At 43.0% G+C, this 70,129-nt stretch overlaps 3 protein-coding genes across 9 annotated transcripts in view; 1 reads left to right on the forward strand and 2 right to left on the reverse strand.

The window, feature by feature from the left end:
* Positions 1-2,168: 2,168 nt before the first annotated feature.
* On the reverse strand, positions 2,169-18,574 carry LOC116441431 (left-right determination factor 2-like). 6 transcript variants are annotated; one of them, XM_032103311.1, is made up of 6 exons: positions 18,403-18,574; positions 9,450-9,570; positions 5,848-8,424; positions 4,724-4,961; positions 3,704-3,943; positions 2,169-3,403 (listed from the first exon to the last, which is right to left on the reverse strand). In XM_032103311.1, the coding sequence occupies exons 3-6, from the start codon at positions 6,110-6,112 to the stop codon at positions 3,064-3,066; spliced, it is 1,083 nt and encodes a 360-aa protein (XP_031959202.1). In that variant the 5' UTR covers positions 6,113-8,424; positions 9,450-9,570; positions 18,403-18,574; the 3' UTR covers positions 2,169-3,063. The 6 variants fall into 6 exon arrangements, with proteins under 6 accessions (XP_031959202.1, XP_031959203.1, XP_031959205.1 ...); XM_032103312.1 differs by lacking the exon at positions 18,403-18,574 and adding an exon at positions 18,159-18,374; XM_032103314.1 differs by lacking the exon at positions 9,450-9,570 and having other exon boundaries at positions 8,137-8,424.
* A 3,066-nt stretch (positions 18,575-21,640) lies between these two features.
* On the forward strand, positions 21,641-53,843 carry TMEM63A (transmembrane protein 63A). The gene is made up of 24 exons (XM_032103315.1): positions 21,641-21,751; positions 22,542-22,882; positions 23,572-23,768; positions 25,984-26,063; positions 28,196-28,259; positions 29,408-29,445; positions 30,580-30,722; positions 33,231-33,282; positions 34,424-34,532; positions 34,925-34,995; positions 35,747-35,827; positions 36,453-36,576; positions 36,930-37,063; positions 39,279-39,416; positions 41,207-41,360; positions 42,102-42,208; positions 43,819-43,905; positions 44,541-44,603; positions 45,468-45,630; positions 46,484-46,589; positions 47,557-47,724; positions 50,998-51,113; positions 52,079-52,141; positions 52,738-53,843. The coding sequence occupies exons 3-24, from the start codon at positions 23,583-23,585 to the stop codon at positions 52,906-52,908; spliced, it is 2,418 nt and encodes an 805-aa protein (XP_031959206.1). The 5' UTR covers positions 21,641-21,751; positions 22,542-22,882; positions 23,572-23,582; the 3' UTR covers positions 52,909-53,843.
* A 10,110-nt stretch (positions 53,844-63,953) lies between these two features.
* Positions 63,954-70,129, reverse strand: part of EPHX1 (epoxide hydrolase 1) — a 24,362-nt gene continuing 18,186 nt past the window's right edge. The window contains exons 6-9 of one of the 2 annotated variants that reach the window (XM_032103349.1): positions 69,770-69,984; positions 67,619-67,727; positions 66,523-66,648; positions 63,954-65,015 (exon numbers count right to left, since the gene is read on the reverse strand). In XM_032103349.1, coding sequence (XP_031959240.1) covers positions 64,790-65,015; positions 66,523-66,648; positions 67,619-67,727; positions 69,770-69,984 — 676 coding nt within the window. In that variant the 3' untranslated portion in view covers positions 63,954-64,789. The remainder of the gene's footprint in view (positions 65,016-66,522; positions 66,649-67,618; positions 67,728-69,769; positions 69,985-70,129) is intronic. The other variant, XM_032103348.1, reaches the window with a different exon arrangement.

The raw sequence follows: 70,129 nt of genomic DNA on the forward strand, positions 1-70,129 counted from the left end.
ACCTTTTCTGGTTTTATGTGGTTCATTACGCCCCTGCGCTGCTCTTCCTTTTTATTTTATTACAGCACAGCATCAATGACAGTGCTGAACCACGCTGCTGCCAGGTATGGGAGATGTTCTGCCTTTCCTCAGAGACCGTGGTGCTGCTCAGATGTAAAGGAGAACATGACAGCTTGGCAGGCTTTGTGTGCATTACAAGTTGTACCCATGCAAGTAGCACACAGAAGGTGTCACAGCAAATGCAGACTGGATTGAAGATGACAGGCTGGGAGACAATTTTCTGTAGCACGGGCTGATGTCTGAAAAAGCCCCGGGTGTGGCAGTATTTCATCCACAGCCTTCTGCCCAGGAGTTTGCAGTGTGGAAGTCTCTGGAGCCTTCTCCACATCAGCCCAGCCTCCAAGTCTGCAACGTTTTCATCGCAAAGCCAGCTGGAGTTTAGAGGAGTAGTGTCCTGTCTCCCCAAAAGTGGGGAGCTCCAATCCAAATGTGAGCTCAAAACCAGCCCCAGCAGAGATGCTGTGACATCTGTGCAGCTCCCCTAGCAATATCCAAGTGTCCATGCCGACAGCAGGGCAGGTATAGCTCACAAATCTGCGCCCTGTCCCTGCCCTGCAATACCCACAGTTCTCCCCACAGTAACACCAGGTGTCCTTGGCCACCGCCTCTCCCTCCCCACCCTCCAGGTGTCACAGACACAGACTCACCGCTCGCTTCTGTGTACCTCGTGTCCGCAGGACACCCGAGTAAAGGCGGCCAGACGCAGGGCAAGGGGCGCCGGACACAGCACAGGATCCTGGCGGAGGGGAGGAGCCTCGTCCACTGCGCGGCCCCTGTGATGCTCTGCTCCCCATTTCCCGCAGCAGCCTGCCCCAATCGCACTGCATGGAATTTCTCCTCGGATGGAGAATGAATAGCATCTGAAGTGCAAGTGCTGGAGGCTGGTGTAAAGCCAGGGTTAATGCTCTTCGTTCTCAGGCAGCAACCAGCTCAAACACTTTCTTCTCCAGGCACAGTGTGTGGCTAAACCATCGGCTTTGTTCTTCGTGGTGATAACTGAGCTCCTGGCCTTCAGGCTATGCCCTGGCAAAGGATCTGGGGCCGGATTCCAATGCCATTAAGATAGATGCTAGGTAGTCATGAGAAGGAAATGGCCAGAGGTCATTCCGGCTCATCCAACTCTGATTCCAGCCACCCATGGTGCTGTAGCCCAGTGATGGTGAATGGTGAGTCTGTGCTTTTGCGGTTTTTTTCTCCCCTTAAAGCTCTTTTGCCACAGGTGTTTACACAAGTGAGAGGTGCCAGCCTACCCACGAGGTGATGGCAGAGATGCCTGGGTGACCTCAGACTTGGGGTCCTTTAGGGCAGCAGGAACACTCACATTTTCCTGATGGATGACACTGCAGAGTCAACAGGTCCCTCTTTTCCTCGGTCCATGGTCACCCTGTCCAGCCAGACGAACACATTCCAGAGTCCTTGCACCAGCAGCAGCTTCAACCAGAGCCTCAGGGACCACATCCCACCACCCAACAGAGATGGTCAGCAGCAAACATTTCATCCCCAGAGCCGCTGCTATCTCGGTGGCTCACGAACCAAGGCGAGGAGTCTGACATGAAGGTGACATCAGCATGGGTGACATCCCGGCCAGCAGCTCAGAACAGTTCACAAAGGGATTAAACCACATTATCATGGCGTTTCTCCAGGGGATGTTTTGGTCAGATGTCCAACAGGAAGGGTCAGGGTTAAAACGCTTCACCAGGGGACGAAGGGGGCGGGGGGGCAGCTCCTCCCTTTCTGCACTACAGCTGCAGCTGACCCCTGTTCTGTCACCGCTGCAGCTCACGAGGAGAGCATCACCTCCTGCTGGCAGATAAGATTCTAGGTTTTCTGCTTAAGAAAGTGTTGTCTTAAACTCGGCAGTGTTGTCTTAAGCTCAGGATGAGGCGCTGGCAGTTTAGGCTCTGCTCTGCCTGCTGATTCAGCCCAGTCCCTGGCCCTGGGGGAGCAGATAAGCTTCACCAGGAGCAGGTGGGATCACACAGGTAGCTGGGAAGAGCTTCTACTGTGCGTATGTTTATAGGAGCTGGGCATTGGATACTCTCAGAAGTAGGACAGATCTTTTCCCCTCCACTTTCAGATCTAAGAATAAATATAAGCAAACACACAGCTACTTTAACACTTGTATTTTATTGTTTTCTTGATTTTGACAGCACACACAACTTCAAAAATATCCCAAAACTGAAATAACTGTAATACAGAATCAGAAAAACAAATTATTATTCATACAAGCAAAACTAAGTCCTAATGTTCCCGTTGATTCCAGGACTCTAAATCCTGCCTAAAACTGTGTTAAGCCTGTGGGGCCAAAAATATAATCCTTTGAATTTCAGATAATGTTATATTTACATGCAGATATGTATATGTGCATTCGATACGTCTGTTCCTTTGAGCTCTAGGCAATATTTTATGTACATACATATGTGTATATAGTCAATATGTATGCATCCAGTATGTAGACAATACACACATATATTCATATACTCTGTACATGTATGCACGTGTGTGTGTATTATATACATGTATTATATACATATACAAGTGCTTCTGCTCTCCAGCTCACCATAAACGTGGCTTGGATAGACAAGGACCAAACCCAGCAGCCTAGGAATGAACAGCTGAGCCCATGCATTTGTTCTTCACCTGGTGATGGGCGCTCTTCTTTTGCCTGGAGCTGTTTGCAATACTCCAGGGTGGCGACTGAAATAAATTCAGTGAAATTCAGCTGTCATGGAGGGAGCCCCGAGAAGCACTAGGCTCCTTAGGTACCCCTCACGTATGTGAAATGCACGCCCCTCTGAGCCCATCTACACGGACAGTGCCTCTAAGTGCACCCTCTCTGCAGGGCAGCAGGGCGCAGGGGAGCCCCAGCCCCAGCTGCTGCTGACCCTTGCAGGCAGGAACCCCCCAGGGCCTTCACCACTGGCCCCGGGGATGGGGGCCGGGTGCCGGGGTGGCTCTTGGCAGGGCTGCGGGGAGTGGGTGACCCCCCAGGCCGCCCATTTGTCACACCAGCGCCACGCCGTCCGTGACACAGCTGCATCTCTCCACGATCATGTTGGGGAACTCGGCCGCCTCAATCTCGGTGCTGTTGCCCCTCTTGACGAGGTAGATGATGGGCAGCGCGGAGCTCCCGGCCGCGGCGCAGGAGCGCTGCCCGGAGCCGAGGCGGCGCAGGGCGCGGGGCGGCTGCAGGCAGCTCCCGGAGCAGCGGTACGCCTGGAACCCCGCCGGCTCCAGGATCCAGTGCTGCGCCCAGGACAGCTCGCGGAAGCTGATGTAATGTTTCTGCCGGCAGCAGGTGGATTTCCCCATCAGCGCCTCCTCCCTGCAGTCCCCAGGGCTCCTGGACGCCAAGGGAGAAACAGGAATGGGTGCTGTAACTGGAAACTGGGAAGCGGGAGAAATAATCCCTGCTGCTAATAGCACAGGTGGGCTCTGAGATGTGAAATCTGGGCCGTGCTCAGGGTTTGTATGAGCATTCAGACAACAGATACGGGAAGACAAGAGGTGTGACTAAGCAGCAATTTTCTAACTCCTCCATTCACAGCTGGTAAACACTTGTGAAGGTAAGAGTTTCCCCTCCCCCAATAATTCAGGGGCAAAATTACACCAGAGTCAATACAGATTTAGGCTTCATACATACCCATAGTCATCCAAGTTGAGGGTGTAAAGCACCAGCTCAGGCTTGCCTAGGGCTTTATCCTTGGGGTCCTGTGAGGTGAAGCGCACGGCTTTGGCCATTTCCGAGGCGTAGCTGCCCACCCTTTCCCCTTCGATCCACACCTCCAGGAACATCGGCTCCCGCCTCTTGTTTCGCAGCCAGTAATGCACGGCCTGGGTCACATCAAAGCTCTTCCAGCCCGACTCATATATAGGAACCAGCCTGTGTGACAAGGGCTTGGCTTCAGAAAAGCCCATCAGATAAATCCCGGGCTCGCAGCTCTGTTATTGCAGCAGAATATTTTACTTCCTGTAGATTGTCACATGCCTTGATTACATGATCATTTTTGCTCTGGGCAAGCACCCACAGCAGTTAACTGCCACCTCAGAGAGAAGCAGACACTGAAGGGCCGGAAAAAACCCTCTCTACAAGCTCATACAAAAAACTAGGCGGTGCAGGATCATGTGCAGCCTCAGTATTGATGACAACAGCCTGGTGAACAGCCTGAGCTCCCACCTGCTCCTGTCTGAGCTGCAGTAGGGCCATAAGTTTCTACCCACCCAGGAAATGGGTTTCATGCCTCATTCTGCCTTTAAGGGTTGTGAAAATTCCACAGAGCTCATGGCTACAGAATCAGATGCCTTTTGCATAATTTACTTATTTAAACCATATAATGAAATGGCCAGTGGAAAGAATACCAGCAGCCGGTAACCCACTTGAGTTAGTGACAGAGAATTGAACCAGGTGGGGGATTTTAGAGGGGAAGATGTAGCAGTACATGGCATCATTTCATACATTATTTCAAAGAATCATCATATATTGCCACTTTAGCATAATATCTGCTCTAACAAGCTCATTCTGGGTTTAGAGGCCATACAACCTGGTTGCACAGATGCAACCCCATCAGACTGAGCTGAGGCACAACCACGATACCCAAATGCACCTCAGAGGATCCAAACTCTGTAACTAGAGTCCTGCCTCCAGCAGAGGCCTCTTTCTTACCTGGAATCTATCAGGGAGGTCCTGTTGGTACCATCGTGCACCCAGTACACGCTGACTCTGGCGTTGGAGACGGGCCTGTGAGACTGCTTGGCAGGCAGGTTTGCTCTGTCCAGAGGCTTTTGGAAGAGTTTCAGTTCAGCCATTGTGACTTCGCTGTTTTTAGGTATTCTGCCCTCCATGTCAAACATCAGCTTCTGGCGCGTGATTGTGTCGGAGTAGAGGACTTCTCCTGTCATACCTGTGCAGTTGGGGACAGAAAAGATGGCCTGTCACTGCCATCCTGCTGAGCAAAGCCCCCACATTTTGTGCACAATTATCATCACAACACTCTCCTTCCATGCTCCCAGTCGAGCCCTAGTGGCAGAGACAGCCACTAAACACATCTTTTCTAATGCATACTTGAATCAGTGTCTTGCAAATGCTCTAATTCTTCTCTTATGTCTGAGTCTCTGCAACCTGGAAGAATGAGATCTCCGACACAATATGACCCCAAACTGAGCAGACCTGAAAAGGTGTGCATCTCTTTGTCAGTGCTGGGCATGAAAGCAAGCAACAGCACCACTTGGAATGGAAAAGTATTTTCATTTTCTGGCAAGGGTCCTGTGTATGTCCTTTGAAAGCAAAATAAGCTCTAAGCGCCCTTGTACAGCCACCATTGTGTCTGTGTGGCTATTTTCCTCCCTGATAATTTTTCCTGTTAAAATAAAAATCTAAACAAAGAAGAGATGAGAGAGAGTGGAACATCCTCCAACGGGTGTGATTCCTATTAGAGGACTTGCTGTAGATTTGACCCAAAACCTGTATGGCCTGCCCTTCCCCCCCCCCTCCCCCCCCCCCCACCTGCCCAGACTCCTTCCAGGCTTCTATCAAGCTCCAGCAGCATCCTGCCCTTCGGAAGGACTGCGGGACCCCCTCTCCAGGTGCGAAGAGTGCTTGTTAATCTTTGAGATGCTGTTGCATGCACCTCTTCTGCCCAGCTGAGCTTTGGAGCCAAACCCGACCCTCATTCCCCCTTCCCCCCGGGGGTTTGCCTTTGCCCATCCTGCGGCCGGCCAGCAGAGTCCTGGCAGACTTCCCTGGCGGCAGCAGGATGCTTGGGATGCTCCCAGTAGAAGAAACGTTACCTGTGTGTCCCGGGATCGCCCTGAGGATGCCAGCCAGGCTCGGCAGAGCTCGGCGCTTCACCCTCTGGCGCTTCAGCATGGACATGTACTTGTTCTTGACGTGCTCTGGGATAACCAGATCCACCAAGTCTCTCTTATGAAGTTTAGGGACCTCAGACAGCCCCAGCTGCTTCAGCACCACCTCCTTGAACCCTTCCTGGGTAAAGGCTTGGACCGTGAGGACGAGGCAGAGCATGAAGAGCATCCCGGCACACCTCAGGTTCATCCTCCTCTGTCAGCGAAGCAGTTCCCTGCCCGGCAGAGATGAAGGGGGGGATCTCCCTGGGGCTGCTCTCGGCAGAGATGTGCTGGCAGGCTGCCCGAGCTGGATGGAGGTCCCCAGTGCCGGGGTTTTATAGCCAGCCTCGTCCCACTGGCACAACAAATTTCACAAGTGGGGACGAAGCAAAGGACTTAAAAGGATCACTCCCCTGTTGGTAGACACATGCCAGTTTAACACCTTCATCCACTGCAAAGTTAATACAAGAAGGTTTAGGAGCTCTCAGATTCCTCCATGGGGAAGAAATTTCCATTGTTTTTTAATTCCCTGTAAATATTTGCCCAGAAGCCCCCTGAGCAATCAGTGTTCCCTGTTCAGCCTCGCTAGGGAGGTGGCACACCTGCAGAATACATTGCTTAATGTACTATGCCATATGATTCTTAAAGGATGCATCAATCTTTACTGCAGAGAACTTGTACCTAAAACAGCCAATATCAATCAGGAGAAGCTTTAGCTTTAGCTGGAAGTCCGTCTTTATGGCAAGCACTGAAAAATCATTTAAATCTTTGGTGGGGGTGTTAGGTTCCACTTTGATCTCTGAGTATTTGTATCAAGTGTATGAATCAGGGCAGTGAATCACAGCAGTTGAATGATTTATGGCCTTTTATGCTGCTTCTGAATCATAGAAGGTGGAAGATGTACGGGTGTGACATTTTAGAAAAATGTCCCATCCCTCTTTATGGATTCCTGTGGGTTTCAAAATAATAATGCTTAAAAGAGGAAGGCTTTATGTAAAGGCAGATCACTTCTCAGTGAACATGGGAAACCACTGCACTCTTCCCCAACATGGATGAAGAGTAGCAGTATTTTGAATGCTATTAACAGCCACGATAGGGTGCTGGCTCTGGAGAGTGAAGCTGACCTGAAGGCTGGGGTGGGGAAGGCTGGATGTTTACCTTGTAACATTTAAACTCGAAACTTACACCCTTTTCTTCCCTGGCCTTTGCTGGCACAAGATGTGGAAATCTATTTCTGGCACCAATCCCAGGAGAATTGAAGACATAAAATGTGATTGATAAAAGCATGAAGGAGCACAGCACTTGGGGCAGATTCTCATCCTCTCCAGCAGCCACATGCCTGAGCCTACATACAAATGTCTTCAGCATCAAAGGCCCTTTGGATTTTATATGTCTCTGTAAATGATTTGAAATTGGTCCAGCTTCATCCAGTGCCCAGGCTGAATGGTGTGTCCTGAGGACCGTCTGGCTGGAGGATGCCATGTAATGAACTTGTACAAAATCACTCCGTTGTGGCTCATCCCTCGTTGAAACCAGTGTCAGCCGAGGGAGGCAGCCTGGTTTGTACTCAGGGGAAGGCAATAAAGGCGTCTGAAAGAGTCCCACTCAACACTTCTGTTACTGCTCACTTTGTCTTTACAACCTCTTAAGAAACTTGTCTCCTTAAACATAATAAAGCCGCTGTCAGATGTTAAAAGGGCACTTTATTTAGCTAAACTGAGTTTTAAGATGAAAATGGAACAGACTACAAAGCAACACCTTGTGCATGGCCCAAGGCAGTACATTCTTTAATCCTGCACTTTGTGTAGCATCTTTCTCTGGAGATGAGTTTTAGACATGCATTTGTATATCAATTCAAAATACACCCATTCCCAAGACACAAACAGCAGTGAAAAATATTCACTTCACTGCTTCAACCTCTGCTCATGTCAAACACTCTTGCTCTTGTGAATAAGAGAGAAGGTTTTTTCCTGAAATCTTTTTGACCCCTCAGCCATTTATGAAAGCTTCATACACCCAGCTCTTCCCTCAGGACTGTCTCCCCAACCAAATGGCACATTACTGATTCCCAGGGGCTGGGGCAAAAGAACTGGTTATACAATGAGTGTGTCAGAGGCTTGGAAACTGCACCTGAGCAATGTTCAGGTGTCTGACAAAGTTTTCTGCAGATGGGCTCTCTAAGTGTTGGCCAGCTCAGTTCCAGCAGGGAATTTGCTGTGTTTATATGATCACCTGGATAAAACTGCAGTCCATGGATTTGTAATGCTCTCTCTCTTATATCAGAAGACATAATCCCGTAGTTATTTATCCATCCAATTAGTCTTTGCTCCAGAGAGTGGTCCTACTCTGCAGTGAGTGTTCTTCAATAGACCATGACAATGTGAAATGAAAATGCCTGATTTCTGCAGCAGCACCCAGCTTTCCTGTATCCGGATGTGATTTCTCCTGTGGCTGATGCCAAATCCACCAGGACTCTCCACTGTCCAATGTGTATTGGAAGGTGATTTATGGCCTTCACACCTGAAATAAAATTATTGACCAAACACAGTTGAAGCTCAGCTAAGAAGAAAACAGAGGATGTGTATTGCAGGCTTTTCACAGGAGACTGATTATCTGGTCCAATTGGAGGATTTGCCATTCCCCCTTTGTCGTGCAAACAAGAAAAAGTCGGGAATTTTATAATAGCTCTTTCTGTGTAATGTGTATTAGAACCTGCATGGCACTTTTGAAACATCAAACAGAGGATTCAAAGAGGCTGCAAGGAATGGAGTATGAGCAACTCCCAGTTTTAATAAAAGCCAGTACTTAGTGGAGAGAAAATCTCTCTATTTAAGCTTTTAATTTTGTTACAAGCAGTTCTGTAGGACATTTGCTGGGCACATCTGTGCAATGATTTTTGGTAGATAAATCCAGTGGGATCAAAGAGAAAGTGTGAAAGGCTTACCCTAATTATGTAGCTATTATCCTGGGAAACAAGAATGTTTGAAATGTATTTGCAATATTGAGGGTCTGAATATTTAGCTTTTCAAGATTTCAATTGCCATGGACATAACTCTTTTGTATTACAGTTGGGCCCATATTCAAACAGCCCTTGCTTGAGTGATGTGAAAGGCAACAATTTCTGTGTGTTCCAAGAAGTGCCCATGTTTGTGCAACATGTTTGTCCTATGGAGATGGGAGCACAACTCTATGTAGATTTTGGTCTGTTTTTCCCTGAAGTCAGGGCCTTCTGAATCTAGGAGTGTAGAAGTAAAAACAGGAGTGGTTAAGAAGCAGGTATAAACATGCCAGGTCAAAAAGAATACAGGTACAAGTTCTCTTTCATATTCTTTTTCAGCCTCAAGCACACCAAGTTTTACACAGCTAACAAAACACTGAGGAAGAGGCTGGTCATGTGAAGAGCTGGGTCAGAGGCTTCAAAATTGGATGTAAAATGTGGGCTATGCATGAAGGCATGTCCCTCTCACTGCCTCACCCATGCACCCACCAGCCACCCAACAGTGCTTCAAACTGAATATTCCCACCAGCAAACCCAGGCCACACACCTTTAAGTGGGATTTCTTCAGGTTATTTCTTGGAGGAATCTTTAGCTTCTTTCTTGGCTGTCATGGCCTGTGCTGGTGCTGGGGCCTCTATTCCTCCGCAGGGACTGGCCCTGAGTCACAGCTGTAGACAGAGAGCATGGAGCTCACCAAACCCTGCTCAAAGCCCTATTCAACCTGGCCTTGAACACTTCCAGGTATGGGGCATCCACAACTTCTCTGGGCAACCTGTTCCAGTGCCTCACCATCCTCGCAGTAAAGAAATTCTTCCTAATACGGAATCTAAACCTTCTCTCTGTCACTTTGAAGCCATTCCCCCTTCTCCTGTCACTACATGCCCTTGTAAAAAGTCCCTCTCCAGCTCCCTTGTAAGTCCCCTCAGGTACTGGAAGGTGACCTAAGGTCTCCCAGGAGCTCTACCCTTCTCCAGGCTGAACAGCCCCACCTCTCTCAGCTTTCATAGGAGAGCATGCATAGCTTGCTCAGTGTACAAAGACAGAATAGAAGTGCCCAGGGCTTCTGTGGGGCCAGTACAGCTCACTGGAGTTTGCCCCCATGGCCTCAGATTGCTCTGCAAGTATCTGGCATGGGAAAGTTTCCAGAAGGTGAGGCCTGATAAAACAAGACATCTGGGTGTCTCCCAGGGCTAGACTGAAAACAGGCAGAGCCACTCAAAGCAGTGTGTTGATCTTTCTGCTGGTTGTGATTTGTTCCAAAAATTTGGCCGTGTTAATTTTTGTGCCAAAAGGCTTTGTGCTCAATCAGGTATCACCTGACTTACCTGCCTCCCATGCATTCCCTCCCCTGCTTCCAGCTTCTAGATCTGTGTTGTGAGCTCTGACTAACACAACTCTGGGAAAGAGAACTTCATATCCCACGTCTGAGAGGAATCGTGGTTGCTCTGACCTGAGCGCACAGATCTCATTCCGAAGATGCTGCAACCACAGCCTCAGTCCTTAGTGTTTATTCTCCTGCTGAGGAGCCAGTTTCAGTAGCAACTTTTGTGGTCCAATCAATCACCTGCTTGAGCTGTACAGAAATTGTCCAGCTCATTTTATCTAGGCAGGGACGTGAGACTGTTTTTCCTCATCACCAGTATAGGCCAGACCAAACTGGCCATCTCCAATGGAAATACCTGAAAGATCACATCCTATTGGGTTCTTCTCACAAATGCTGGCGGTGAAGCCCCAGGCAGCAGTGGGGATAATGTTTCCTTATGCATTTATCCCACAGTGTATCCAGTATACTAAACTAAATTTTATCTGAGAGAGATACTGCAAACCTGGTTTGATCTTGAGCTGGGTTTGTGTAACTTCTGCTGCTGTGTATCTCAGATTGCACTGACATAAGCATGTCTTCCACAGGCAGCTTCTGCTTTTACTCATGAACTTGTTTTGGTCAGATGGCCAGGACAAAAGGCTGTCTGTCTGAGGAGGAATGGATAAAATGTCCAAAGTCCCCTCATGTCCTTGGTCAGCTGATGTCAGCTGGCCCGCTGGCAGGGTTTGTGTTGGCAGTGTTTGCAAAGTGCCTGTGTTCTGGCAGAAAGGAGATCTTCAAGATATTTTTTTTAACAGAAAAGCAAACACAACTGTTTAAATACAGCATTTTCTATGCCTTCAGCAGTCTCCTCCCCATCGCCCCAGTCTGTTCCTTCTTTGTAGCTGGGGAAGCAGGGCTCGTCACCACTCTGATGGCTGCAGCATAGGCTGCTGGCAGAAACATTGACATTTAGCTAATGCAGTTGAATCAGATAAATAAGCATACAGCCCTAAATTGCTTGCTTTATACCACAGTCCACTTCATTAAGGAATGTCCTAATTACTGAGAAATAGCTGAATTCTGTGGGAGCACCACTTAATTTCTAATCAGAGCCCATTTATCGGCCTAGTTAAAGTGCTGCTTTTTCCTTGCAACTGTATTTTCACTCTAGAAGTTTATCAGCTTTTTTTAAAAGTATGCTGCTCCTGCCTTAATGATGCAAGTGATGCCCAGCTCTGGGCTAGGCAGGGCTGGTGAGGCTCAGAGAGGCTGTCCAGGCTGCCCCTGCCCTTGCAAGGAGAGACTTGCCCTGCTGCCACGCTGGGCTGTAACCAAAGTGCTCCAGTGAATGTCACTGTGAGGGCTCAGTGTGTGACCAATATGTGGCACTCAGGGACATGGTTTAGTGATGGACATGGCAGGGCTGGGTTAATGGTTGGACTTGGTTATCTTAGAGGTCATTTCTCACCTAAACAATGTCCCATAGCCCTTACTGATTCTGTGACAAGTTTGTGTGGCAATTGGAATTCCAAAAACTGAGTGATGTCCCCGTTTTCCTGTCATGCAAATACAGTTGGAATAGTATTCATATTGCATCTGTGGCAGTGAGTAACCTGGCTTAATTATGGATTGTACTTCCTCCTGTTAATTTTAGCTCTAATAACTTTTGCTTCACTGAACAGACTGTCCTCTTTTGCTAAGAAAAAGAGAAAATGAATCACTTTCCCCCAGCTCAAATAGAGAAAGAATAACACTGTTTTCTAGCAGCTGTAATTTATTTCTATTACCAGAAGAAGCTGTAAAGGCAGAAAGATTATGAAGTATGTGTTAATGCAAGTTGAATAATTTTCACTACTAGCTTTGCTGGAAGATATTTTTTGTCCAAAGGCTGAAAATAAGGAAGAAAGGCCAAGATGAATGGGACCTAAAAGCAACCTCTTATGCTAAAAATGATGAGCTGTTGTGCAAAACAGTAATTTGTTAGTGGAGTGCAAAAAACCTCTAAAAAAGGGCTGTTACTTGCACAGAAAATTACAAAACCCAATGCAAGATTGTAGAAGGCAAAATTAAGTGATAACAAGCACAGAGATGACAGGACAAAATTGATAAATAGTTTAGACTTCTCTAATCTGGTATATCAGATGGAGTGAAGAGCAGCTGCCCAGAGACTTCTGCTAGTTTTCACTGAGATATTCACAATTGGGCAGTGCCTTAGCAAACCTACTGATCGGCAAAAAAGATACCTGCAACAACAGGAAAATGAGCTAAACTACTCACAGGGTTGTTTTCCATCTGTAACATCTGTTGCTGAAGTGACCTTGGGGCTATTGCATGTCAGTGGGTTTTACACCATGGAACTCAGATGTATTCAATTTCAAAAATAATTACTTGCACATGGCTTTTGTCCTTGGTGTTAACAGCACGCCAGGGCTGTGAGCAAAAGGATGCTGAGGTAGAGTTCTGAATGGGTCCAGCAACAACGCTGGGCCTGCCTGTCTGAGCTCTGAGTGAGCTGGGCTCATACTGGGACAAGATGTCTGAGAGGCTTCCAGGAGAGGCAGGAGTTTCAAGAGATACAAAATAATCTTGGAAATTATGATCTGGATCAGACTATAATCCCTCATTCTGATGTTTAATGTCCATTCTTTTTAAACAGAAAGAGGCAGGCTTGCCTGGCTGTAAACACTGCGCTGAACTTTTTGCAGGAAGCTTTTCTTTGTCTCCAGAGTGCTGACACATCTTCGGAGAATGGTCTTAAAGGCCTGCAGCTTTCTTGAAATGCATTTTAAAAGATTTTAGATCTGTTAATAAAATTTCAAATCATTAACTCATTTTTAAAATCTAGTGAGCTGGTTACTATTAGTGGTGATTTATTATTTATCCTGTTCATTCATTCCCCTTCTGTCTGGATTGGGTACTTCGTTACACCTTTGAGAATTGCACAGCAACAAATATCAAAATAGCCTCCTAATTTTCTTTTCAAATAGTGCTGCAATGTTCAGAAAGGAGGGTGTGTGGATAGACTGCTCCTACTCAAGCAGCTACAACAAAGCTGTTTTCATTTACATATTTATATTATCGTGGTATTGATTTGTAACATTCTTTAATGTTATTACTCTTTAATTAAAAAGTATTCAGCAGAAAAGAACTGAAGAAAACACCATTTTTTGAGTATTTGGCTCCAAAACAGAACAGAAAAAAGTATTTTACTTCATGAGGCAGGTTAAATTATATAATTTCCTGCCATGTACTCATATCTGTGTAAAGAAGGAGTGTAAGATCTCAGATATAACATATCCCTTAAAAGAGCAAAAAATAAAGCTCTGTGACCTGACTAGTTTTAATCCTTTTAGCATTCATACTGCAGCACCCTGGGAGATGCACCATGGTCACTTGATTTTAAAAGGGAATTTAGCCACACTTGGCCAAGTCACTTGAAGAAGCGTGAAACACAAACTTCAGTTGCTTGGGGGTTTTTTTCTCCTTTTCTTACCTTACCATTTGCTTATTCAAAACCATTAATCCAGGAATGGCCATCATTTCCACATAGCAACCAAATGCATTTCTGAACCTTAAATTTGACTTTGACATGTGACTCTGCAGGAAATGCCATGCATTTGAAGCTGGCATCTGTCAGCCTTCCAGGCCGAATAACTAAAGACATGGTGACTAAAATTTATTTTATCTATGCAGCATGGCTCTTGGCTTCAGCAGCTGCCAGTTCAGAATTCAGAGTCTTTTGACAAATCATACATGTAGAGAAGATTTTTCAAAGGTACTAGAAGGAATTTAGAGTCCATTTTCCATTGAGCAAAACTTGGGTGCTTAGTCCCTTTTCTCTGCTTTGACTCTAAAATAGAGCAAGGAGTATTTTACCCTGTGACAGCAAAACTAGAAATAATTACTACAATTTGAGCAGAGACATAGATAACCTGAGAATTAATTTGAAACACTTGATCATTTTGACCAGATCTGTTGGAACACCTTGGTGGCAGACTACATGAAAACAATGTTTGCAAGGAAGTTCAGTGTCTGCAAATCTGATGGAAGGAATCTGAAAATCATCATGTGAAGCAGACCCAGAAAATGGGCTCTTAAAACTCTTTGAAGGCTTCACTGTTTGATTTGTTTTCAGTCCCTTGTGGTAGGAAAGCTTACCTCTGCTCTTCATTGTGTTCCCAGGCTGGTAAACTGTTGAACACTTGCTGTCCTGAATGAGAAAATGCTGTGATTCATAACAGGACATGAAAATATACTATTGCTTGGGCTTGCCTTGAAACTGATCTAGAAACCACAGCAATAACAGAACACAGTTGTCTTGTTTCCTAAGTGGATGGGAACTGGCTCCTTAACAATTCCTTAACAATTTCATGTCCTCTGAGAAATGCTCTCACGATGATAATTTGATTAGTAAGTTCAAGATCTTACATTGATGTATGAAACTCTTCTAATCTTCACAGGAACTACAGTGTAAAGGAATTACAATCAACCTGGCTTGCTGTTGCCCAGAACATTTGGCCTTAAACCTTAGGTCTGCTCATGCCAGGGTTCTGCATGCAGCACCTGCTCTCTTAGCTGTGGCTGTACAGTCCCAGGAACTGACCCAGACAGGGTGTAAAAGAAAAGGTGCACCATGTTGTGAAGGCAGGAATATTTTGCCTAGGCATTCCCATGTAACACTGACCCTTTCTTCCATCCTGGAGTTCATCTCATTCCAGAAACTGGGCCACTTTACTGGACCTGCTCTTAACTTCTCCCAGGTTAATTCTGACAACTCACTCTATCATAATCTGATATATAACCTGAATATATAAATATCTACTTTAGTGAATCTAACTATAAACATCTGCTTTACTGAGACAGTACATAATATCAGTAGGAAAGGAGAGCTGAAAACATCTGGGCTCTCTTCCCAGTTCTGTCCCTGAGTGAGGATTATGACCTTGAGCAAATTGCCTTGGCCAAAATTTTCAAGTCCATATTTAGACACCAAAATAAATAAGCTGATTTTCAAAGGCACCAGCCAACCACAGCTTCTATCAACAAAACTCTAATCACCAATAGACTCTAATAATTACTGTATGTAATCAAGTTAGTAAAACAAGCCATGTTCCTCTTGCCATCTGTTACAGGGAAGGAAGTTCTCCAGTGATCCATCGATCACCTGTGTGTTCAAGCTGCTCAGCTTGCAGTGACTACATTACTTTCCCTTTTTACACAGATTAGGCCACACTCCCACTCATGAGGCAAAGTCAAACACGCCAAGTCCAGCTGGAAGAGATGTGAGGAAATACCTTTATATCCTTTGCATACATTTGAAAGGACAAAGATCAAGCAGAAAGAAAAGAAAGTAAAAGAATCAAAGAAATGGAAATATGAGAAAGGATGAATGGGGGGAGGAAATAAAAATACCGTAGATAGAGGAAGGAAAGAGTGGACAGGGAGGGACAAGAATGGGAAAATCAGAAAGTATGGTGGTAATATGTCCAACATGTAATTACATACTAAGGAATGGACAGATTTAGGCAACTCTGCTTCCCTGAAGTGGAGGTGCCAGAAAGCACACAGCAAGGATCCACGTGCCTGTGGTGTGCCTCCAGCAGCTGTCATGCACTTGGAACTGCTTGGATGCTGCTGCTCCCCACCATTTCCACTCACGCTCTGTTAAAGCCAGGCCCCCGGGTTCAGCACCTTCCTTGCTGGAAAAGGCCTCACTGCCCTTGGTCGTGGCTCTTTGCCACGGCTACAGCTCTTCACAGCTTCCTGCTTAAGCCAGTTTGCATCCTGACACCAAGTCACCCCAGCCACTTGCCCCTTGCATCCCTGGCACCTGACCCCCTGCTTGGGCTCACCAGGATCATCCTGCATTCATTAGGGGCCCCCTGTGCTCGTCTGCTCTGTCTGCAAAGGAGCCAAGTCGCTGCTGCAGTGGAAATTGTGACACAGACATTTCCAGCTCTTTGAAATCCTCACAGTTTGGACACTGAATTTTTTTCATCTGTAAATCCAGAAGTGGGAAGGGGGAATTCTTGCCCAACAGAAAAAAAAAAAAAGACTGTTCATTATAAAAGTCCTTGAAAAAACGATTTAATCTATAAATTTATAAATGATCAAGTAGCATGCTTGATGATGATATTTTAAGGGAAATCAAGCCAGGGAACCAGGAAGAGTTGTCACCAAGGCCTTGGAACAGACTTCTTATGTCTAAAAGCTGGGAATCTCACTGGGCTCTCTGCAGATAGAGAGTGGATACAGCAAACCAACCAGTTTAATGAGCAGTTTCTTCAAAGCTGTCAAACAGAGCAGTGTTTGGAAAGAAAAAAATAAAAAGGGAAAAACTAGTGTTCCCCTTCTGACCTATTTGGATCAAACCCACGATTTCAGAGCTTGCTTCACAAAAATTTACTTTCAATCCAAGACTGCAGCAAACCCAGCTGAATTGACCCACCAATGGTTTAGACTGCAAGATCTCCTGGAGTGTTCTATGGCTCCTGCACAAACAACCACTCGTCTTTGTGCTCCAGGGAAAGCAGAACCTAAGGCAAGGATGCTAAATTCTGTCCAGGGCTCACCTCAGTACTGTTGAAACAGGAGTCACTATGTACAGTGAGGACACCTGTGGAGCACAGAGGCTCTCAAGGACACTGGAGTTCTTCCCTAAAACTAATGTATGCTGTGCCTGGGAACGTGAAAACTTTACAAGCTCTGAGTGGTTTGATATTTCAGACTGGTAAAAAGTACACCTGGTCCCTGATAAATAGCTCATGTGGCCGGGTGCTCTCCTCTTCAGTGCGACAAACCAGATTGTGACAGATGGTTTCTCCATCTCCCTCTCTCTCTCAGGGAGCTGCCTTAATTATGGCTAGTGCTGTGCCACCTATGCATGAGGTCCCTTCAGCTTCTATACACCTGGGGTTAATGCACAGATGAGCATTAAGATAATGTGTACGTTCAGGAAACAATGAAGTCACCCACCTTGCCACCTTGCCCTCATTTTGTACCAAAGTGTGTCACACCAACAGCGGTTGCATTGTGACATGCTACAATAAAGCTAACAATCCCATATATCAGGAGGAGGTTTTCCACACCTGCTACTATCCCAGAAAAACAAGGTTTAAAACCTCACCCTGCCCAGAGGTGAGTGATGAGGAAGCTCATGGATTCATCATTTCATAAATCAAGTTTATGCAAAATATGTTGCAATAAGCCTGCTTTTTCCTCCTGTATTTTTCAGCATTGCTATTTTAGATTGCAGTTTCCTGTGTATTTTAATAAAATTCCAAGTATAACTTGATGGAGATGACATGAAAAATGAATCATGCTCAAGCATCAATACCAATGCTCCATTCACCATTTCCTATCTGACACAAAATGTAAAAGAAAAGCAAATTTTTATCATCCGTGGCTAGATATATTAGGTCAGATATCTTATATAATAGTTCTATCGATTAATCAAAATACATTCCAACTTTAATGCAAGGCTATTTCTACCTTGTAAATCAACATATTACCTGTGAATGAAAAGCAGCACGACAAAAACAATTAAAAAGAATAGAGAGAAAAGAAGTGTAAATTGTCAGTTTAAATCAAGACTTGCTGCTTGCTGATTTGCACTATGACATTTAAAGCTGTCTATCTGTCTGGGTTTTTCTATTTGTTTGTTTATATTATAAACATATTAATGCTCAGACCTTTCAAAGGAAAACCCCGTAATGCCCACACTGAGCCGTGTGGTCTGCTGAGGCTTGTAAACAGATTGCCAGATGAAGGCAAAGACTAGAAGATAGCAAAGGGCTGCCAGGCTGGAAGCCTGAATTAAATCCATTAAGGTATATTTGAATAGGCAGATAAGTAAGGAACAGCAAGCTGGGCTGATGAGTTTCTTCAGAGAGAAGAAACCACGGCGAGAGCTGCCACGCACGGCAAAGCATCAGGCCACCTGCTACTCACCTCCAGGGACTATTCGAGTCCTGTTGGGAGTTCACCCATCAAGGGCCTTCCTGCTGTGATAAATCAAACTAAAGTGACAAGGCAGTTCTTCAGCCATAAGGTCATTTAATAAAATAAGGGAAGAGTCACACATGGAAGTGTAAATACACTGCACACTTGTTCAACCTGGTGCTAAAGAGCTGTTGAAGTGGATATGGAGGCTGCAAAATAAAAGAAAGATGGAAGGATTTCAGATTCTACTGACCTGCTCCCTAGGTCCTGAGGGTGGTTTTCCATCTGCTCTAGGCAACATAATTAAACGTTTGTGAACTAATGACAGTATGTGGCTTTTGTCACCAAAAGAACAGACAGTGGTAAACAAAACCCTATTTACAAGAGGGAGGGAGGAGGGAAATGTGACTCTGTTGTTGAAATTCGAGATAAACAAAATCACACCACTTAGCTAAAGAGCCTGTCTAGACAGAGGAAGAACAAAAACAAATGACAAAAGCTTGATGTTATTCTTGTGAGAAAGAAAGAGAAAAATTATTTTGTAGCTAGGCAAAAGTCATCACACTGAAGAATGTCAAGACTACAACGTTGGGATCACTGAATATCACACATTTTACACTAAAGAGCAAGACAATCTAGCCAGAGCAAGGCCTTCTTAATTTTGGAAAACCTGGCAAGAATCAAGAGTACGAACAGCTTAGGAAATCAGTGAGAAAACCAACCAAACAGATTTTGGTCCTAGAAGTGCGAGAGCTGCAAGCATACACCGAGGCTTCACCTACATGGTAGATCTACTCTGCTGCACCTACATCAGTGAAATTTAATTTAAAAGAAAGTGATTATAATTATTCCACTCTGAAATCCTGTTTTGAAATAAGTTGTCCACAGGAAGAGCTGTTCCAGAAAAGGCAGGATGGAACAATAACTCTACTACACTCACGCCAAAAAACTTTCCCACCAACATGGCCCTAGAGAGGAGAGAGTGTCTTTAAAGGTAAAACCATTATCATCCTTCAAAAACAGTGGGATTTCTTTATTCCAGCAATTAATCTGAACCACACTGAGCTGAGAACTTTCATGTCATTTTCTAACTAGCATAATTGTTACAGCCAATTTAAAACTACAGATTACCTACAGTGCATCTGCTAGGTAAATAATGAAATTCTGTCTTGAAATGTCTCTCAGTGACTGTAGATAACCTGGAACTTTTCTTGTGGGATGAAGTGCAAGAAGGCAGATAGCACACATACAGCCAGATACTGATCTCCACTGAGCAGGCATTCCTGAAAAGTGAAACAAAGATTTGGCAGAGCAAAAAAATGGTGGGTTAATAAAATGGCAGGGAGCAGGACAGCAGCCATGCGTGCAGGGCCCTAAATAATCCATGGAGTCTGAATACACAGGGACACAAGGAGTTAAAGTTGGAGAGGCAGGATCAGGACTGCCAAGCAGAGCAGATAGTGGCTTCTTGGCAGCTGGGACATTAATTCCTTTTAAACATAAAAGTCAACAGATAATTGAGGTTTTGTTCAATGTAACATCAGACCGAACCTTGCAATGCCCTAATTATTTTTAGTTGGTTTTAGAATGAGTTACTCTTCTAAGACATCACTGCTGCTTCACCCATGAGACTGCAGGTTGGGGTGCAAACCTTTGAAGGCAAGTGGTCCATGGTTCCCTCTGAACAGTTACATTTTCATCATTACCATAATCTTCTTCTTCCTCGTATGCCTGCAGCTCATTGAGGGCAGTCATGCCGGTCAGGGGCAAAGGATGAAGACACGGGAGGATGAGGATGGTTGGCAATGCTGGGTATCAAATGGCTGTTGAGGGAACACTAAAATAAAGGGTAGAGAAGAGGCAGAAACAGCTGTACAGTGCTTCTGGCCTGTTGTCTGGAAGCAATTAACCCCTGCAAAGGATGTCTTGGAATGGGTCTCATCCCAGCTCTATCATAGACTCATTAACTTAAACTCCCTAGGCCTTGGGTTTTTTCCCCAATTTACAGCGTATGAATAGGTGTGTGGAGACAAGGGGCTATGCATATTTCATGGAAAATTCATGCTACTACCATTAATTTATTAATTTATTTCAGAGCTACCTGTCAAAAGAGGTGTGGCCAGCAGGTCAATGAAAGTGATTCTCCCCCTCAACTCTGTCCTCATGAGACCCCACCAGAAGTGCTGAGTCTGGCTCTTGGGCCCCCAGCACAAGAAAGATGTGGACCCGTTGGAGTAAGTCCAGAGGAGACCATGAAGATGCTCAAAAGGCTGGAGCACCTCTCTTACAAAGATGGGCTGAGAGAACTGGGATTGTTCAGCCTGGAGTAAAGCTCCTGGGAGACCTTAAAACACCTTTCAGTACCTGAAGGGGGCTACAGCAGAGCTGGAGAGGGAGTTTTTACATAGGCAAAGGAGGGACTTTTACGTGGGCATGTAGTGATAGAACAAGGGGGAATGGATTCAAACTGAAAGAAGGTAGGTTTAGATTAGATAATAGGAAGAAATCCTTCACTACGAGGGTGGTGAGGCACTGGCACAGGTTGCCCAGAGCAGCTGTGGATGGCCCATCCCTGGAAGTGTTCAAGACCAGGTTGGATGGGGCTCTGAGCAAGCTGCTCTAGTGAAAGGTGTCCCTGCCCATGGCGAGGGGTTGGAAATGGATGATGTTTAAGGTCTCTTCCAAACCACCGTATTCCATGATTCTGTGATCTTAGTGTATGGCCTGCTCCACTTCCACCTGCGTGCTTGCCCACTTCACCAGACCTGGAGTTGTGAAGTCTCTCTGGAAATCATATCTCACATTTCTCGAGGATTTTTTTTTTCTGTGCTATAAAATGCTCTGTTTGGTTCTGGTTTTAGGCACTGGTAGGCGCTAGCAGGTCTCCCCGCAGCCTTTTCTTCTCTAGGCTGAACAGCAACAGCAGCTTTCCCTCGATTATTTGAGGGTCCGTTCCGTGAGGGAGGCGCGGGGGCGGCACTGTCCCGGTGGGAGCGGCACTGTCCCGGCCGGAGGGGCACTGTCCCGGCGGGGGAGACACTGTCCCGGTGGGAGCGGCACTGTCCCGGCCGGAGGGGCACTGTCCCGACGGGGGAGACATTGTCCCGGTGGGAGCGGCACTGTCCCGGCCGGAGGGGCACTGTCCCGGCCGGAGGGGCTCTGTCCCGGCGGGGGCGGCTCTGTCCCGGCGGGGGCGGCTCTGTCCCGGTGGGAGCGGCTCTGTCCCGGCCGGAGCGGCTCTGTCCCGGCCGCAGGGGCGCTGTCCCGGCCGCAGGGGCTCTGTCCCGGCGGGGGCGGCTCTATCCCGGCCGGAGCGGCTCTGTCCCGGCGGGGGCGGCTCTGTCCCGGCCGGAGCGGCTCTGTCCCGGCCGGAGCGGCCTGTGGGGCCGCGCCGCCGCGGGAAGCGGGGAACGCGCTCCGGGGGCGGGAGAGCGCTGACCGCGGGCTGCGCACGCATGCGCAGACCCGGCACTTGTTGCGGGTGCTCGTAACTCCGGGGCCGGGAGCGCCCGTGAGGTGACGGGACGGGAGGGCAGGGAAGGGAAAGGCGGAGAAGGGAACGGAAGGGAAGGGAAGGGATAGGAGAGCCCGCTCCAGCGCAGGTAAGCGAGGGCGGCAGCGGCGCTGTGCGGGGCCGCGGGGAGGGCAGCGGGCGAGACGAGCGCGGCCCCTCCTCAGCGGGACCCCCGCAGCTCCGTCGGGGCGGGCAGCGCCGGGAGCAGCGTCCCCTCCCCGCGGGGGGCTGAGCCAGCCCACCCTGCTCTGGAGCGGAGGGACCCGCTCCCTGCGCCAGAGGCGAGCCTGGCGCTTTCCAATGCGCTCCTGGGGAAGCCGGCCCCGCCCGCCGCGGCTCCACGTCCCTGCCGGAGCCGGGAGCGCAGCCGGGCTCCCAGCGCTACACTGGAGCCCGTGCCTGTGCTCGCTGGGTTCCTGCGGCGCAGCCCCACCTGTGGGAGCTCTTCCCCTGCCCTTTATCTTCCTGGCAGCTGGCTTGTTTAAAAAGAACAGCTTTCGAGAATTGGAAGCCGTGACAGATAAACTCCAGTGTGTTACTTAGAGTTTAGCGTGCAGGCTTGTGCTGGAGATACCCGAAGGCTCTTCAAAAATACTTTCTTTTCTGCCAGCACTAAATTTCAGTCCTTAGAAATCAAGGATAGAGTCACGGCACAACTTTTGTGGGCGTTGTTGGGGGTTTTTTCGTTCTCTCTCTTTTTTTTTTTTTTCCCCCGGTGATGAAACACATCAGCTGAGACAAAATTTCTTCCTCCCTGTGTCACACGGTCCAACATTAAACAAATGCTGTTTTGGGAGGAGTATTCTCCATGCTGTTTCCCTGCTGTTTAAAAGGAGAATTTGTAGTTATCTGTACTCTTTATTTTGTTTTGTTTTCAGCATCCAGAACAGTGCTGTCGCCAGAGACATGTGCATTCTTCTTAGAGGCACGACATCCCAAAAGTAGTGTCCCTGGACCTGTGTGATGAGGACCTACAATATTTGCTTTTGAAGGACTAAGTTTTTATTTGGGAAATGGTTTCTTTGTGAATTTATCAGTCAGAAGTGTGTTCTGCATGAAGCAGTACTTGGGAATCAGCAAGTTAATCAGATCCAAGAAAGGAAATGTTTGAAGTGGAAAGCCCCAAGATAAAAGAGCAATTGCCTGCACTGATAAAAAGAACTTTGTATCAATAGCCAAATCTCGTGCATTCTTGTGTGTTACCACGTTATCTGATCAGGTCAGTTGACTAAAATTAGGTAGATGGCTGTTCTCTGAGAAATACTCCTTGTTCTTTCTTGTTTGAAATGTACTGTAGTTACTGTGCTGTCCTTTCTGTTGAATTATTTTGAAAAAGGAAAATCACGCAATATTCCAAGAACAGAAAGGAGCATATGTATTTGTGTAGTAGTTCTTTTCTGTGGAATTAGTGGTGAATTTGTTAATGATCTCAAGGTTTTGACATTTAAATACAAAGTTCACAAGCTGGTGCATTCGCACATGCTCATCAACTAGGAACAAAATCTTCAAACTACTGTTGTTGGAATATATAATGCCCTGTGTGATTCCTAGAATCACAGACCAGGCTGGAATAAGTAGTTTGATGACATAGATTAAATGAGAGGGAGGTTTTTTGGGGAGGGGTCTTCTGCTGTTGTGCTCAGATGTCTGTAGAGGATGTAGTTTGTTGGATGTCTGGAATTCTTGTCTGGACACTGCTGGTAGCTGAACCTGCCAGTTATTACAAAATATTTCACATGTGAAAGGAAGAGATTGTCAAAGGAGGCACCTTCTTTTCCAAAGCAGTTTTCTGGTTGGATCTTCCTGCACTTTTTATACTTGTAATATTAGTATATCTCACAAATACCAACCAGGCTTTTCACAGGTTGGTTTCACCTTTTCTTTTCTTTTCTTTTTTGTCTTTTAAAGGGATAGCCAAAATGAACCCTTTCTATTTTCTGGGTTTTGGACAGTCTCATCTGGGCATCTTCGGGAATAGGAGTGAACCTTTCAACAGAACAAATGAGACTTACTGCTACAGCACTGCCCAGGGCAGCACGGTGCTCCAAGGAGTAACTTTTGGTGGAATCCCAACTGTCCTGCTGCTTGACGTAACCTTCTTTTTTGTAAGCCTGGTTTTCTGTTTCTTGTATTCAAAGCACTTCTGGCCTTCTCAAAAGTTAGATTGCTCAGAATTCTCTTGTTAATCGAGTTGGAATTTGTTTCTGAGAATGTTCGGGATAAGAAATGAGTTGAGGCCATCCTGGGAACATCAAAGCACTTTTCAAGTGTTGGTAAATGTTTGCATGCAGATGGGATAATGGTGTCACTGTATGCTGGATGTGTAGATGTAGGGAGAGTGCAGTGTTATAGGGTCTGTGTGTGGATTCACAGTGAATCTTGTGGTGGTAACTCAAATTTTCATGTTTTATCTTAACTGCAAGAACATTTGGGTTTAAGTACATTTTCAGGCAGGAGACACCATTACTAACTCGATCATGAAATGACAGATTTTCCATACTGTATTGCCTTTTGAAAGACAAACTTTTTAAAAATTAGATTTCCTGAAGCTGTAGATGAAGATGAAATAATGTACTGACCAGCTCAGTCCTGACAAAAGGTGGAATATGATTAATTGCTGTCTGGGGGCTCCAGGATAGGCCTGAGACTGCAATAAAACTTGTGGTTATGTCTGTAAGCTTGGTCTAGTTGGTCTTCAGCCACCAGACCTGCAAATTGGCATGAGAAGTGAGTCTGTGGTAGTAAAATAATACTAAAGGTATGACATAGTTCTCGAAATCTGCTGTAAAGAAACTTAAAGTACCTGTGTTCTGAGCTGGTAGCTCTGTAGGAATGTAGAGGATGTTCCTAAAGGTTATGTAGTGGCATTCTTTGCTGTTGATTTGGTGTATGCTACCATAAATCCATTTTCTGAGGATGTACAGCATTTGCAGCTCTGTGTGATCAGCATCTCAGCATTTAATAAGATTTAGTTGAAGTGTTTGGAGGGACTTTGTTTTTTTAAGCTGTGGCTCAGTTTTAAGACACTGAGTCTCTGCTTTTGAGTTTCTTGCTGTTGAGCTCTGCACTCAGTGTTAGGTAGAGAGTTGGCTGCAGTGCAGAAGGCTCCTCTCTTCTTCAAGTACCAAGTACTGAAAATTACTTATCCACTCCTGTGTTCTTATTTTCGTGACATGTTTACTGCATATCCTTTTTTAGTAACTGTCAGTTGATGGGTTTCTGATAAGTTATTTCGAGGCTGGTTTCCAAAGGAAGTGAGGTTTATATATTTCATTGTCTTCCCAGTTTTGTCTGGCAGTCCTACCTCATAACTGTAGAATACTATAGCCAATTTCAACCAAAGTTGTCAAAGAATCTAGAGAACTTTCCTGCTTTAAGTTTATCAAGTTTAACGACCAGATGAAGGAGGAAGATCAAAATTAATTCTTCCTGTTGGGAGGAAGGCTCTCATAAGAAGGTTATATTAATTGTGAAATGTGGAAATTAGCTGTGTAATCTTGACACAGAGATAATCTGGACGTGTATCCTGGCTTGCCAGTCAGTATTTGATCCCAGTAAGTTACATCACTAACACCACTTTCCAGCCAAACAGGAATGGGATGTAGGAGGAACCAGAAGGTGAGGGTGTATGCTACACATGTATAGAAAACAGGCTTTGTTGCTTCATTACTTTCTACAGAGCAACTTGTTTCTTTAAAAAAAAAAAAAAAAGAAAAAGAAAGAAATGAATCTATGAAATACTCACTGATGGAGCCTTTTTCTTGTTTTCTTAGTCTCTTTCAAAAAGGGAAATACAGGGTGCGGATAAGAAACACATTGCAGAGATCAAATACAAGTTTCTGGGGTTTGAGAATTAAAATAATACTTTAGGATAAAAATAATTCTTAAACTTGAGAAAATAGCTAAGCCCCCTGCAGTCTGTTTACATCACTGTTTGAAAAGCAAATAAAATTGCAAGTGTCCCATCACAGTTCTGGTCATTAAGTAATGAATTACAGTAAAAGTATGTGCAGGAAAATTTTGACTTGCTCCCAAGTACTGCTTTTACTTTTCCTGTCACAAACCTTCATACACTTGCAATTCAGAAGTAGTTTTGCATGCAGCTCTCCTCCTTTTTAAATTAGAACAGAAAGGCAGCTGTCCTGGTCCTTTGGTCGCAGGCTGGTTGGTCTGTAGCATGGGCACCACTCAGGTGGCTGGCATGTGATAATTTGATTTAGGAGCTAGGACAGCATTTTTTGTCAGTTCTTACACACCTAAGAAAAATTATTATGAAATGGGAAAAATAAATATTTGAATATCTTCCTTTTTATTTTCTAGATTTTAATATTACTGTTTTCCATTATAAGAAAGAGATTCTGGGACTACGGTCGTGTTGCTCTGGTGTCAGAAGTTGAAAGGTAAAAAAGGAATGCAATCAGACTGACTTGTTGAAACCATTTGGGGAGTGGGGAGGAAAGTACAGTAAATGTGGCTTACATTAGGTGCATTTGCATCAATTAGATGTGTTTGTAATCACATGCACTTGTTTGTTAAAAATGCCCTCACACTGCTTTGTGTGGAATAGATCCCCCTCAGAGAGTTACTGTTCGTGGTTTCAGCCCAAAGTCCTGTGTTTGCCATTGCCATGAATTTCATCCCACAGCTGTGAGTTAAGGAAGTGCGGGTAAGGAAGTAGGCTGCTTGTCATGTTAGATGACATGCTGCACATTGATGTTTGCAGTGTGTTTCTGTGCAGAGGGATATTAACCATTTTGTTTATCTTGGCTCAAGCCCTGTTCCTTGAGCTCCCTGCACAGCCTGTGCCACAAAATTTCCCAAGGGCTCAAAAATAAAAACATACTGTTGCAGGTTTCTGAAATTCTTCACTGATTTTTAGTAATATTTCAAATGATCTTTTGATTTTTTTTTTTTTTCTGTAAGATGATATGTTGGGATGTTTAAAATCTAAGCTGTCTGTCTGCGAAGTGGAGAAACTTTAACAGTGAGCCTCTTCCTGGTGCAATCAAGTTGTGGTAAATTCACAACTGAGCAACAGGAAAGAACTCAAAACCTGCTTTTAGGAATCCATGTACAGTTGTGAAAGGTAGATGATGTAAAATAAAACGGACAATAACTGAGAAGGCTTTAATCCAGCTGGCTGAGGCAGCAATGATGAAGGTGCTCTGGTACTGGGCTGTGGAGGCCTGGGATCAACAGGCCCTGGAGCAGTCAGACACGCAGGAGTCTGTGTTTTTGTCCTGCTGGACTGTGAGCTGAGCCTGCTGGCCAAAATTATAGAGACACCTAGAAACACACTCAATTCTAACACGTGTTGTTCTGTAATTACCATTGCAACATTTCTTTTTAGCAACAAACTGAAAACAGGCACTCTGCTACTTTTGAGGGCTACAGAGTTTCTAAATGTTTCTAGCCTTGCTACAGGACTGTTTGTAGGTTACGGGCGGGTTCGGTCGGGACGGAGAGATCTCTATAGGCAGGTCTTGGGACACAGTCGGTTTATTGCAAAGGGCGTGGGTATAGGGGCACTGCTCAGAGCTGCTAGACTCAGCTCTGAGCAGGCCCAAGAGAGCAAGGGAGTAAGTGGGTGAGAGAGAGAGAGAGTGTAAGAGCGAGAGTGGAAGTAAGAGCAGGAGTGGAAGTAGTAGTAAGGAATGTCTGAAGTCCTGGTTACAATACAATAAATCATCTTCTGTACTGAATATTCTAATTGTCACTAACCAATCTAATACAAGATACAAATCCTATAGCATTTACATACAGCCTATAAGAGTTCTTATATTACCATAGAGTGTTACATCTTAACTTCTAAAAACTACTCTTTGGACCCCTTCTGCTGAGCTAGTAGGGTCTGCTCTGACCCTTGGACCTGCCTGCAAGCAGAGGGTATTGTTCCATCAAGAGGGGATTACCTTCAGTTGGCCATACCATTGTTTTCTAGTTGTGCAGTAACTAAGACTTGGTATTTCAAAAGTGGCTTTCATTTCGATGTTGCCTGTAGTTTTCATATTCCCAAAATCTTTTGTCAGGCAATCATATTTATAAGGCTTTCCTGTTTCATCTTCCCCAACACTGTTTGTGCGCGGAGGTGGCTTTGCAGGGATTTAATTGATAGGAGAAATTGTGAGTAGTGGCTGAAGGAAGGAAGGTGGAGGGAAAAGAGGTGCTGTCTTATAGTGAGGAATATCCAAACAGGAAGCCAGCTTTCAAATTTGATCCTGGCTAGGCTCCCACACCTGTGTTGCATTCTCTTATATCACTGTAGGTTTAATATCCCCACAAAGTGTTATTTTCTTTCTAGTTCAGTATGTGCTCTCGTGTCGGGAGCTCACGTGTCCTCTCTGTTCAACATGAGACATCCACAAGTTACTATAATCAGGTGTGTGCTACAAGGTGAAAACCACAGCTCTCATAAGTGAAAAAGTGTGTTTGTACTACTTCCCTAGTCAGGATTGTTAAAATTGAAACAGTTCTGTAGAACTCCATCACCTGTTATTAAAGATACTTAAAAGCATCATTTAATGTATTTTAGTGAATCAAGGTACAACCGATTGTCAACATCATCATCAGTACCTGAAGATCTTGAATATGATAAGGTAAGTATTCTAGAGTTCAGATAATACTTTCTGAATGGAATCTGTTTAATGGAGTCTGCAGTTATTTGCCATTCCATATAGTCCAATGAACCATCATTAAACTGGAAATTCATCTCTATGCAAAAGTTATTAATGCATCGTTTGCTGTGTTTTTATAGAGCCATGCATAATCTCTGTTTCCTGACAAACTATTGCCATATATCATAAACCAGTATCTTATGTCATTGTTTCTAAGTCTGGTTTGTTGTTTTGTTTTTTTTTTTTTTTAATTTAGAGAGGGACTAAATGTTAATGTTTCAAAGGGGGAGGGGAGAGTGGAAAAAGACTAGTAAATAATTTGTATTTGGATAACAGTTCAAAAAGTTACATTGTGTTCACATTGCAAATAATACCTAGTTGCTCTGTATAGTACATTGTTTTCCTCACAGTGCTGAGAAAACTGGATGCCAGTGTGAGGCTAATAATAGTGCTGTGCACTCTTAAGAATCAAATTGGTTTGGAATGGAGGGTAATATTTTGGCCAAACTTTTAAATGGCTCCCTCCATGGTCTTTCTGGTGCCTTTGAATTGGTACACCTCTATAATTTCATGTTACAACTTCAAAATGAACCATGCAAGAACTGTCCATTGGTGGCATCCTGTGTTTTAACATTCTGTACATGCATCAACTTAATATCTAGCCTTGAAATTAATTATTTATGTGAACATCAAAAGCATACTAGTATTTGATCAGGATTGCTCTGCTATTTGTGTACTTTTCTTCATCTTTTTAAAACCCTAAAGCAACTTCAGCTGTTGAGTAACATGTTTATTTAGTTGGATAATGTTCACTTGAAAGAAGAGCCCTTTTGAGAAAGAAGGGGTTTTTTTGAACCACAGTGGGACGCTCAGAGATGTGAATTCTGCTATCCAGTTTCACTGGAGGATTTGTAAGCCTAAATAAGAAGCCTTTCTGTTAATGTAATCACAGCAGTGTTTCTAACAAGCATTTAACTGATTAACTTGTATTAGAGCCTTGTATTTCAGAGCAACAGACTACTGGCTTTTTAGCTAAGAGCTTGGCTTAATAGAAACACTTCTCTTAATTGGATGGATTAGACTCTGGGTTTTGTATGTTATCTCCTAAAAACTTCTTTCTTTATTTATAGGGGTTTTGTTCTTGGATAACAGCTGCTTTTCGGATGCAGTAAGTATATGAAACAGAAATAGTGAGCTGTGGTTTGCTTTGATCTTTTTAAATTTGAAAATGCAGTTTTCATTCAAAAATTTGGGGTTTTTTTTCCCCCTTTGAGTAGATAGAATTTCAGTACAAGCACTGATACAGGTGCCTCTGGCTGAGTGAAAAAAGAAAGTGAAAACAATTATGGGAATACTTCTTTGGGTTAAGCTTGTCCTGCTAGCAGCCCAGGGACTTTCCAATCTTGGGACAGTGTGTGAATCTAAGTGAATCTATGGCATTTACATGGATTCAGAGCTAATAATTGCACTCTAGGTTTTTACTCTTCAAAGAGTACCTTGTGGGTGTTCCCCTGTTTGAAGCCAGTAGGGCCCCAGGCAGGCAGTGTGATTTCTCTGCAAGGGTTTCTGTGGAGAACTGGTGGTTTAGTTGGGGCTTTAGTTGGAATTGACTAACTAGCCATCCCAGTGTATCCCAGAAACTGAATATGATGTGTGTTCTTTGTGTCTCTTGGGGCTTAGTAGATAAGGATTTTTATAAATCAATTTTTAGCTTGGATACACTGAAATATAAAAGGAGTAGGGGTTAAGCCTGTCTATTTTTGCTAGTTCAGTTCCTTCCTTTTCCAAGTTCTCCTGTTTTAATGATCTAATCTGCTGACAGTGGAGAGATGGTGAGAGTTCATTCCAAAGCCTTTTATATCTCCTGTTACCTGGGTGTCGTAAGAGTGAGGTGATTCTGTTGTAATTTTCCTCTCAGGGGAGCCTTTATGGAGATGAGTGAATACTGTCACTGATCTTAAATTTGGGGAGCTAGGCTTGTGACGGTCATAAAGCAGGAGATCACAGAAAATGACTTTGTCCTTTTCTAGTCCAAAAGAATCTGGATTCATATTTGCTTTTCAGATTAGTGTTTCAGTCTTAAATTCCCTAGTGTTAATTTTTGTATGGTGGTACTGCACAAGCAAAATACCCTTTTGAAACCTGAATTTACACGTGAAAGAACATGGCCATTTTGAAAGCCGATAGGGATTGATGAGGATGGGGATGTCACTGAGTAGAGTGAGGATTTAATGTGTGTTCATAAACCACTCCCAAGAAGACTTAAGTAGGCTGACCATGTGCTTTTCTGTGTCTGATGCAGTGATGATGAGATTCACGAGAGGTGTGGTGAAGATGCCATCCATTACCTCGCCTTCCAGCGTCACATCATCTGCTTGCTGATTGCTATCAGCATTTTGTCCGTGTGTGTGATATTGCCTGTCAACCTATCGGGTGATCTACTCGGTAAGAATTTTTGGGTTTTGGATTCTGAGAAGAATTCTTTTTTTTATATAATAGTAAAAGCTCTTAAGATTTTTTGAAAATTTATTTTGGTGGACTTAATAAGGTGGTGTTTTTAACCACTGTAGTGGGTTGACCCTGGCTGGATGCTGTCTTCACAAACTGCTGCACCAGAGGTCACTCTTCTACGGGGTGCAGCCCTTCAGGCACAGCGTGGGTCCCCCACAGGGTCACAAGTCCTGCCAGGAAACCTGCTCCAGCATGGGCTCTTCTCTCCATGGGTCCACAGAGCCCTGCCAGGACTCTCCTCCAGCCCAAGCCTCCCACAGGATTACAGCCTCCTCTCAGGCATCCCCTGCTCCAGAGCAGGTCTTCTCCACAGGCTGCAGGTGGAGCTCTGTGTCCCCATGGTTCTTCACCACAGGCTGCTCTGGTGCCTGAAGCACCTCCTGCCCCTCCTTCTGCACTGACCTTGGTGTTTGCAGAGCTGTTCCTCTCACATATTCTCACTCTGCTCTTCTCTGACTGCAATTAGATCTGCACAACAAATTTTTTCTCCTTTTTAAATATGTTATCACAGAGGTGTTACTATCATTCCTTACTGGCTTGGCCTTGGCCAGCAGTGGGTCTGTCCTGGAGCTGGCTGGAATTAGCTTATGGGATATGGAGAATGCTTCTCATAGAATCCACCCCTGTAGCCCCACCATTACCAAAACCTGGCCACACAAACCCAACACACCCCCTCAGTCTGATGTGAAATTTGTGTGAGTGTAGGGGGCTCTTTAAACAGTTGTCAGAAACAAGATTGCAGACCTCATGCAGACATAGATGACAAGACTTAAAAGGCTCAAGGCAGGATTAACTTTACCCATGTCCTCTTAACTGGTGTTTGTCATTGTGATTTTTATTGGTGGTGATTGTCAATGGAAAACATCTTCACTGCTGAGAAATCTTTTTCTAATAACCAGTCTGAACCTCTTTTGCTTCAATTAATTTAAAATCAGGTTTTTTTGACCTGTCACTGGAGATAATACATTATTCTTTTCCTCTTTGCAAAATCCTTGTAGCTGAGGATTATAAACATGGGGTTGTTTGTCTGCTTTTTCCTTGTTTTCATAAACTGACCAGTTAATTTGGTCTTTAATGAGAAATGTTCTCCATTTGGCTGATCATAAAATCATCAGCCATGCCTTGAATTTTTGTTTTAATCTAGCTACACAGTCTCCCATTGTTCCTTTAAGTCTTGGTTTGTGTCTCAAAATTGGACAAATCTTGCAGAGACATTGCCAATGCTGACTAGGTAAAGTTAATTTCATGTTTCTTGCAGTCTAGTCCTGATTATGTCTTCCAGAGTGGCACCTACAAATACAATAATCATGTCTCCTAGTCTGCCATTCAGTTTGCTGATGGGAATACTGAGTTCTTTGAGTGAGAACTCTGTTAAACCCTGTTTATACACTCTTCCATTTTTGATAATGGGCCCTTACAATCCCATTTTATACCTGGCTTTGTATCAGTCTCATCAAGATCATGTTTAAAGTGTTGTTCAGGGCTTTTAAGAACTTTGTGACATAGCTCTTGTCTGTAATAGGATACATTGTACCTTTTCCTTTTTGTATTGTTTCCCTGTGGAACTTCCATCTCTGACTTCCCTTTTATGAGCTCTTTCTTGGTAATTCTCTGTTTATATAATTATTAATAAATATTTATTAATAATTATAATCTATTAATAAATATTTATATTAATGTTTCTATTAAAGCAGGACAATACAGCTTCTGTTTTTCTGCATTAACTTTTGTGAGTCTAGGAAATACAGCTGAAAACCAAAGCTTTAGCATCTCTCCCCTTCTTCCTCCTCTTCCACTGTAAGCTGATTTTGTGCATTTGCAGTTCTTTCAGTTGTGCTAACGTAACTTGCAATGTGGTTTAACAGTCTGGGCTAGAAGGATTGTTTAGCTTTCCAGATACACTTAACTCTTTTTTCTTTATGAACATTTACTCAATTTTCCCTCACTTGCATTATCATTTTTTAAAATACTTGACAGTCTAGAGAAATAATGTCATGTAAACCCATTTTTGACCTTATCAAGGTTATCGGCATTGCTTTGTCAGCATTGAATTAATGCATCTTAAAAGCCTGAGATAAGAAATCAGTTAAGATGAAAGAAAAACATGAAGGAAATATGTTCAATCCCTAAGCAATGTTGTTAATGGACATGGAGGGAGGGAGAAAAGGAACTGCTTCAAAGATCTAGTGTTCAGATTTTCAAAACAATCTACTGTTTTTCTTGATGGCTCAAAGGTGGTATGATCTAGGGGTGTTTTTTCCAACTTTAAAATGCAATGCAGAGTAAAGCAACATTGATTATCATTCTAAGTCTTTTTATCAGTGAACTTGCTCAGCATTAAAAAGAAATATAACAACTTCTTTAAAAAATAGAATAGAAGCTGGGTTTCTGACAGTAACTGTTGCACCAGTTAATTTTCCTACTTGTTTTTGTTCTTCTTAGATAAAGATCCCTATAGTTTTGGAAGAACAACTATAGTAAACTTACAGACTAGGTAAGTAAGTCTTGCAGAGTCCCTTCATGCTGATGTTTCCTGCCATGGTCTCTAAACACAGGAATTGCTATTTGCAGCATTGCTCATGGGGTTAGAATAACTTAATCCCCCTGCATCAATTTAAACTGGGATATGTTCTGCTTCAGGATGTGCACTTACAGTGCTGATAAGAAATCTTGAGACTGGGTTTCTAGTCTCTCAGCTCCCTCTTCTCACACAACATGTTTCTCTTGGCTAATGACTGCACAGCTAGTGATATTATTTTCAGAAATTTCCCCATGAAGAGGAACCATGCTTCAGAAGGAAGGTGAAGCTGATAGCTGGAATGTGTTACTGGGATGATTTAAATTCCCTTACATTAGATTTATGTGTGTGCATGTCTCTGAGATTACAATTAAAATGACTTCTATGTCTTTTAAAAATCTGTAAAATAGTTGCATCACGAAGCTGCACAAGTCTTCTAATTTATTACTTGATCAATCCACACCCATCCATGATACTATGTCCAACAGAGTTTCTTTGTTTTGTTAAACCACATTATGAAACCAAATAACTAAGGGAGATTATTTTTCTTGTTGGGTTGGGTTTTTTTCATCTGTAAAATAGGTTCCTGTATTTTAGTTTAATTGCAATAATTAATGCTCTTCACAAAACTGAAGAGCTGTTCACAGAACAGAATTTCTGTCAGCTTTGAAGAAGGAGCTATCAGAAAAGCAGTATTTACTCCCTTTATGAGGCTGTTTTCAATTTGAGTAAGGACTGTGTTCAAGGAAAGTTCAGTTGTGTGCTCAGCACAGTAAATAAAAAAATGAATAACAAACATATTGGCAAATAGCATCATACGTGCTATAGGTCATCTGCATGAAAAAGTGAAAGCCAAACACTGCCTAAATATGTCTGTGTCATAGAGTATCTGTTTGCTTTGTAGCTCCCTGACCCATAGAAGTTTATGATAAGCAAATTATCCTGTTGGCTGTCCAAGGCATCTGCATAGGTGTGTCTGACTACCAGTAACTACCTTTTTCTTCTTGCTTTGTGTTCAGTGAGAGGTTTTGATCTGATTATCATTTTAATAGCTGCTTGTACCAGTTAGACAGTTACTTCTTCCTGTTTCTCATATTCCTAATGTTTTGTCTGACAGCAATAATCTGCTTTGGCTGCACACAGTTTTTGCTGTTGTTTACCTGATTCTGACTGTTGTCTTCATGAGACATCACATGAAGTACGTCACATATAAAGAAGAAAACATAGTAAGTGTCTGTGTTGGAGTGAAAAAAAAACCCATACAGCTTATTTGCTAGGGGATAATGCTAAAAAAGCAAATTGCCAAGGTGCCTCCTACATGCTAGAATGTGACATGAATGTGAAGGAATTGACTGAAAGCAATGCTCTATTGAGTGAATTGTGAAAATGGATGGAGAGAAGGGGGTTAGGGAGGGATTTGTGAAATTTTGCTGTAGCCTATTACCAGTGTATAAAGTGCTGTCAAATAGATGCAGCTCCCACCAAAATCCGAATTTCCTACCTTCCCCCCCCCCACACACTACACAGCTAATTGTGCTGTGTCTTGGCCTTCCTTATATTCTTGTTTTCTCTTTTGTGATGTGGTTTATCCAAATGTGACTTGCATTTTCTCTCCCAGGTTAAGTGCACATTGTTCATAACTGGTCTTCCAAAAAATGCGAGTGAAGAGACAATACAAAACCATTTCACGTAAGTTTCGTGCTTGAGCAATAACATTAGAGTCATAGAATGGTTTGGGTTGAAAGGGACCTTTAAGATCATCCAGTCCCAATTCCCTGCCATGGGCAGGGACACCTTTCCCTAGACCAGCTTGCTCAGAGCCCCATCCAACCTGGCCTTGAACACTTCCAGGGATGGGCCATCCACAGCTGCTCTGGGCAACCTGTGCCAGTGCCTCACCACCCTCACAGTAAAGAACTTCCTCTAATATCTAATCTAAATCTATTCTCTTTCAGATTGAAGTCATTCCCCCTTACCCTGTCACTACATATTCCTAAACATCTTTGTTTAGGAATAGGAGATATAAAATTGTCCTGATAGTTTTACCTGCCCAAGCAGATAAGGTTTTTTAATTTTGCATTGTTTAAAATTCATATTATAGAACCCACCTTGTAAAAGTATACTTTATTCCTTAGCCAGAATTTAGAAAAGACTATATTTCAGTAAAGTTAGTTAGCTGATCTTAAAATCAGAATTTAAGAAAGTGTCTGTGTATCCACACTTTCCATTCATGTTCCCACACAACTTTTACTTGGAATAAAGCTGCACATCTCATATTAAAGTAACTTCCCAACTATCTGTGGAAGTCTCTGCTCTCTGATACCTCATTCAGAAATTAAATGAGAGATGAGATGTCAGTTAGATATCAGTGCTGCTCTTTGGAGCAGTTTCTTCATTGTGCTTTCTGTTCTTACTGGTCTCATGTGCTGCTTCCTCTCAGGGATGCCTACCCAACCTGCACAGTGCTGGAGGTCCAGCTGTGTTACGACGTAGCCAAGCTGATTAACCTTTTCAAAAAAAGGTACTTGTTTTTGTAACCTCCATGAGTTTAGCATAATTTTATTAATGTTTTGCTAGTCCTTAATCAACATGTACCAGCAGTACTAACCTGGTGTGTACTAAAGATGAATGCTCTGGTCTGGACTTCAGTTAGGTTCAGCTGTGTTTTAAAGGGAGTTGTGGGGTTCAGCCCATCTCTTGTAGGTGTGATATGTTGTGTGATGCATAAGTTAAGTTTTGACTTGCTGATTATCTATTCATGTATGTACTTAGTTATTTATAGTCAGGCAGTGCAATGTGAAAAACTGAACTATTGAATTAATAACTCTGTTAACCCTGCTTCTTTGGTGAGAGGTGCTGATCACAGGAGACACAAGTGTTGTCTTCTGGGCTCTCAAGAATAGCATTAGTTTGTTCTTTTTCCTGTAACCTCACTGCAAGTGTAGCCTATATAATGATATTCCAGACTTGAAAATAAATTATACTTATATGATTAACCAAAATAAAGTGTGTGTAAATATCTTTGGTGACTGATTACTTTGCTATCAGTCCATGGCATAACTTGTTCTCTCAGGGATTATAATCTTTTAAAGCTTGATTTGATACTGTTTTCTTGCAAAATGTTATGAATGTATTTTCCTGTGCAGAAAACAGGCAGAAAAAAGCCTGATTTACTATGAACATCTGCATCAGAAGTATGGCAAGAGGGTCCAAATCAACCCTAAGCCATGTGGTCAATTCTGCTGCTGCGAAATGAGAGGATGTGAAAGGGTAAGAGATAGTGTTCTTTTTTAGTTATGGCTAAGTAGGTTATTAGAGGAGCAGAAAATAGTTTTTGTGTCATGTTTCAGTGGCCTTCAGAAAGTTCTTTACTCATTCATTGCCTATAGGTCATCTGCCATGTTCTCGTACTGTGTGGTAAAGAGGAATTCCCTGAAACTTTTGAAATGTAATCTTAGTGCACGAACTGAAGTACAAGAGAATCTTCCTGTTTGCCTTGTGACATGATCTGTAATTTGTGGGAATGGTATGAGGAAGGGTGACTATGGTTTGTGTAAGCTGTGTGTTGATGAAGATACTGGCCATCTCGTACTTGCATGTAACAGTCATCAATTTCCCCACAGGAGGATGCTGTAGATTATTATACCAAAGTTAGAAATGAACTTGAGGAAGAATATTCAAAAGAGGAACAAGCTGTTCATAGTAACCCGCTGGGAATGGCTTTTGTAACATTTCAAGAGAAATCCATGGCAACCTAGTAAGTTTTGTCTGTTGTCATGTTTGTTCTCTTTTTACTAAAATAGTACAACTGATCTCTTGTTTGTGTCCCTGGTTTGCTTATGTTGGTTCTTCCTTTCTTCTTTTTCACCATTCGGTGGATTTGCTCTGCTTTGCTTTCTGGTAAGTTTTCCTGTAAGTGTGCATTTTAGCCTCTATGCTTTGAGTGAAGAAATTACCTAAGGGACTAAAAGGCTTGGGGCATTTAATGGGATAAAGAGCCTTTCTCTTCTGTGTGGGATCCAGTCCATCAGTGTAGGTTAATAAGAGACCAGACTGATTGGTTCTTGAATATGAGTTATTGATATCTCCATTTTCTACTGTGCAAATGGTCCAATTACCAAGCTATCAGAGTGAGTGCAAATTACTCTGCTGGTTAAGTCATCTCAGCAGTGTAGAGTCAGTGAGGGACCTTGCCACAGGTGATAGATACATATTCTGTGCATCTCTTACCTGTTGTTATAGATATATGTGTAGATCTAATATCCAAAGTTGTTCTGTGCTTTTATTCAGTCATTTGTAGAGAAAATGTGTGTAGCCTCTCATGTTCTGTTGGCATTTTGTGACCATCTTTTGCTAACACAAGGTGGGTAAAGGAAAGCAGAATAATATTTGTATCACAGCATAACACATCATGCTCTTTTTAAATTCTTCTTAGCCTCTGTCACTTAAATTGTCTGCATTCTTTTGGCCTTCAAGTCGTGTCAGAGACACAGTCTTCCAGGCTGTTTTTCAAGGAAGTCCAGGATGCAGAATTTCTTGCAAGAATTTGGTGTGTTGGAGAAAGTTTTGCTTGCTACTCCTTAACGGAGTAGTGATTGTGTGATGAAATCTGCCTCCTCTTGTAATTTTGTAATGAAATAACATTTTGAGATGTGAAAACGAAAGAAGAAATAAGCACTGAAGTTCCGTCTCTAGCTACTGATGTATTGTGTACAATTTTGATGTGATAGTCTGTCCTTGAGCATGTGTTCTGAGCTGCACTGCAGGCATCTCTCAGTTGAATCATCAAGGCCTGAAAACATTTTTGTTTCTTAGCTTGGAATTAATGTGGTGGGCTCCATTCCCTGGAAAATTAGACAAGATTACGTGCGAAGCTGAGGCTCCCATCAAATTAGAAAGTTACTTGGTGCCCTTAGGATGCTCTGCTCCACAGAGCCCTGAAATAGGATGGGAGAAACAGGGAGCCAGAACTGAAGTTCTGGGGGCTCAGATGGTTGTAGAAGCTTGCTAATGATGGCTGAAGCTTGCTCTGTATGTATTTTTGAAATAAACTGTCAAAGAATAATTAACTTTCTTAAATACTTGCTGCTGCAAGATGCTGGCAATCTGACATCACTGCTTGAATTCTGGTAAGGAAAAGATCTGGGGGTTATGTTTGATAGTTTAGTGTTTGTGCGTGTGGTTCTCTGTCTTCTTTACGTTCAACTGAGAAACAAGCATGTTCACAGATTTTAGAATCTCCCCATTTAAATATAATATCTATTGTTTCTATGCTACTCTAATAAAATATTCTCTGAATGTGTGTCTCGCCCTTCTACTCGCCCTGCTGTCCTTTGAGAGATCTTTGAAAGTATTTATTCTGGGCATGTTTAAACTTTCTTTAAATATTTTGAGCGTCGGTCAACTCATAATATTAGAAGATAGAATTAAGCACTGTGATTATTTTAGGAGTGGGTGAAAGAGGCTAATATTTTGAATTGTGAGAATACCAGCATGCTAAAAATTCTTCTGAGAATTGGTACTCAAGGCAAAATTGGCTGGTTTAGATAGTAAGGGATTAGTCTGCAGTCTCATTTCATTAGTCTAGTTTGATTTGAAAACAGATGTATTATGTAAAGATGTGTTTAGGAAACTGTCTGTCTTTAATTTTTTTCCAATGCTCTCAGGCTTTGATTTTTTTTTTTTTTTTTAATGTGACTCATTGCTGTTGTTCATGTTGGTAGAAACAGCAAACAGTTTAAACCAAGACTGCTTTTTATTTCTAACAAAACAGATCTCAAGCATGTGGAAGCAACTGTTTATATAATGGTCATTAGTGCATAATATGTTACATTGTTGTTTAAATTCTATCTTGATTGCGGGTCATTAAAATAAAAAACAACCCTTTATCACTATTCCCAGACTTTCTCATTACATATTCAGCATTTTCAGGTGTTAAAAAATTGGAAAAATCTTCCTCTTCTTCCTTACAGCATCCTTAAGGACTTCAATGCCTGCAAATGTCAGAGCATTAAGTGTAAAGGAGAACCCCAGCCATCATCCTACAGCAGGGAGCTGTGTGTATCCAGCTGGGAGGTCAGATATGCTCCTTATCCTGAGAATATTTGTTGGTAAGATTTCTGTCTTATATCCATTGATTGGTGATAATGTAGGTTTAGAATGGGAACAGGAGAAACACAGATGAGTGTTATTCTTTAACCCTAAACTAAAATTTTATGTGGTGTTGGAATGTGGCTGATCTGCCTCTTTATTTTCATTACTGGTGTTTTTCTTATCCTTGGGGTCTGTGGACATTGCTTGGGGTAATGGACTAGAGTTTTTCCTGCCTAAAATTTAAAGAAAACCCTAATCCTGTGTAAGTCTGTCCCTCAGTGTGCATATCTACTGTTGAGATCTGAGGAAAGCAACTTGGTGTTGGTGCTGAGTATCCTCAAAATATGTATATATTTTTCTGAGTTGCCACATGATGAGTGTAACTTGATCCACTCTGTAAACTCTGGTCTGTCTTCTAACATCTCTATTGACTCAGTATATGTCCCAGATAAATGCTTTTTGAATTAAACTGTTCCTGTGCTGTCATCTGTCATGCTTATAGGCTAAAAAATATCTAAGCATTTTCTGTTTGTTTTGCAAATCCCTTAGGTTTGAGTCAATATAATCTGTTCTTCTGTAATAGTAAATTTGTTGTGACATTTCCATTGCCCAACCCAAAACTGCAAGTGAGACACAAACATGCACAAATTACTGTATTTCACCTGTATGTAGTTTTTTTAAAAATCACTTTTTTTTTCTTAATGATTTTAATAGAAAATGAGTTTTAAGGTGACTGTGCTATTGATTCCTGGTAATTGTGAGGTTTTCTCTAGAACTACAATGCTGCAGTTGGGAACAAAGTTCAGAATCTTTAACCATGAGGCAAAACCCCATGATTCTTAGCTTAGTGTCTTTTGCAGCAGTCTTATTTTGAGATATGAATTAAAAAATCTCTTGCAAGCTGCTTTCCAGGTAGGGATTGTTTAATGTGCCTTTTTCTGTGTGTGTGCTTCATTTCCTCTTCGTTTCTTCAAGCACTGGACTGAGGAAATGGTCTGAGACTCAGTGCACTGAAGCACTTGCAAAACTTTTCTAAACATCTCTAAGAGAAAAAAAATGGTGGGGTTTTGATATTTTGGGTTGGTTTATTTGTTTGGGTTTTTTTCTGTTCTTTTTCTTTTCTCCTCCCCCCACCTTGAAGAAGAGGAGCCACAGGGATTTTCCAAGTTCACAAAAAGGCTTGTCATAATTAGGGATATTACTGAGCTTCTGTATCCCTGTTTTGTTTGTTCTGAATATTTGGCTTTGGCTGGAGTTCAAATCATTCCAGTCCTTTTGACAACCATCTCAAATAATATTTAAGAACTTTACTTGTTTAAAATCTATGGTTGCTGTTTTAATATGGCAGGAAAGGGTGCAGTATTTGTAAATTTGAAATTTCATTTCACATCACAGTTTTTTGGTAGATTCTGCCTCTGATAGGTATTCTTCTTGCAGAAATTCTCTGTGTCTTCTATCTCTGTCTCTCCTTGTTTCATTTCTGTTTAGTACTTCTGTATTACTGGACAATGGAAGTGTTTCATCCCAAACCTTAACTACATTAGACATTGTTTGTGTAATGAAAGAATAAATGTGTTCTTCTGCAAGCACAATTTATGTTATCATTCAAGAGAGCTTGCACAGTTCTCTTTACTTCTAATAAGGATCAGCAACTGGAACTTGTGTAGTGCTTTGTTATATAACTTTGAAAGCTCAGTTTAGAAAAAGCAGTGCCACCTGTCACTTGACAGATAGTATATATCTTTTTTTAACAGCAAATGCTTGCTGCTTGTTTTAATATCCTTTTTATTTTTGCTTCTTTCTCCAGGAAAAATCTTTCAGTGCATGGACTGAAATGGTGGTTTAGATGGGCTTGCATTAATTTGCTTCTTTTTATTGTGCTGTTTTTTCTTACTACTCCCTCCATAATCATCTCAACCATGGACAAGTTCAATGTCACTAAACCTATTCACTACCTTAATGTAAGTATTGCCATATGTTTGGATATAGCTGTGCATCAGACCAAAGTTTTGGTAAATTGGTAGAGTTTCATTGTCTTACTGTACACCTTCAGTTGAAATTCTCAGGATTGTTTTATGTAGCTGCTGATTAAAAACATAAATCCAGAATCAGGTCTTTAGCCCTCTTTTGCTCCTGGATAATAGTCTGAAGTAATTTAATCTGAGGCTTTATATTATGATAACATATTTATGTATTTGTTTGTGGTAAAAATTTGCAATCCAAACAAATAATTCTAAACTGTGTAATCAAAAAATCTTTGCAAAAAACAGAATTTCAAGTCCAACTTGTATTTTGATTTTTTTTTTTTAATAAGAAGGGAGGAAATTCAGATTTTTAACTCTGATGTAAAATGTTTTTATTTTGCTCATAGGGTTCAAAGCAAGATGGCATATATATCTGATCCTAGTTTGACTGCAGCTAAAGCAACTTGCAAGCTGTTCTTTTTAAATATTTCCCCAAGCTAGTGCAAACTACATAAAAACTCCTTGTGAGACTGCATTTTCATGGAATTTAATTCCCAATCTCACTTTGGTTTTGTGTCTTGCATGCCAGTGCTAAGCACTTATTACTCAGTTTAAGATTATCTGAATATAATTTCCCCAGTTCATCCTGCTATAATTTACAAAAAGCAAAATACTACCATCTCTGTTCCACCACAACTGCATTAAAGTGTTTTTAATACTTATTTTCTCCCCCACTAGAATCCTGTCATCAGTCAGTTTTTCCCAACACTCTTGCTCTGGTCCTTCTCAGCTTTGCTACCAACAATTGTGTATTACTCAACTTTGCTGGAGTCCCACTGGACAAAGTAAGCAACCTTTTCCCCTGTTTTTACCTTATCTGCTGAATTACTAAAACAAAGGAAATTGCTGATCTTTCACAGAACTGTCAAATCTGCAGACCTCTCGTAGCAGGGAATTTCCTGTTCTTGTCTCTTTCTAGTGTTATAACCACATTTCAGGGTTTAGGTAATTTATAACCCACACAGCAAGTGTAATCTGACCACATGATTTGCTTATGCTTTCCCCTGCTTCCCACTTCGCTCCTCTTTGTGTTTAATAAAAAAAAAAAAAAAGTATGAGCAGGCTCAGGAGGTGTAGCTTCAACAAGAGCATGGGAAGTGCCTCTAATCCCGTAATTAAGTCACTCTCTGAGAGGATAGGCCATGTGGGTTTGGATCCCTTCCAGGCTGACAATTTGTGAAAAAGGGCATCCATCTTTTTGTAGTTTGGCATGACAAAATGGTCTGGATGTTACTCGCAGTGCACAACTCAGCTCTGTTGGATATTAGTGGTGATCTGAGCAGGCTCATGGGGCCAAAGGCCCAGCAGATGTGTTGATGCATGGTTTTCACATAGAACTGGTGCACCCCAGAGATGTCAAGCCCACTGATGTGCTGCTGACTTGGAGACTTCATCACAGCTTGGTTTGGAATACCAGATTTGATGCCCTGTTTGCCTTCAGTCAGATAAAAGCACAGTACTGCACAGTCAATCCCAGCTTCCCTCAACTTCACTCAATCTTTGTCAATAAAGCTTGTAGCCATTTTTTGGTTTGTTTTTCTATTCTAAGGTCAATTTTGGTTTTTTCCTTTCAAATTTTTGTACCATTCCTTTCTAAGACATGTCCAGAGTCTACCTTTTATTTGCCACAGTTGTATGCTTTTCATCAACTCTATTTTGGTAGTTGTGCTGCACACAAGAACTTTGAGCCCTTCTCAATCAGTCAAAATAACTTTCTGAAGTCACTAGAGATCATAGGTCTGATTTCAAGCCTCAGTGCAGTTACACTGATAGGTCTTGCCATGCCCAAGAGTTCCTGTAATAAAACCCCTATGGTTTTAAAGCCCTCTCAGATGCCACCTCTAAGAGTCTGAATTGTTCATAATGCTGCACTTTTCTGACAACAGGGTGTCACTAGATCCATGTTCCTGCTGCTGCAGTAGGGGTATGGTGTTAGTAGTGTCATGTTGTTCCCCAAGACTTGACACTTGGCAAGGAGGTTGTCTAAGTGTCTGGTTTCTTGGCAGTGGTGCCCTTTTCTGAACTGCTTAATCCCTCCTGGCATGACACTTGAAGAGCTGTTTGTTTACAAGCTGTTGCAAGATTGAGTGTCTTTGGGTGAGAGACCAGCTGTGGTGGTTGCACATCACCGTGCTTGTGGTACAGACCTGTAGTGATGCTCATCCAGAGTCTCGATTTACATTCAGCAGTGTTTTTGTTGCCCAAGAAGATACTGAAAGTCTGCTTGGTCCATATTGGTGAATATCTCAAAGATGTTTGTTTTTTATCTTGTAGCAACGTGATATGGTAGGGGAAGCTGGAAGTCTGACAGGTGTTGGCATTGTCCAGGCAAGATCCTTCATGTGTGGCAGCTTTTTGTATGAGTTTCTTACTCAGTGCCTTTTTATGTTGATAGATCTGCAGAGAACAGAATAATGATGCATAAAGTCTACATATTTTTGATCTTCATGGTATTGATTCTGCCCTCCCTTGGTCTGACCAGGTAAAGAATCATAGTTAAATGAAGTAATGACTGAGTACTTTCATGATGAGACATCTTTACTTGTGTTTTCTAGTTGTGAGGTATAGTCAGTATACCCTCACTCCCCCCAGTGTGTGTGATTATGTTGTCATTACACATTAGATTTCAATGCTCATCTTACATTTGGGGGTCCTCAGAACCCTTAAAGTTTCCAAAGCCTGACTTTTCTTTTAACAAAGAAATTTAAGACCTTGTAAGACCAATGGCTAATTAAAAGTTGCCCATAGCTGCAATCTTAGCTGAGAACCAAGTTTCCTGAGTGTTTCCTGTACTTCAGTTGGAGTTGTCCCTTTCTTTCCACAGTATTTGACTGTTTCCTTGGCTAACTGGGTGACATGTACTTGTCCTATCTGTATAATAATTGCTAAAAATTAATAATTAAAACTTTAATATGGAGTAGATGTTTCTGTTCTGTTTGATTTTGTACCTTTTGTCTTATTTCCAGCTATCAGTACCTGTGACAGAGCCAAAGTAGTGTTCAGATTATTTGATTAAATTCTCTCAACTATCTTGATTTAAACTACTTGAAAAGAGAAGCTATTTTAGACAGTGCTAAGATGTGGGAGACTGAATTACATTCACCATCTTTCTTCCAGCCTTGATTTTTTTTTCCGCTGGCTGTTTGACAGAGAATCGTCTGATTCTGCAGTTAGGCTGGAGTAAGTATTAGCTAAATAATGTTCCCTCTATGCTATTCCTTTGTAAAGGAATACTTAGGACTTACATTTTTTTTTTTACTCTTTACTGGACTTGGTTAGTGTTTATTAGAATTTGCTCAGGGTTGCTACTCTGGGATGATGTTGAGTTGCTGAATAAGGGGAGGAGACAATAAGGTTGGACATTAGGAAGAATTCCTTCACAGAAAGGATGGTAAGGTATTGGAACTGGCTGAGGATTGTTGCCTATCATGGACAGGGGATCTTCCCAAGGATTACAGTGAGACCAAATAACTGCAGCAGTTCTCTTTCTGTAATCCAGTGCATCTTGATTTTAAGGAAAATGTATGTTTTTACACACATTGCATTGCAAATTTGCAGGTATTGGTTATTTTCAGCTCTTGTGCCTGTGCCTGGAGGGAAAGAATAGAATGCAATTGTTAGGATATAGGTTTCCAAATGCTGTTTCAAAATTAGTAACAGGAGGACAATTAGGAGTTACTAAGTTAGGAGAGATGATTATTCTGTTGCAGTCTTATTTCATCTTGTGGCAGGTTGCTGTTGCAGACATCAGATGATGCTCTTGTCTGCTGTCAGCCACCCATCAGGCTGCTGCATCTTTTTGTGAACAGTTTATTCCTCATCTGAACTGCAACTCAGCCAGGCTCTTATATACTACACTGGCTGCTTTTATAGCTCTGCAGTATTCTTTTACAACAAGGTTATCACAACTCTTCTGGCCACTTCCTGAGGTACATAGTGCTTATCCTGATGGTAAGAGATCTCCAAAGGCAATAGGGATAGATTGTATACCTCCTGTGTTTGCTTATCTTCCTCCCAGTCAGTGTCTGGTGTCTTTCCTGGCAGATGTGTCTTCCTGCCTGACCAGGGAGCCTTCTTTGTGAACTATGTGATTGCCTCTGCTTTCGTGGGCAATGGGATGGAGCTGCTGCGCCTGCCAGGCCTCATCCTCTACACCATACGCATGATCATGGCCAAGTCCACAGCAGAGAGGAAAAACATCAAACAGGTATTGGAGCTCCTCCTTAGCAGGAGGCAACTCAGTGATCGATCCTTGTCAGAAACGGTGGGAGCACCCATCCTTCACACCATTAACTATCATCTCCTGACGTTTGTGGTTTTTTAGCCTTTGTTTTGCTTGTCCACGACAGGTTCATGTTCCCTTCATTTGCAGCACAGATAACAGGGAGGGAGTTATTCAAGTCAGAGATGGTCAAAAATCAAACCTCAAGCTCTGAGCTTCAGGTATCAATCTCTTCATAGCTCTAAGTCAGAGTTTTATGATAAGGATTTTATAGAATAGTTAATGATTTTATCTTGTAGTCTGAACTTCAGGGTTTTTTTTAATTCAAATCGGTCTAGAGTTAGTTTCTTCTGTCAGCCAGCAGGTGTGAACAGCTTGCTTTAATCTGAACATACACCTAGCAAAATATGTATTTTTTGCCTGTATTCCATTTTAAGAGGTGGACTTCCAGGTGATGTGTCATCCCTATAGTTTGAAATTCCAGGTGTTACAATGGGAACTTAAGCCTGTGTACAGCTGCCACAGTGAGGTGAAGGTTCTGAGTCTGGCACAATTATTTTCTGCTTTGTGGTTTTAAGGGGCTGCTTCTTGTGGATGCAGATTCCCTGAGAAATTACTTTAAGGCTATGAAAGAAGCAGCATCTTTTCTGTATGTCCAGATAATAAAAACACATAATACTTCATCTAATTACATCATTTCTGCCTCTTAGGGAAATAACTGATCTCTCAGGGGGAGAGAATAAGAGAAGGTGAATTGTTGCTTTAGTGAATCTATTCTTAACTCCTGACACATTGATGGATGACTTGAGAGTTTTGGATGTTTTGTTTTTGTTCCTAGCAACAGGCATTTGAATATGAATTTGGAGCAATGTATGCCTGGATGCTGTGTGTGTTCACTGTCATCATGGCCTATAGCATCACGTGTCCCATCATTGTCCCTTTTGGTAAGTTTTCCAGTGAGCACTGTGGGAGTGAGATGGGGCATGTGGGAAGGTTGGAAGGCCCAGCTCTGCATTCTTATTCCTGTTCAAATGCTGATAATTCTTAGGACTTGGATCCAAGTTTCCTTCCCTTCTTGTCGAAGAACACCGAAAAAGATGATGAATTACTTAGCTCTTGTATTGCCTTTAGAGGTTGAAAGTGTATTTAATGTCTATTAGATGTTTATTTTATTTCTCAAATTTGAGTGTACTGGCTCTGGTGTTGAGAGGTTTAGATCAGACATAAGTAGTACTAAATAATTTTATATAGTTGGCATTTTCATTTTCTAATCCAAAACTTTACAGAGCTAGATACAAGATAATTATCTAAATTAGATACTGTTCAGAACTGGTTCAATCAACAACCTTATTACTGGGAGAATGTGGCCAATTTTTATGTAACAGTGTAATTGATATTTACTTCCATTCTGTTTTGTATGCAGTTGTAAATAATCTGAATGTGCCATTGCATCCCAGAGCTGTTGCAATTCATAGCTGCCACAGCAGTTCCTGGCTGTTTGTTTGGATAAGGAATAGCTGACTTGAAATCCACTCATGAATCTGGTGAAAGCCGAGAGGGAGAGGTTAAGCCACTGTCAGGCCTTTCTTCCTCACCAGCACAGTGGAAGGAGAGTTAGGAAGTTTTACCTACTGGCTTGGCCTCATGTGCCAGCACTCAGATGGAGCTCTGGGCTCTCCCTGGGAGCACAAGAGGCACCACAGAGAAGTGTGTGGAGAGGGGAGGGATGGGGGTGCAACAGCCTTAGCAGCAGGTGCTGTCGTGCAGCTGTACCCTCCTCGTGTTTGGGCTGTACCCACCACTGGTATCTACATTTCCACTCACTTGGATAGTGTAGATCTCCTCACAGAGCTGCTGCTTTTTATCAAACCTCCAACAACCTCTGCTTGGCTCTCCTGCTTTCCCTGCCAGGTTTGATCTACATCCTCCTGAAGCACATGGTGGACCGTCACAACCTCTACTACGCCTATCTCCCTGCCAAGCTGGAGAAGAAGATGCACTTTGCAGCTGTCAATCAGGCCCTGGCAGCTCCAATCCTCTGCCTTTTCTGGCTCTATTTTTACTCCTTTGTGCGGCTGGGTAAGTATTACCTGTTTCCACCTAGAAGCTGCTCCCAGCTCTCTTGCCAGCTTCCCTGAATAGGATGTGAAGTTTCACAAGCTTTGCAGACTTTTCTTTTTCCTTCCCTAAAGGGGAGGTCATGGTGGTTGCCTGTGGGACTGAACTACACAAGATTTGCATAAGGGCCTTTGATGGAGATGGCTGATATATTAAACTGTTACCATGAGGCTCCATGTTCCTTCATTTCACAGGACATCATGTATTCCTTAAATCAGGATACTTGGAATTGGCCAGTTGGGCTGTGAAGTGACAGTAAGAATCATTACATAAACCAAAAATCTATTCAGAATTAGCTCTTTGTAGTAAGATGATCACTGGCTTCACTACCTGCATTTGTGTAGCCTGGGCATAAGTTTAATTTGCTTGGGTGAATTGGTTGCTGCCATCACTCAGGAAAAATGCTAAAATATTGGCTGATGCTAGTCCTCGTGTGTTCTACATCATCCATCAAATTTTACATGGAAGACTGCAGTGAGATGATGACTCTCTTCCCCACATTGTAGTTTAAAATATCATGGGTTTTGTGTGTAATTTATTTTTAAAATAGGGACATTCTATGTTTTGCAAATACTTGGCATTGATAGTATTGGCTGTGCTGTACCAACACCTTTGATGTCAGAAAAGGTAAGAAACAGCGTATGGGTTTTTATCCATGATACAGCAGGAAGCATTTGGCATGGAATGGGGGTGTCAGTGATGGTGGAAGAGTCAAGTTTCCCTTCTTTAGAAGGAAGCTCCTGATATCTAACAGCATTGTGCCCTCATGGCAAATGATCATGTTTGCATGGTGTTTTCTAGCATACCAGTAGTCAGAAAGGTATTGTTGGCAGGCTGTCATCTAACTTTAGGGGTAGGGAAAGCTCCCTGTGGAGGTAAGAGGCACTTGGAACTATTGCTTCAGGCTGTCCTTGGATTTTAATAGGTTCTGCATTACTTGTATGTTTGACAGCTTGTTTTTTTCCCTTGTTTTGAGAGCTGCTTTTGCAACCAGGAAGACCAACAAATCTGTGTCCTCTAAATTAACAGGAGAATTTCTAGACCATGCTTTAGAAAAATCACCTCCAAGGGCTCAGCATCTGATCCACCTCTAATTATTAGGAAGGAAATCCTGGTGAAGTAAAAATGAAATCTTTTATTATAATGTTTTCTAGTTCTGCATGGTAAAACCATTATTTGTCAGGGACCTTAATAATGGAAAACACAGGCTGGATTACTGTGTTTGGCTTGGGCAGTGTAGAGGACCCTGCTTACAGGATGTTGTTTGGTGGTTTGTCAGTGCACAGGGCAGTCTGAGAGGTAGGAATTTGATACGTTGATTTCATTGCCATTGATTTCATTGCTCCTTCTAGTGCCAAAAAGAAGGAAGGAAGGAAGGGTAAGAGAGCTCTGCTTCCTTATCTGCAAAATAGATCAGTTTATGGTGTAAAGCTTGATTGCTTGGTCACTGGCTTGTATAGTCGGCTTGATATGGGTGTTTCAGTCTGGTTGCAGAGTCCAGTGACAGTACTCTTGTTTCTCACTCCTTATATATTAATGTAAGCCTGGAAGGACCCCTCTCCCAATTCTCAGGGTCAAATACCACCTGCCTGCATACTGAAGGTGATAGGCTGTACTGGTGTCATCTTTCTCCTTCTCAGTGCCTGTATTCCTCCTCAGCTCTTATGCCATCCATCTGTCCATCCATCCATCCATCCTACACCTGCAGCACCACTGGGCCTCTCACCACAGAGGAAGTGAGGTCCTATCTGCAGTTCAACCTCCATCTCCTGGGGTAGTCACTTGAATCCCATGTTCTCCAGAGCTGTTGACAGGCAGGAGTTCTGAGGACACAGTGCAGGGGAAAACTGATGTAGGAGACTTTTCCTTCCCTAGTCTCTGCTGTTTGTCTTGTGGTTTACACCATACATTGGCTTTGGTGTAGACACACCTCACCATCTGGTAAATACTTGTGTAACCTGTGCTTATAAAAATAACCTCCTCTGAAGGACATTCCAGAATACCCATAGGGAGGTTTTTTCACTTCCTTTTTTTTGGTTTGAATAGTGATGTGTTTGTAGGGCTTTTCTTGGTTTTGTTTTTTTTTGTGTGTGTGGTGTTTTTCCCCTTGTGAACAGACCTGTGCAGGGCTTCTATAACCTGCTAAAGTGTAAAACTTGTCTATTCTGTGCCACTGCTTATGCTGGGGTTACCACAAAAATGTCTGAGGGTTGGTGTTGCCTCTTTTGTCTGAAGAAGCTTGGGAACAGCTAGGGTTTGTAGTGATGTTTACTTTTTCCTGTTATCCTATTCAAGTCATCTTTACTGCAAAATGAGATTAATTTCTTTAGAATATTCCCCTAGTGGATCTGGAAAATAAGACATCACTGTAATCTTTAATACTTTTTCCATACTAGGCAACCATGTCCTTTCCTATAATTTTATTTGCACACTCTTTGAACTAAAACTTACCTTTCAGCCTAGTTCATATTTACTGTTTCTTCTCTTGATCTTTTTCCTTGGATTCTTCCCAATTCTGTCCCTATTTTATTATAGACAAGGCTACTCAGCTGAAGGCTCAGTAGCACTGAATTATTTTGTATAGGTGCCAGAGACTTGTCTTGTTTTTTCATTTTCCTCTCTTCCTGTGTTCTTTGATACCATCCCACTATTGACTGCTTTCCAGCAGTTGTATGCTGCAGTGCTATTGTTATCCCTCACATCTACATTTCATTTTTCCTTCCAAATTGTACTTATTTACTGTTTTCTGCATACAGTTTTATCTTGCTGTTGGTTTTTTTGTTTTGATCCTTTAAAGCAAGTGGGGTGGTCTTATCTACCAAGATCATTTTGATTCTTCTCCTCCCTTCATACCTTTGAGCTGTTTGCAAACCATCCAGCTTGGTACCACCATCATGATTAATCAATGTAATTAATATTATATTTCACAGATCATTAATGAAAGTATTTAAGAAGGGAGTGCAAATGGATGAATGAGGGAGGAGGAGAATCACTGTGAGTCTTGTCTATCATTTAAGTATTACAGCAACATTTCTTGGCCTCTAGAAGTGGGAGAAGTTTGTGTATAATGACATTCTCCTGTTTGTGGCTGGAAGTCGGCTGCCCGTTCCTCTAAGGAAAAATAAAAAATCCATGAGGCTTCTGAAAAAGAGGGAGATAAATAAAGGCTTGTTTTGGTTCTGTTGGTTTTTTCTGCTATGCATTTTTATATTTATTCTCTGAATATTTTTCTAGGTTTTAAAGCACCTACAACGATGTTTACCTTGCTTGTTGTCAACATCACTATTGTTATTTGCTTGGCTTACACTTGTTTTGGCTGTTTCAAGTACCTGAGTCCACTGAATTACAGGGTAAGTGATGGATACCTGACCTTTCAACACCTACCTGTGTGCTTGATGGAGCACCAGCTGTTCCTGTGGGGTTGTCCATGCCTTCCTGCTGGCAGTGTCTGTTCACAAAGGCTCTTGGTAAGATGGCTGAAGAGGGCCTGTAGTGCAGGTAGGCTGCCTGGCAGAGTGGAATGTCTCTCAGTGTCTGCAGGAAAGTCTCTCAGTGAATTTGAGAGAAAATAGCAGTATGGAAAAAGTATCCTGGGCTGCATCCCCAGCAGCGTGGGCAGCAGGTTGAGGGAGGGGATTCTGCCCCTCTGCTCTGCTCTGCTGAGACCCCACCTGCAGAGCTGCATCCAGCTCTGGGGTCCCAGCACATGGACCTGTTGGAGCAAGTCCAGAGAAGACAACCAAGATGATCAGAGGGATGGAGCACCTCTGCTATGAGGGAAGGCTGAGAGCAGTGGGGGTGTTCAGCCTGGAGAAGAGAAGGCTCCAGGTTGACCTAATTGCAGCCTTCCAGCACCTGAAGGGAGCCTACAAAAAAAAAAAGGTGGAGAGAGACATTTTACAAGAGTGTTTAGTGACAGGGCAAGGGGGAACGGCTTTAAACTGACAGTAGGTTTAGATCAGATAATAGGAAGAAATTCTTTGCTGTGAGGTTGCTGAGACACTAGCACAGGTTGCCCAGTGATGTTGTGGATGCCCCATCCCTGAAAGTATGAAAGGCCAGGGTGGATGGAGCTTGGAGCAACCTGGTCTGGTGGCATCCCTGCCCATGGCAAAGGGTTGGAACTAGATGATCTTTAAGGCCCCTTCCAAGCCAAACCTTTCTATGATACTGTGTAGAAGGATTGTAGGAGAGAGTACCAGCCCTGCACTGAGATCCGTCTGTGCAGGTTTTGGGTGCTCATGATCTGTGTGTATGGTTTTCACTCACCAGTTTGATATTCTCTCTTTCTTTCCCCACCTGTTGCTGGTTACAGATAGACGACACACAAGGTGAAAGAGGAAAAGACACAGATGTACCAACAGTCCCAACATCTTCTGTAAGAAGCTAAGAGTTACTAATACTCCCTTATGTTTCCTAGAAAAACTTAATTTCTCACCCTGCTTACCCAAGAGCTTGTGTAGGACATATTAGTCTGAATGGACTGTGGGATTTGCCATCCCATGTGGGACCAGAGAGTTCTGCAGCTGGGCTCCTTGCCTGCTCCCACGCGGTGTCCCAGAAGTACTTTCGGCTGCCATTTTAGGAGTAGTTGAGACACGTTGCTTCCAGCAGCTCTGTGTGCTGTGTTCTGTGCCCTGCCCCAGACAGAGCCTCACATCTGGACAGCTGCCAGATGCAGTCAGTGGCCACTGCTTTGATTCTGAAAGCTGTGACGTGTAGCAGGTGTTGCTTGCCATGCCACTGAGAAGGATATAGGACTGAGGTAGAAGGAAAGGCCTTGTGCCACAGTCAAGAGGTGCAGGTGAGTGTTGCACCAGGAAGCCTCCAGCAGGGTGCAAGCCTGAGGTGTTAAGATGAAGAATGGGAAAAGGAGGTTGAAAAGAAGAGTGACAAGGGGAAATATTATCCTGGGTGAGTTACCCCAGCGTTGTGCTTTGAGAGACCACTAAAACCCTTCACTTGTGATTTCAGATGTACGTCCCCCAGGTTTTGCGTCCTCATCCTACAGAAAGGACGGTGCTGGCCCCCACGGAGCAGCAGTCGTATGGCACCATGGACAACACTTGCTCCCAGGCAGAAGGAATCGTGAGCTATGCCACTGGACCGGCAATTGTGGATCAGGCATCGAGAGCTTCGCTCTGAGTGCCGAGGACTAACACAAGGTGGAGCACTTGGCCCAGGTTTAGGAGAACTCATTCCCTGCCACCTCCCACTAAGAGTTAGGTGTTATTTATGTATTCCTGCCTGCAGAAGAGGTACAGAAATAATTCATTGTGTGGTCTGCAGCTGTGCTGGGAGGTTAAAAAGCAGATGCCTTGGGACTGATTGTTTTCCAGGCTGTCTACACACGTTGTGAAACAAACAAGTTGAACACGGAGATGCTGATCCTCAGGGACTTCACTTATGCTATCTCATCACTTGCCTCATGAAGATAACTTATGCTGCATACAGATAACTGGTCACCAAAGCCAATGCAGCTTTAGAGCTGTCATTTATTTATTCAAAATAATTCTTCCCTTTTTAAAAACCCCCAACATTTATTATTTATAAACCTCTTGGGATGTGTTAAATCCTGAGACAATGCCACTTTTGATGAAAATGCTGTTTGCATGGGTGCTGAGAATGGTGTGTGGGAGTCTCTCCTCTTGTCACCCAAAGTAGTCAGCGTAGTCTTGATCATGGTACTTTTTTTTTCTTTGAAATAGATGAGGGATTACTGTGCACTTGGATACTGAAAGTACCAAAGCAAAAAGACTGGTGTAAAGAAGGGAGTGATTTATCTGATACTGTTTTTATATATTTTTGGAGGGCATTTAGGTTGTTAGTTTCTGTTCACTATTTTTAAGGGCCTTCCACAATGAAAGTTCACCTGCCAACAATAAAGGATGTAAACATTTTATCTCTTTTAATCTTGGGTTAAAGTTACAGATCTCTGGGTTTTCTCTGTAGTGCCAATTATATGAGTTGGAAGATACTAAGTTTTTTAATTATGTAGTAGGTGCTAATCTATTCCGAAGTGCAATGTGTCAAAGCGTAACTAATAATCACAGAGCAATAAAACACTGAGTTTAGAATACTTTCAGGCTATCTTGATTTATTTATTCTTTTCTCTGTGTGTTGAAACAGTCCTTTTGCTGGCTGCCTCACAGCATGGTCATGAACTCTCTATAAGAGCACTGCCACAAGCCTTAGAATGACAGTATGTCCCATGAGGAATTTGAATACTTTTGCATTTCTCTAGGGGATGAATCTTGGTGGCCTTTGGGTAGGAGAATCTTTTGGCCCTCTGTTTCCTTGTTAATAATAATAATAAACAGTTAAACTGTTATTTCCTGAATTTGACCTTTTCTAACATGTCTGTAAAGAAGCAACATTTTGAGATTGAAGGAGACTTTGTGCCATAAATGTGTGCAGGTGTTCAGTGCCTTGCAGGGCCACCTCCAGTTCCCAAGAGCAGCACTCGGACACATGCTGAGCATGAGACCTGCCCACTGCAAGAAGGACCCTGTGGAGCTCTGATCCCTCTGATGACAAGCCTATCCTGTTAGCTGAAGATGCAACTCCTGGTTCTTAAAAGGCAGGTGAGGAGCCTTGTCTGGTGGGGGGCACATGAATTTGTCAGGCTATTTTACACTCTCACTTCTGTGGTGCAGTTTAGTCAGGGGTTTCTGCATGTGTGTGTGTGGTTTGATTTTTAGTGATCGTGGCATTACCAGAGGTGGTGTGTACCTTGTGCACACACTGCCATTCCAGGTTGGTGTTCAAACCAAGAAGAAAAAAACCTAACAGACTCCACAGTTTTTACTCATATCTGAGTCTCTCATACAGAAGTGAGGTCACAGGGAGGAGGCAGCCTGTTGTGTTCATTAGATCAGAAGCCTGTGATTGTTCTGACTCATTTCTAGCTGCACTACCCCATCTCATCCAGGTGTTTGCAGCAGCAGGAGATGCTTACATGTGTGCTTATTGAAGAATCAAATAAATCTTTCAGCTAGCACACTTGACCTGTTTGCTGTGCTGGCACTGTGGGGGTTTTATGCTCTGTGATACACCTCACTTTTGAACAAATGACTTCTGGTACTCGCCGTGACGTTCTACGTGCCGTATCGAGGACAAAAGCTCCTTAATGATTTATTTCCTTTTTGGGGCCTGGGAGGTTGCTGAACCTTGGTGGTGACACTCCTTGTTGCTGGCACAAGTTCAGTACAGGCAGGGCCAGCTCTCCTGTGAACTTGAATAAACCCAACTCCAGTCATGCTAAGGTGCTATGGATATAGAATATGCAAAACCTCCTAGGTAATGGAAAGTTACATCTTGCTAAATAGTCATTGTTGGCATTTGAGGAAACCAGTTCATGAGTCTGATGGGGAAACCACCTGCATATTTCACTTATTGTGTAGCAGCCATTCCTGTTTGCTGCTGTGCTCTGTTGCAGTTAAACTCATAGAAATGTCTATGGCATTAGGACAGGCACCGGCTGGAGAAAAGGCTGGGATCATCTATCAGTAAATTATCACAAGATCTGTGTACAGCAACACACAAATTATAGGCTGGTTTAGTATCTTTGCTTCACTATTATCTTTTGGGTCCCTCTCTGAGAGCTGGAAGTAATTAAGAAACTGCCCTGGCTCTACTTCATTCCTTCGTGCTGGTGGATATCTGCGAGGGGATAAAATTAGATCAGCAGGAGAAACTCCTTGCATTCCTGACTGAGCCTTAGAGAAAAGCTATGGGATGGAAGCCTCAACAAATGTGGATATTGGCTGCACTGTGTTTGAAATTCATATTTAAAGCCATGGCACATTCTTTACTGTTCTTTTTATAAACCTTTTGGCAGGCAGCCTAAGCAAATGGCCCAGCTGGAGTTGCTGATTGTGGCTCCCAGAAGCCATATTTGTTGGGATCCAGCGCCTGCTGCTTGCCTTGCATTGCTCAGTTGGAGCAGCGCCTCCCCCACCCCGCTCCTTGCTAAGTCCTTCCTGGCATTCCAGCAGCCACCAGCAGCAGCAGCGCTCCCGGGAGCAGCAATCCCGCACAATCTGACACTGCACAGGAGGAAGCCCAGAGCGTGGTCTGTGATGGGATTCTCTGGGACACAGCTGAGGGGGGCAGCCTCTGACACTTTGAAGAATGGAGCTCATTTGACACTGTGCAACAGGGTGCACTTCTGCAAAGACTTCGGGGAAGCTGAATTTCTTCCAGAGTGAGGAAGCTGCTACATGGTTTGCTGAGGCTCAGAAACCTTGGCTTGCTTGGATACACGGAGCTCTGTGCCAGTATTCTGTGTGCCAGGCCAACCTGGCTCACCTCCAGCCCTCTTACAACACATCCTCAACACCCAAATTATTGCATTTTCTCATTTGCATTAGGTGCACATGTTCATGCTTTGTTTTCCTCTGGGCTTTTCCCATACCCTGAGCCAAAAGCTGATCTTTGTGCTGGCTAAGCTTCCAAGTGCTCCAGTGTAGCATTAAGCCATGTTCTTTCTGTCTCTTTACAGAGGTCCAGTTCCCAGCTCTGCTTACCCCCACATGCTGGCAGCACAGCTGAAGCCTTCTTGTGTCTGTTCCTACAGATAATTTGGTTATGAGTCTTTGGAAGCCTTTTACTTTTGGAAGCCTTCTCTTCAAGAAGGCGGGCTTGTCCTGGAAGCAACAGACCACAAAATTTTCTCCTGACTCTTGGCAAAAGAGAGGTGAGAGGCACAGAAGATTTGAGGAGAAAGGAGCTTTATCCCAAGTCTATTGACTACAAAGAAAAGACACACTTTATTATCTCAAAACTGAAACAATATAAGGAAATACACACTTTTTATTCCAAATGATGGCCAGGGTCATGTGTCTTATCTGAAAGTGGTCTTGCAAATCCCTTCTCTGTCTTATCTAGACAAGACTTCTTGAAGGATTCTGCTTGTCACCTGTCTGTAACAGCTGCAAGTGCCTGTTTCAGCTATTTGAGAGGTAGAGAAGTTGTTTTTTTCTTTCTGAGGACAGCTGTCTGAAGGATAAAAACAGAAAGAAAACAACTAAAAGTGGAGAGACTGAAGACTGGGTCATTATAATGGAACATTCTTCCCTATAATTTTTTGGTTCTTCAGTCAAGTCCTGGCATTTCACTGTATCCCACATCCTGTTGGTTAGAATGGAGCATCTCAGCTGTAGCAAATACAACTTCCTAAGTTTTTAGCGCTCAAACAGAGAGCTCCTGGGTTATCCTCACTTTTGTCTGTCAGAAGAGTCTGTAACCATTTGTAGCTTGGAGAGAATATGCATTAAGATCCAGCTGTAGCAGAATTAGCTTTTAATTCTTTTGATGAAACAGTGAATGTGGCCCTGTGAGTTAACTGGTGTAGCATAGGAAGCTGCTTCTCCCTACTCTCTGTGCCTCCATTACTAATTCTTTCAATTTTTATGGCTAGTGGGAAGTAATACTCTGTGTGTTAAGTAAAGGTTAACTATATTTCCAGCTTCAGCTCTGGATGGAGTTCTCTTTCCATCCAATTCTGGTTTGGAAAGGTTCACTGATACAGAGTTTGTGCTCTGCAGGGGTCCAGAGCTTCACTCCCATCTTATCTATCACATCTTAGGGAAATGATATGTGATACATATAACACAGACAGGACAGTGTTGTCTTAGGGCATTAATGCACTTTCATCTTTCAGACTGTAAGCTGATGACTCAGTTTAGATCTTGAAATAAAATAAAAAGACTTTTTCTGAGAAGTCACAGAACAGTGGTTACAAGATCTGATATCCTTGCACGTTCTGTCCTGGATCTGTGTGTGATATTTGAGTGGGAATGGGTGGGACTGTAAATAGCCAAGAAGGAGAGAGGGAAATTTTTGTATCTGCTCCCAGACTCAGTGGTTAACTAAGTGCTGGTTAATAATTAATGAAAGCACTCTTCTCAAAAGTGATGTTGAAGACAGAGTTCTAGCAGTCCAATGTATGGTATGTCATAAGGTGCTCCTAAATAAAACAGGAGCCAGATTTTGTTGCTGTCTCATACCATTACTGCTGTGTGGTTGTGAACCTCCCATTTTTATGCAGTGGCACAAAAGGGTGAAAGTTTGTGATAGAAGTTAGGGGCTGGTTTTGAAAGGTACCTATCTGTTTTGCTTCTTGGATGTTCATTGGAATTTAAAAAAAAAAAAAGTTGCAGTACAGGAGGAAGACTGAGAGCTGTGAGAATGTAAGAGAGATGTATTTTTGTACACAGCTGGCCTTCCTTCTGTATGAAAATCCTTCATGCATTTGGTGGTGGTTTATGCTTGGATTTTCAGACTGACTGGCTTTTTTATAGCCTGCTCTCCTGAAATGTAAAGCACTGAGTTGCTTCTTTCAAGTGAAGATGTTCCATGTCAAAACTTATTTGGAATTCTAAATAGGCTTTTTTCCCTAAGGCAAATTATCAGTATTTTTTCCCCTCCATCTACAGACATAGAGAAATAAAACCAGCAGCTATCTCCATAGATGAAAATGGAAAAAGAAGTGATTTAAAGAATTGCTAAGTACCATAATTTGGTTGCAGGCATTGAAATTTTTTATGATAGGATTCTAGATTTAGAGAATGAAGTAGGGTTTTCTTGTTCTTTCATATTTTAAATTTGTAACTTCAAAAATGTTCCTAGAATAGGAAGAATTCATTCCCTTCTGAAATGAGGAATCATAATATGCTGGGAAGAAAAGGGCAAAAATTGAGAAATAAATCAACTGAGCACCTCTAAGAGGAATCATTTAAGTTATTTATCTGCAAAAAGAAAAAGAGTGGAGCAATTAGGAGAATGACATCATCTGTGTTCTGCAGTGGGTTCTTCTGCTCTGTTTGTGTGAGATATTTCTTAAACCCTCTTTGCCTCTGGTTTCTCTGAAACATTAAGAATTGCCTTCTGATCACTGCAGAAAGCTTTATGAGCCACAAAGGCTTGGGGTGATAAAAAAAACTTCCACTGAGACAAAAATGCAGGGGTGGACCTTAGCTCCCTGAAGTCTGTACAAGATTTCCTAGAACTCGAGAGGTACAAATGTGTTTGCACACAAAACCACCCCAACAATGCAGGCTTGGCTGCAAAAGAGCTGAAGAACTGTTGGTATCTTTGACTGGCTGCTTGATTGGAGTTTGTCCCTTCCTGTTCCTGGTCACCCTTTCCCTGTGCTGCACTTCCTCTGATCACCTGCAGTGGTTTGAGCTACTGCTGCAAAGGATTATCTTTCATTTAAGAAGGTGGAAACTCATCATTTAAATCTCTTTTACTGTTCATCATATCCTCAAAACCGCAGGCATTCAGGTATTGAGGGGAGGGCACAAGCATCCTGAGCATCTTTAAATCCAGTCAGGAAGGTATTTGGAAGGCTGAGGTTTGGACTGCATCGAGCCAGGGGAAGGAGCTGTCACTCAGCACAGATCTGTTTATAAATACTGCTCTCCAGAAGACAACTGACAATTGTAATGGGGCTAATTCTTCTAGCAGCACTGGCATAACACCATCAGGGCTGTCTGGCGCTGCACAGGGTATTTCTTCCATGAAAGAAAACTAATCCTGAGCAAGACAGTTTTAGTGTGACTTATGTTCCTTGAAGTGCTATTACAGCAAGTAAAACAAGTGGCATCATTTCTCAGTGTTTTAAAATAAGCTGCACTGAAATCAATATGGATTTATTCCTTGTCTCTTTCCACAGCACCCAGGAGGAGCTTTCCATTCCACTTTCAGACAAAAATGTATCTTCATTTAGTGCACATTATGTATTGCACCTGCTGTAAAACAGAACTGTGCATTTGACTGTCTTGAATCTCAGTCCTGCCCCCGAGCAATTGCAGCTGCCTCAGTGGTGATGACTGGTGCCCCTCACGGATCTAGAGCTAACTCTGATGCTAGGCTTAACACATTCTAATTTCCATTAAATGATAGTTTCACCTCCTTTTTCATATGAAAGTGTGATTTCTATTCATATTTTTTTCATTCATGATCTGAGTAATGCCTGTTATTTTTGTTTAATGTATATGAAGTCCTGTCTTGTTGTGTAAGATGTCCAAGGGCTGTATATGGTGACGTGGATTTTTCAGGACGTTATGGTTTGCAGTTTAAAAATCAGAAGTCAAATTTGGTTGTAGTGGGAGTTTGTTTAGCTGGAGCTGTATGAGAAGATTAGGACCTTACTTGTGTTTTTCCATACTGGAAGCAGACACTTCCCAAACCACTTCAGCTGGGGAGGCAGAGTGCAAAGTTTTTTCTTTTCAGTGGCATCTCCATGGTTCCAAACCCCTCATCTAAACTCTTAATGGGCTATGACTGGATAATTAAATAGCAGGGTTTAGGCCAGCTACTTCTGGTTTCAGCGTGGGATAAATGCATGTTTTGGAGTAACTTAATGTGGCATGGCTTTTGGGACAGCAGGTTCTTTGAGCAGGGACTTTGGGGCAACTTTGGGCCATAAATTGAAGCTTCACTAAGAAATGGCCCTGGAGCAAAACATACTGGTTTGAGCATCAAAGTGTCACCAGATTCTATGCTATCCTGAAGGCTGTAGCCACTCTTTCAGAGCCTTATTCCCAAGAAGCAGCTCAGCCAGGCCAAAAGCATCACATTTGGCCTTTTTAGAGAAAATTCCCTGACTGAATGGCAGGTCCTCAGCTGGCTGACATAAGTAAGAACAATTGTAACAGAGCAGGGACTCCTTTTGTACTGCTGTAGTGGATTTGGTTTGTAACCAGGCAGAAAAACCAATTTAGTGTAGTGGTTTGGTCCAAAATACTCATTACTGTTTACCTTCTGTGAGATAAGAATTAGGAGAAATGCAAAGCAGGCACCAAACTTGAAAGAATAGAAAGAAGTTTATTAACAGACCTAAAAGAAGAAAAAAAAGTCATACCACGCCTTCAGAACACTTCTCCTCCCCCCGCCTTTCTCCCTTCTCGCAGTGATAATGTAAAAAGACAGCCCTTGAGATGTTCAGTCTGTTTACCACTTCCATAATAACCTTGTTCAGTCCATTTAGGAAGAGGAGTCTCTTGCCCATGCTATGAAAACATTATCACAAGGAGCCAGCCGCCCGGGTTGCTTCCCTGCTCGCATGTGAGTCCCTTCCTCCGTCTTGCAGCTTTTCCCACAACTGCTTTCGAGGGTCCACTCTTGAATTGCTGGGGTAAAATTTTAAGGTTGAGCCATTCAGAAACAAAAGTTCTCTTCACCCATCTCTGGGAGCATTTCATTTCTAAGAATAGAGGCCCTTCTCCTTCCCTGGAAGCAAAGGGTCTTCCTCATCTTCCTCTTCAGAACTATCTCTGGGGGCATCTCTAGGACCTGAGGTTTTCTCCTTTTCCATTTGGAGCAAAAGTCCTCATCACTTCCATCTCTCCCTGTTCAAACTTCTCATGAAATTACAGCTGCGTCAGCATCTGCTTATCTCAGCGCAGGTGCTTTTGCTCACAAGTTGAATGCTCCACCCCCCATGCCTTCATGAAATTACAGCAGGTACTCTGATCTATCATAGCTTCACAACAGAATTTCAGCTTTAAGCATCTCCTCTTTCACTTCCCTCCGGTTTTCAGCTCTTCATAGCACTAAAAGGGTTAATCTCACCTAGGCCTTGCAGCTGGAATGTGGCTTATCGCTGTTGGTCACATGACCTCTGCCAGACAGCCGTGCAGCTTTAGCTGAATCTTGGCAGCTCTGGAGAGGGGGAGCCGAGCCGCTCCGGCTGCCCACAGCCCTGCTGTGGGGGGGGTTCCGCGGGTGGAACAGGGCCCGTCGGCTCCAGGATGGCCGTGGCCCGACCCGGCCTGGCCTGAGCAGGGCCTGGGCCGGGCCCGCTGGCCCCCACACGGGGCCCGCAGCCACCTGTCCCAGCACCGGAAACAAGACAGAGAGAGTCTGCCTCGGGGTTTCCTGTTCTTAAGTGTGGATCACAGAGGCGGTCACAACTTTAAGTGGCTTAAAGAATTGTCCATATTCAAAGTGGCCAGCTGATAGGTTCTGTCAGGTCACAGAAGGAGCTGTAAGCACTCCTTTGCAAGAACATCACTTCTGGGACTATGCTTGCTAACCCATGACAACTGTTTATTATTATTATTGCAATAATCTGACATGCAGTTACTTGCTTACAGAAATGTTAAAACTATTTCTGGTTCTCTGTACCAAATAATTGCCTGTAGCCAGTGCCAGAGGGTATCAGAAGTGAATCTGGATTCACTCAAGGCACTTGTCAAATCCAGATCTCAGGCTCCTGGGAGAGTTGCTCGCTACAGGATGAGATGCAGATGCTATCACTGGCTCACAGACACTTCATTAGTGTTAAACCTTGCACTGCAGGTGGTGGGATTGGCTGTGTTTTGCTGAAACCAGAGAGTTATTTTGAAAAGGGAAGAGGAACTGATGGCGGGTTTTACAGCTGCTGTATAGCTAATTTCATACTTTTTCACTTTGTCATAGTATTTCACTGCATTTTTATCTAAGTGTAGGTAAGTAGGTGATGAGCAACAGCTGCTGATAGCTGTGGGCTTAAGGTTTGAGAAGTGTGACATCAAAATTCAGAACAAACTCTGCTATATATCAGGTATTTAATCATAATTTTTAAGCTCCTAAAATCTACACCTTTTAGGTCCAGATTTTTCTCTCTTTCAGACAGAAGCTTATCAAACCCTGAAGAGCACTTACCTGCTGTGCAGAGCAGGGCAGGACATGCTCAGGTACTGCCTGTGCTCGCTGTCATCGACTCAGAGTGCTGAGCACAGTGAGGCACATTTGAAAATAGAAAGATTTTACAGGTGCTTGTTTTTGGTCCAGCTCTCTCAGAAAGATTTTACAGGTGCTTGGTTTTGGTCCAGCTCTCTCTGATGACTGAGCCTGGCTGAGCTGCTGTAACAACAGATCCCAAACCAGAGTCCTGATATGCCTCCTTTCACCAAGGCTGGGCCCCTTCAAGCAGATCTGCTCCAGAAGGGAGAGAAGATGCTTCACTCCCATCTGAAAAGAGGTTTGGCAGATTCCACACAGCAAACTTGCTCCCCCCTTCCTTTATCTGCGTTGTGGCTGAGCAGTCCCTGGGGCACTGCTCAGTTGTATCAGAATATGGCAGAGCTCCCTCACACCACAGCAGATGTCTGCATGTGCAGTAGCAAGGAGAGGGGCTGGGTGATCTCCAGCTCTGAAATATAAGGCCACACAGGGGACAGAGGAAAGGCTAAACCAAAGGGTCATAAATCAAGACTTGTGCAGGAGGGTGTGTAGTGCTACAGGTAGTGGTACCTGTAGCAGCTGTTCTTGTCAAAGGTGAGCTAATTCCTGCTGAATAAGGAACCCTCTTTCACTATACTGCTCCTGAAAGAAGGTTGGGGAAGGTCTTCTCCAAGGGGAGTCTATTTCAAAGGGAATGATTCTGTGTTTTCTTCCTGAGTGTTCAAAACAGACCTGCATCACACAATATTTTGCAAATGAGAACACAAATCTTGACTGAATGAAAGCATTTGCAATTAGGCATGGAATTAGTGCTCACTACTACTCTGGAAGCAGGTAGCTGTCCTAAAGAACTCAAGAACAGCTTGAGAATCAAATCTAGTAGGGAGACCTGAGAGCTCCTCTGCCTTGCACTACTGGCACCCAGGTGCAGCAGGCTGAGGAAAGGCAGCAAGAGGTCTCATCTCTGCTCAGAAAACAATCTGGGCTGGTCCACAGCCCATCTGCCCTAATGATTTTCTGCCACGGCTGGTGGTGGCTTTCAGCACTAGGATTTGAATGTGCCCAGCAGGAGGGTCCACTTCCCTTCTGTGAAACAAACTACATGGTATGCTAGAGTCTAAAGCCTTGTGGGATGGAGCACGGATCCACTGAGCAGCTCTTAGCTTCCATTTCAATTAAGATTGTGAAATAATACTAATCCATGCAAGTGCTATTGAGAGATTGTATTTCCCTGTGCTTTCAGAAGTACAGAAGGACATCAGAAGTGACTGGAGAACAAAACCACACTGAAATCAGTCATCTGGATATGGTTTAAGACCTGTTTGAAGCTCAACTACACACGCTAGGGACAGGAGCTGGTAAAACCATACAGCCCTTCAATTTCCTTTGAGCAGTTTGCCTTCAATCTGACCTTTGTGACAGATGCAGTACAGAACTGATAGGTTCTGAACTGATGCTTCTGTTAGCTGGTACCAAGCAAAATCTCAGTTGTTAAGAAAATTAAAAGAATCAAAGAGGAGTTATTAAAAAATTTAATGCACTTTTCTTTTAATTTTGAATTAATCAGGTTTTTATTCTTTAGTAAGAGGTATTTACAATACCCTGCCAAAGCAGCACAAAGCCACAGCATGCTGAGCCTACCTAAGGCTATGATTTAGCTTAAGAGTACAAATTCAGAGCAGAGGTAGCTACTCTTACCCAACCCCTCCCCCTGGTCTGAGCTACAGGCACCTGTGTGCTTCAGCTGCTCCTCACATATCCCAGGAGCCTGGCACAGGGCACTCCAGCTCCTTCACAGCCAGGAAACTGCTCCACAGCCCAGGCTGGAAAAGAAAGGCAGCCAGCAGAAGGCAGTTTAAAGGTAATGTAGATCATCAATGATGATTGATTGATTGATTGATTGATTGATGCACTCATGCAAGTTAAGTCCTGCCAGGCTGCTCCCCACCCTTTAAGTGAGAAACTTCATACTTACAGCAACTCAACTTTTACTGCTGCCATGAAAATAAAGGCCTTTCATAACAATTAAACTGTTACTAGGTACATTAGCAGTTGTGAGGTCTACTTTTCAATCTCAAAGCAAGAGTCAATAATACTACAGAACACGTTTTAGAAGACAGCCAAGTACTCTTCATGCTACTTTCCTAGCCTAGCTGAACAAAAAAAAAAGCCCAACCTAAAATCAGTTGGTCCCCATGGCAGTATCTCATCGAGATACACTGCATTTTTCTTGCTGTCCTTGCTCACATCTGGTCAATAATAAGATCTAACTACATGGATTACAGTACACTTAGTAAGCCCTGTACATGTGCTAAGCTAAAAGTAACTACCCTGCTGTTTCTTAGGGAAGTTATTCCCCTTTCTTTTTCCAGAGTTGCTCTTTCTCTACTTTCCCCACAAATTGCAGAATATCTTTAGCAAGAAGTTCAGGTTCCTCAAAAGCTGCAAAATGGCCACCTCGAGGCATGAAGTGGAAGGAGACGATGTTGGTGTATTTCTTCTTGGCCCAAGCCTGGGGTGTGTGCAGGATTTCATTAGGGAAGGAGGCAATGCCAGTGGGTACCTGTACTGTGAGCCTGAGAGAGGAGAGAGAATCACTGTAATCTTCCAAACACTTAAACCTGCAACAAATCAAAAGTTCCAAGGGAATGCTCTTAAACAGTTGGGCACACTGTTGTTAGGCAATTAAAATTCAACTTCCATATCCTAAAAGTAAAGACAACTCTCTAACTCCTGAGGAAAAAAACTTGTATTTGTTTTTGCATACAGTGATATTAAAGCAATTTTGCAAGAGATCTTGGGAACAGCATGAAGGTCAGAAGCATGGAAACAGAGCGGGGAGCCCTAGGACGTGGCGGGCAGCAAATTTCCTCTTGCTGCACACAGGGCTCCAATTGAGGGGCAAGCACACAATTTGTAAGGGCTGGAGAGAGATTTACAGAGAAGATAACCACCCAAATATGCTAAGCCTGGCAGGAGAACTGGAGGGGAGGCAGGGGAAGAACTACTTCAAAGTGGGAGAGAGGAGAGGAATAATAATAATCTAGACTGGTTCAGAAGCAACGTTTCTAAATGTGAGGCTATACCTTGTAAAGTAGTTCTTGCTTTTAACTGGCACAAATGCACAATACAGAACATTCTGAACATTAGGATGTATAAGGAAGTGACTGGATTTGAGGGGAAGAGTCTCATAAAGTGGAATGATCCGTGCTCGTTATAAGAGCCACATTTTCTAGGTTTAAATATCCCATACACATAAGCTGCATTGTCAGAAATGACAGACTTTAAAATGTAGATACAAAAAGTGTTGGGCACGTAGCCACTGGAAGCCTGAGATCAGAATTTTACACAAGACTTTGAGACTCTGTCCTCTAGGCACGTAGAAGCTCACACAGCTCATCTCAAGCAGGCAGAACCAGAGCAAGATACTGCCCACAGCATAGCCACAACAGCTTCAGGAACTGAGTCAGCTTCCTGGGAGCATCATTTCACAGCTAAATAAATACCATGGCACTAAGCTGTGGTTGCAAACACCTCAGGGCAGGTTTAAGCCTTCACTCATACTCAAGCTCACACAATTATATGCAACTAAGCTGCTGTCTTAAGAGTGTGAGCAGCAGCAGGCACATCAGTCTCACTGACTCCTGAATGATGCAGTTTGTCAGTAGGCTGAAGTTGCTTCCAAAGGAAGGACTTAAGCCTTTTGCAAAAATAGGCAAACTGTGTCCAGAAATGGGCAAAAACTACAACCAACTAAACTAAACAAAACTGACTGCATGACTCACAGACTAATTTAGTAACTGAAATAAAATCGGGAAGTACATGGATGCTCCATGAATGGGAGGCCCTCAAGCAGTGCCTCCAGTCAGATCTCTTCACTGATGGTTCAGGATTCCTACCTAAGCACCGTGTTTTGCAAGCACAACACAGTACATCAGCTAGCAGGTCTGTCTTGCAGAGGAGTATTGTGATAGAGCAGTCTTTTCCCTCAGCGTTCAGAAACCTATAAAGCATGAGCAATCCATCTGCAACCATAAAATTAAGATCAGGGCAAAATATTTAAAGGGAAGAAGCCACGCTTACTTTTCATGTTTCTGTGTGCCTATCCCCTTCTGGAAGTTTTCTTTGTAGAAACGCATCGAGGAGACAATGCAGCCTGACACCCAGTAGATCATGACATTGGTGAGCAGATCATCCAGGCTGAACTTCCTGAAGAGGCAAGCCCAAGAGATTGCTTAGTTAGACCTGAACACTGATGTGCATCACTTTAGCAGGGACTTGACTTTGGTTTGGTTGTAAGGAAACAAAGAAAAAGTTACAGGGAAAAAAAACAGTTAACTTGGTTAGGAGTGGAGAGGTGAAGTTACTACTCCCCCTCTGTCTGCCAGTGACCAGTTAAGGATGCTAAAGGCTTTCAGACAGACTGGGAAGTGACATTTTAACTCCTACACTCCTCCTGAGGGCAGATTCCAACAAGCACCTTATGCCCCAGCATGGCTGTCCACAGACTGGGAGGGTGGGAGCAGAACAGCACATGCAACAGCTGGTGCCATTTACTAATGATAATCTGAAATGCTACTGTGAGCCTTCAACACAGCCATCATACCCCAACAAGTGCTGTAAACAGTGCATGTTTCATATAAAATCATCAGCTGCATGCAGTGCAAACAGTCCATTCATATCTGCTGCCACTGGGCCTTTCCATAGCGTGCCCCCTCTCTCCATTCCTGCCAGGTAGTTCTCAAAGGGAGTTTCATCTCTGATTTCTGCTGCACACTAAACATAATCCTTTATTAGCAAATGGTAGGTAGATGAAGCAGTAACAATCAATCCAAAGCCAATTCACAGTGAGTTAATTGTTAGTATTACAATGAATCATGAGTTCCCAGCATTTTAATGTGGGCTAAACTTTTGGTCCTAATGAGATTCTTCCCCCAAGTCAGTTTTTAATATCCAGGAGTTGCAGGGTGTATTTCTTTTCTTAGGAGATCGAAGTGGGAAGGGAATTCATCACCCTCCATGGCCTGTTTGCCTCTCTGTGTGCTGTAGGGCAGCTCTGCACCAGCTGTGGTCACTACAGGCTCCCTGAGGTGTGAGGTGACCACTTCAGACAAACCTCTTCAGCTGTGACTCTGGGCTTAATCACCTCATCCAAAATGCCAGGAGAGAAAGGGCTTACCTCTCCAGACCTCCATCCTCTAGATTCTGGAATTCCATATCAGTCCATGAAGAAAACTTCTCCAAGATGTATGCAGCCAGTCCTACAGGAGAGTCATTCAAACCACAGCCTGTAAAGGAGGAGGAAAATTTAACTAAAATGGTGATATACAACTACTGAGAGTGTTAGAACAGCTGCCTATTATAATACAGGGGATGTAACTTTACAGAGCTGTTCCATCAGCTGCTTTCTTAAATAAATAAAGTAGTACAATGAATTGGAGCCATTTAATGCCAAATCACAGACTGAGAGTATCTGCAAAGGAGCAGGCTCCACATTAGTTCACACTGAACGTTTTTTGAACTGATGTAACAGTATTGGATTTCTGCTGCCTTTTCTTTTTTTCTGGTAAGCTAGTAAGATTAAGCTCTATGTGCCAAGGAGGGTTTGCTTCCATTAATCTGGAAGTTGTCATGTATTAAACAGCATTACAGAGCCAAACCCCACATGCCTACACATGACCAAGAGGATTTGCAGCATTATCTAACAGCAAAACATTTTAAGGATTATTAGAAAGTCATTAAGGAACAGCAAGGCTCTACTAAACAGTCCATCTTCTAAATTAGCAACAGCAAACTGCCTTCATGTAGAACAAGCCTCAATATAGATTTTGTAGTTTGCTTTCCTTGGACAGAAAAAAACACACCTGCACTTGGAACTTGGATCACACAGATCCCAGTGCTGTGAAATACAAGGACCGTACACTGTCCCAGCTTCTCAGTAAAACATGAGGAAAAGCTGTTCCCAAGGAACAGCAATGCATTTGATGTTCCACCCATGCAACCCAGCCTTCCAGGAAGATGCCTAATGCTGCAGCTGGCACAATTTCATCAGTAATTGCTATTTAAACACAACAGTGCAATTTCAGTTATTAAGCAACTACTACTGATAACCGAAATATCAAGTATTTGAAAAAGTTCTGTTGAGCACACTTTCCAGATCTGCTGGACATGGCAAGCAGTAGTCTGTTCTCACCTGCTTACTGTGAGTGGAGTACATCTGCTTACATAGAAAAAACCCTGATACTGCTCCTAAGAGCACTTGGAATACAGGCATTTCTGTCAGAAATGTCTTCAAAGCATTCTTCTCTCCTTTCAGGAACCTGCCACTGCCCTGCTCCTCTCTTCTTTGTCCTGAGAATTGCAAGAATGCTCCAGCTCCCAAAGCATGATCTGGCTGCTGGTTCCCAGTCTGCACAGTCTGCTCTGACAGACCACACGACTGGTAAGGACAAGAATCAGCCAAAATTCTGATTGCAAAGGAGCATGGCTTCGGCATCTCTCAGCTATTAGCTTCCCTCTCTGCCCTAAAGCACAAAAGACTGGCAATTTTTAGAAACCAAAACCCAACGGAAGCAAAATTATTTTAAATCCAAAAATTATCCTTTTGCCTACACATTTTAAGAACATACCTGCCTCTGGAGGTAAGTTTATGGAAAACCATTACAAAATATTTTCCTTAGCTATGTTTTTAATAAAATCCATCCGTGAATTGCTGCTGCACTAAACTAAAATGTAGTCAGTACTCCTGACTCAGTTGTCCAATTCAGTCACAAAAGATGTTTTTAAAATAGAAACACTTAATACTCAGATACTTAGAGTAGTTAAACCATCTGAGTGACTAGCTCGCCTAGAAAGAACACTCATAGCTACAATTTTTTTCCTTGAAAGTCTCCAAGTGATTCAGAACAATGAGTGAAAGTGAAATTTGATTTTACTTCTCAGGTATTACTTATCCCTATAATAAATAAGCTACATTGTGTGCTGAGACAGCTAAAAGCTTCTTGTAGTTTACATTATTTGAATGTGATCCATTCTCTGAGAAGAAACTATCTTTTGCTCTCAGCAGAGCTGCATTTGAAATGGAATTGCAGCCCCCAGTGATAGCAGAAGTGGAAAAATATTAAACAATCTATTTTATTTATGAAAACTGGAAAATGAGGTCAGTGGCACTTGGAGCATGCTCAGTTTGTAACGTGCAGATACACTGCAAAACCAAATTATTTTCTGCATATTTTTAGCAGTACATTTTGTGTCTATGAAAGTGCAACTAAAGTGAAGAGACTTAAGTATTCCGAGCTCAAAAGGTTGTGGGTTTTTTTGTTTGTTTTACCAACAGTATCTGGCTTTGTAGCCTGTATGTGAGCGTAGCCAGACTCCGACAAGATCCTGTAGAGCCCTTTTTTCAAGAAGGGGAACATCCTCCTGACATCTTCATCCTGGAATCCAAAGAGCCCTGGGAAGTACCGGCCCAGCAGGACAGAGAGCAGGTGAGTGAGTCCCAGGTTTGAAACTGAGGCCATATTTAAATGGAGACCTTTCACATGGCTAAAGACAAAAACAGAAAAAGCCCCACAAGTTAACAAAAAGTTAACAAAAGCTCAAAGTTGTTGTATTTAGAGTCATAGAATATCCTGAGTTGGAAGGGACCCACAAGGATCATCAAAGTCCAACTCCTGGCCCTTCACAGGAC

Source organism: Corvus moneduloides, chromosome 3 (genome assembly GCF_009650955.1).
Source record: "Corvus moneduloides isolate bCorMon1 chromosome 3, bCorMon1.pri, whole genome shotgun sequence".
Lineage (NCBI taxonomy): Eukaryota > Metazoa > Chordata > Aves > Passeriformes > Corvidae > Corvus > Corvus moneduloides.

What these genes read in the sequence shown, in the direction of transcription:
- LOC116441431 (XM_032103309.1), bottom strand. Translation starts at nt 6,112, where the DNA reads ATGAACCTGAGGTGTGCCGGGATGCTCTTCATGCTCTGCCTCGTCCTC. An exon ending in ACCTCCCTGATAGATTCCAG is followed by an intron (nt 3,944 to 4,723) that starts GTAAGAAAGAGG and finishes CTTGTCACACAG; the next exon opens with GCTGGTTCCTATATATGAGT. An exon ending in CTCAACTTGGATGACTATGG is followed by an intron (nt 3,404 to 3,703) that starts GTATGTATGAAG and finishes CTTGGCGTCCAG; the next exon opens with GAGCCCTGGGGACTGCAGGG.
- TMEM63A (XM_032103315.1), top strand. Translation starts at nt 23,583, where the DNA reads ATGAACCCTTTCTATTTTCTGGGTTTTGGACAGTCTCATCTGGGCATC. An exon ending in ACAATACAAAACCATTTCAC is followed by an intron (nt 34,996 to 35,746) that starts GTAAGTTTCGTG and finishes GCTTCCTCTCAG; the next exon opens with GGATGCCTACCCAACCTGCA. An exon ending in TATCCTGAGAATATTTGTTG is followed by an intron (nt 39,417 to 41,206) that starts GTAAGATTTCTG and finishes TTCTTTCTCCAG; the next exon opens with GAAAAATCTTTCAGTGCATG.